At 37.0% G+C, this 71,275-nt stretch overlaps 7 protein-coding genes across 9 annotated transcripts; 3 read left to right on the forward strand and 4 right to left on the reverse strand.

The window, feature by feature from the left end:
* The first annotated feature begins 7,220 nt into the window (after positions 1-7,220).
* Positions 7,221-9,766, forward strand: LOC111595832 (apolipoprotein D). Its single transcript, XM_023309739.2, has 6 exons — positions 7,221-7,384; positions 7,446-7,563; positions 8,636-8,766; positions 8,821-8,900; positions 9,040-9,138; positions 9,341-9,766. Exons 1-6 carry the CDS (start codon positions 7,368-7,370, stop codon positions 9,562-9,564), a joined length of 669 nt encoding a protein of 222 aa, XP_023165507.2. The 5' UTR covers positions 7,221-7,367; the 3' UTR covers positions 9,565-9,766.
* A 318-nt stretch (positions 9,767-10,084) lies between these two features.
* LOC111595868 (lazarillo protein) lies at positions 10,085-11,005 on the forward strand. 2 transcript variants are annotated; one of them, XM_023309785.2, is made up of 5 exons: positions 10,085-10,137; positions 10,197-10,436; positions 10,503-10,582; positions 10,649-10,747; positions 10,806-11,001. In XM_023309785.2, exons 1-5 carry the CDS (start codon positions 10,115-10,117, stop codon positions 10,952-10,954), a joined length of 591 nt encoding a protein of 196 aa, XP_023165553.1. In that variant the 5' UTR covers positions 10,085-10,114; the 3' UTR covers positions 10,955-11,001. The 2 variants fall into 2 exon arrangements, with proteins under 2 accessions (XP_023165553.1, XP_023165552.1); XM_023309784.2 differs by having other exon boundaries at positions 10,089-10,137; positions 10,194-10,436; positions 10,806-11,005.
* Positions 11,006-17,699: 6,694 nt separating this feature from the next.
* Positions 17,700-18,939, forward strand: LOC111595845 (probable pseudouridine-5'-phosphatase). Of its 2 annotated transcripts, none has more exons than XM_023309756.2 (2): positions 17,700-18,092; positions 18,176-18,939. In XM_023309756.2, exons 1-2 carry the CDS (start codon positions 18,075-18,077, stop codon positions 18,791-18,793), a joined length of 636 nt encoding a protein of 211 aa, XP_023165524.2. In that variant the 5' UTR covers positions 17,700-18,074; the 3' UTR covers positions 18,794-18,939. The 2 variants fall into 2 exon arrangements, with proteins under 2 accessions (XP_023165524.2, XP_023165523.2); XM_023309755.2 differs by having other exon boundaries at positions 17,754-18,092; positions 18,144-18,927.
* Positions 18,940-23,980: 5,041 nt separating this feature from the next.
* LOC111595848 (probable pseudouridine-5'-phosphatase) lies at positions 23,981-25,141 on the reverse strand. Its single transcript, XM_023309758.2, has 2 exons — positions 24,807-25,141; positions 23,981-24,746 (listed from the first exon to the last, which is right to left on the reverse strand). The coding sequence occupies exons 1-2, from the start codon at positions 24,955-24,957 to the stop codon at positions 23,998-24,000; spliced, it is 900 nt and encodes a 299-aa protein (XP_023165526.2). The 5' UTR covers positions 24,958-25,141; the 3' UTR covers positions 23,981-23,997.
* A 9,472-nt stretch (positions 25,142-34,613) lies between these two features.
* Positions 34,614-35,455, reverse strand: LOC111595827 (dynein light chain 1, cytoplasmic-like). The gene is made up of 2 exons (XM_023309733.2): positions 35,294-35,455; positions 34,614-35,238 (listed from the first exon to the last, which is right to left on the reverse strand). Exon 2 carries the CDS (start codon positions 35,201-35,203, stop codon positions 34,934-34,936), a length of 270 nt encoding a protein of 89 aa, XP_023165501.1. The 5' UTR covers positions 35,204-35,238; positions 35,294-35,455; the 3' UTR covers positions 34,614-34,933.
* A 129-nt stretch (positions 35,456-35,584) lies between these two features.
* On the reverse strand, positions 35,585-36,362 carry LOC111595828 (dynein light chain 1, cytoplasmic-like). The gene has a single exon (XM_030223343.1). It carries the CDS (start codon positions 36,096-36,098, stop codon positions 35,829-35,831), a length of 270 nt encoding a protein of 89 aa, XP_030079203.1. The 5' UTR covers positions 36,099-36,362; the 3' UTR covers positions 35,585-35,828.
* Positions 36,363-54,639: 18,277 nt separating this feature from the next.
* Positions 54,640-55,370, reverse strand: LOC111595863 (putative odorant-binding protein A5). The gene is made up of 2 exons (XM_023309778.2): positions 55,227-55,370; positions 54,640-55,173 (listed from the first exon to the last, which is right to left on the reverse strand). The coding sequence occupies exons 1-2, from the start codon at positions 55,368-55,370 to the stop codon at positions 54,688-54,690; spliced, it is 630 nt and encodes a 209-aa protein (XP_023165546.2). The 3' UTR covers positions 54,640-54,687.
* Positions 55,371-71,275: the final 15,905 nt, after the last annotated feature.

A 71,275-nucleotide genomic window follows, 5' to 3' on the forward strand; every position in this document is an offset into this window, starting at 1 on the left:
TATAGGGTATATAGGGTACGTATTGTTACTTATCTATTCTAAAACTGAACTCCAAAATAATACAATAATAGACTTATTTGGGCACATTTTGTGACGTTTGTAAACAAAATTTCTTTAAAATAAAATTTGAATTTTTTTAAATATATTATTTATATATTTGATCAAAAATTATAATTTATATATATTTCTAGTATTATATTATATTTATATAACAATATATAATTTTTCGATAACATTTAAAGTCTTTAAATTTTTAAGACGCTTAATTGCTTTCCAGCGAGCATTCTCCTGAGATTAGAGAACAGATCGTTGTGATGCAGCTCTAGAAAATGTGGTGGATGCAAAAGTAATTTAAAGTCCAATAAATAAAAATAAATAATAAATAGTTTTGCCATTGATTCATATATTTTTGACATGGTGTTTTGTGTTCGAAATACCTAGCTAAAAGATTTTTTTTCAAGATGCTGCATTACGAGATAATAGTTCGGTAGCTGATTCTAGGTTATGACTGGGTTTATCTAAAAGTGGATTTAATGCTTGTAGCGCTATTTATGTGTTTATATATGAACTTTTAGCTCATGTGTTTTATAAATATTTTATATTTACACTAGTCAACATGCATGTCCATAACAACTCTATAAAAGTCTCTCAATAGCTTAAAGCTTCCACTAGAAATATATATCTTCATGCTCACTTTATGCCAATAGTTCTCCTTCATGTCACCTGATAGAAGCAGAACAAACATATTGTAAAATGTCATTTAAATAGTTTCTAGTTTCAGTTTGTTATGCTCAGTTTATGCTTTCTTTTATTCATAGTCAAAGCGATTCTGTTTCAGCGCAAACTTCTAGAAACTTTCCTCTATACACATATATATAGAAGCTATTTGTGGACTAATTTAAGTATCACTTTCCAGCTGGTTACACACGCTAACAATGTATGTGAATGCCTTCGCACACACACACACACGCGCACAACAACTAAACGACATAGTGGAAAAATGTTTGTTTGGCAGCAGTGAGAAAAGTTTTCTCATTTGAGATATTTGCAGCTGGCACTGGACGTACTTTGCTCCGCTCAGCTATTAATGCAATCGAAGGGCATTTTGGCTAAGGTCCTTAGCTGCAGTCGGTATGGTTATGGCCGCACAGACGCTTATGGTAAATGCCACAAAATGGCAAGCAAATCAGCGCCAAACTAAAAATTGCAATTGTGACAATGCTGACAATCTGCAGGCGACAGCCGAACACTGCGAAAACAGGAGGCAGCTAGACAAACAGACGGCAACAGTGAGCACTCGCCCCGCCGCCTAAAGGACGTCTTCATCTGCTGCTTGAGCTGCGACAACGTCAACCAAACGGCGACACTTACAATCAGTATGAAATTTACGCGATTTTCATTGCGGCAAATGGTTCGTTTTTGGTATTAACATTTCTTGCCAGCCAACGGGGGGGTGGTTGATAGAGAAAGAGAGAGGAGCGAGGAGCGAGGGAGGGAAAGAGCTGAATGCAGGAAATGTTGATGGGATAGTTAGGGGATGCGTAGCAGAAGCTGTGCCAATTCTCATATTGATATGACCTTACTAAAGTGGAGCTCAGCACATTTTGTTATGCAGTTGGACACGAAGGAACTTAGAAATGCTGAATATTGTCAGAATATATGATATTCCTAGAATATTCAAGTCGCTTCAAGCATATGTTAAGCTTTTATAGTATTACTTATCATATAGAATCAGATAATATTTTGACTTCAAATAAGTTTATATAAAATATTTTATATAAGCCACAATTAAAAAGCTCTAATTTCGTGTGAAAGCTAAGCAAAGCTTTAAGCTACTTTTACAATTAAACCTCAGCTAGAAACTGAAATAGTCCTGAAAGCACATTAAAGCTTTAATTTACACACAAATCTTTTAAAGATAATCTCAAAAGCTAACTGACAGCTCTTGCTAGCAGCCAATTTGTTATTTGAACCTAATTCCTGCCACTGTTTAGGGTATTTATAAGTCGTTGTGCTGTTAATGCTGCCCGTTGCTTGTTCTTTTTGGCGCTGAGTTTTTCTTCTTAGCACGCCATAACCAAGGAGAGCAAACAGCTCGCGACTGCCACGGGCCAAAAATGGCATCAGCTGCACTTGGCTGAGGATATATCCTGAGCCGCTTCCCGCCAGTGACGCCCAACACCCCCACACGCCTTCTATCTGGCTGTGCACGCACGCCGACTGACTCCAGTCTCGAGTCGGTGGCATAATGCAATAAGCGTAGCCAACGATAGCGACGACATCCTTAGTCCTTGCTCTAACTTTGAGCCTTACAACAAACAGCGTACAACGAGCTGCCAGCAAGGCGCTGCGGGTAGCTCAACAGCCACTGGAGTGGGGCGGGAGTGCGGTCGAGTGGAGAGACGCATGTGTGCCAGACAGGTTATGCGCTATAAAAAATTTAAGAAATTGCCGCCACTGGCAGAGCCGAACGACAATACTTTTGTGCATTGCACAAATCAAAATACTTTTCAGGCTCCACACTTTGGCCTTTGTTGTCTGACTCTCAAAAACCCCAAGCCCCAAAGACTCAGTGAAAGTTCAGCTGATGCCCCAGCAGGACAACAAGGTGCTAAATAAATTATGTATTTAGTATTTATAGCATCAGTGAGAGTATTATAAATTTTTTAAATTATTTTTTTAAGTCAAACAATAAATCATTTTTAATGCGAGATTACAAAACGAATTGTTTCAATTGATTTTGAAACAAGCAAATTTTGTTGTTCATTTGCAAAGAATGCTAAATTCAAAATGAAAGTTAGCAAAGCAGCTGAAGGCATTAGAAAAATATACTTGCAAGACTTCAATTCAATAGCTTTGCTTGAATGGCTTTGATTTTTTGGCTCTTCAATGAGTGTTTCATATAGAAAAATATATATCGTTTGTAACTGTTGCCAGCACTGTATTTTTTTATTGGAAAATTGTTTACATGTAAATTGTTTTATTATTTGTATTGACTATTGCATGAGTATTCAAGTAAACTACTAAGCACTGCTCTGAAGTACAAATAAATATTTGTGTCCTTATGTAAAGCGAAGCTTAGTTTCACTTATAATCGAAACTAATTTTATTTTTGTTCAAGCATAAATATATAAACCTATATATGTTTTATGTATATCAAGCTTAGAGAGCAAGAGTCACTGAGTAGATGGCATTGGCTATGATTAAGCCACTCCGAACAAAGCAAGTGGAATAAGGTCATTCTGGAGCCTTGCAAATGAGGCGCCAACTACTCTTAGAACTAGCTTAGATTCCCAAGTGTTAGTCAGAAGTTTGAATCGAATACGAGCAGGTCAAACTCTTTATGAACATACGCAATTGTAAGGAGACCCCATCTTATTATTATAAAATGTATCTTATGTCATTAGAGCCATGCTATGAGCCAGGCATAAGTATTGAAACATAAATATTTATAGATGTCATTTTGTGTAGATAAAAACTAAACAAAAATATTATAAATATTGTTAAATTCAGATTAACTTTGTGAGATTCCAGAGCTAACTTAGCCTGATCCTTAGCTAAACTACTTTATATATCTATCACAATCAAGGCAATCCAATTTTCTAGCAAAACGTATTTCTTGGCCAACTCAGTTCTGCTAAGCAGCCCACACGACTTAACTATTTCATTTAATCCTGTATTACTGACTGCAAGTCTTTAGCTAAAAATCAATTGAAATTAAAAACCAAAAAATATTTTAAATTCACTTTTGGCCTGCCCAGTTTAGTTGCTTGGCTTAAAGCAACAGAATTAAATGCATTTTCGAATTTGCATCAATTTCTAATTTAAGATAAATTTCTATTGAAGTCACTTGAATTTATTCACCTTTTGCAGCAGCAGCTGATGACACTTTGGTAAAGGATCAAGCACTTCTCTTAAGTCTTGATTAAATTTGCAATATAATTACACTGCATTAAAAATAATTTCTGTGATTATTATATTGATCAAATTAATTAAATGTCTAAATTTACTTCAATTAAATTCAATGCAATGCAATGGAATTTGGTGCTGCATTGTGAGCTCGCAGCTGCAGTGAATCCTTGCCAAGTTCCTGTGTCAAAAGCAAGCAGAATCGCATTTACTTTACGAATGGCTCAGCAGTGTGTGCGTGTGTGTGTGTGTGTGTGTGTGCAGTTGTGTGTATTTGTGCTAAGCCAAAATTGCGTCATGTTGTGTCATTCCCAGGCTCAGGACATTTCGCAGCTAAGCCCAAAGGAATTGGGTGAAAGGTCATTATACAGTAAACGCCTGCCTCAGTCTGTCTCTCGCTCTCTCTCTCTAACTCCTTCACCCTGTCTTTCTCTCTCACTAGTGATACACCTTTTGTCATTTAGTCGTTGCTTATTTGGCTTAATCCTGCAGCCTTTTGTCATCTCAACTGTTGCATGCCGCTGCTAATAAGAATCAGCAGAGCAGCAGCTGCATAACAATCATCAAATTTAATTCAATTGGTTAGCAACATTTAAAATGGCTGCAGAGAGAGCCAATTAAATGGCACACGCGCATCCTGTGGCCAGCACTCTGATTTCTTTTTAATCAAAATAAGATAAAGAGCGTGCGAGCGAGGGGCCAAAGTGAAGGGAAGCGAGCATATAAATCAAATTACATGGCACAAAATGCCCATAAAGCGCATAACCGCAAAATACACTTAAAATGCATCCAAAATGATTGAATTGTGTGTGCGTGTGTGTATCTGTGTGTGTGAGTGTGTGTGTACGTTTGCATATGGCAAAGCTGCAGCTATGCAGCTGCCCACTTGTTCGGCTTATGGCAACTCGCTTGCGCCGTTTCGTGTCGGCTGCCTTTGATAAAATTATCCGCATCCGCCCGCTGCCGTTGGCCGCGCCGGGCGCCTCGGCAGCTCGGCACCTGTTTCAAAACTCAAACATCCGTTGTACATATTTTAAATTTAATTACTGCATGCTGCAACACAACAGCGCCAAATCCAAGCAACCAGCCAACCAGCCAGCCAGCCAAGCAGATCAGCCAACCCATTTGCCTTGACGCCGCCAACTCCTCCTCCTCCTCCTCCTTCACCACTTCTCCTTTGGCGTGTCCATTTCATGGATCCTTTCATTTGTCGCAATGGCTCAGCACTGGAGAGCATCATAAATTTTCATTCGAAAATAGTTGGCAGGCCATTCAGATCTATCCACATACATGCAATTGTATGCTTGTTTAATAAGCGAGGGCTGTTCGTATATATTCTCAATTACTGAAATTCTGGTATATATATAATATTTGTAGTTCAAATCAGAAGTCACTTGCTTCATCATATGCATCTTGTAAATTATTTCAAATTGTTAATTTGTATAGAAATATTTTCCTGATATTTACAATTATTCGAAATTATATTTACTTTACAAAAGAGACTCAAGAAACAATATATTTGAAGATAATCTGAAATAATTAATAAGATAATAAGAGAAAATTAATCTGCAGAAAAGATTAGGAAGATTTCTTATTCATAATTATGAAAAGTATAAATAAAAAATATTCATAAAATATAAATATAATATATATATTTTTATACATTATATATATATATATTTTTCACATTAGGTTCTTCGCATTTTTATTTTGGACTTCAATTAGAAGTTGATTTATTTTTAAAATTGTAGTACCTTATTTATTATTAATTTTGTTTAACACTTTTAAAATTATATTTAAGTAGAATCTTAATTTTTTTAATATCCTATAGTTAATTTTTTACTGTTTTTTACTTTACTTATATATATATTATATAATATATATTATATAATATTTACTTATATATATATTATATATTTTTATATATAATCACAGATACAACTCTTCAAGCGACCCAGTTAAATAAATATGTGTGTAAGCCCCTTTGCCTAGGCCATATGTGAATGGCTTGTAGAGCGCTTCGTCCTTTGCCATGGGCGCATTTTTGTACATTAAACTCAATTTGTGGCTTACATTTAATTAATTTAATAATACGAAAATGTTTTTTTTACCTCGTTTTTAAATAACCGCAGCACAACAATTTTACCCGTGCGCGCCTGTGTGTGAGTGTGTGCAGGTGTGTACAAGTGTATGCAGGTGTGTGCGTTCCAGAGATTTCCATAAATAATGACCAAGACGACCACAAGCTGGCTCTATTAAGGATTTCACTCATGACTGTAGTGCTGCAGTAGCTGCAGAACAAAGCCCCGCATAGATGGCGCCACTGCGAACACGAGTGTACGCTGTCAGTAGATGGCGCTGCAAACACATTCCACATGCGAGCAAAAGCTTTGTAATGTGTGGAAGTTAATTGAGGCGTGTGAAGGGAATCATTTATAGTGTGATTGTTGTTATTGTTTTGATACTTGCATGTATGTGAATCCATGTGTGTGTGTGTGCAGGTAAGATAAACATAGCAAAGGTTGTTAGCCTTAGACCTGTTTAATATACTAGAAAAGTATTTAATTATTTATTAATAGGCAATTAATAAATTAGTGCTTATTTTATTAATTTAATAATTGAGGAGTTCAGTAGACATATAATATGACTCTTATTTTCTAATATATATAGCTCATTGTTTATATATATTTTTTAAATATCACAAATTTCCTGAATTGTAACTTAAACATAAAAAAACCATTTGCATTTCAAGTTAGCTATAAACTTTAATTGAAAATTGTTCGGTTCAATGAACAAGAAACAAATTTTAAAGTATATTTCCTTGTTGAAACATAGTATAAACTTAAGTAAAAAATGCCTTTATTTACAATGAATAAGCTTACGAATACTTCAGAGATTAGAGACTTCACGACTGCCATATAAACGAAAAGATTTAATCGTATATATAATTTATACATATAATATATAAGGATGGGTATTGTAATCTAATTGAGCTGCACTTGATGCATTTATTATTATTGTTGTTGATTCAATTTATAATGCTGCTGGCGATAAGGCGAGTAAAAGCGTCGCGTGCAGCGATGAAATGCAAACAGAACATTGGCAGCTCCCACCTGTTGCCCCGCGGCACACCTTCGCTTTAAGCCCTTCCGTTTGGATCGTCAGAATTTCACTTTTCATTTGTTTACTCTAACATCGACAACAAAGCAGCGCCGGCGCAGTTGCAAAAAGCTTTCGGAAGCCAAGCAGCAAGAGGAAGAGCACAACAATCAGCAACAGAACAAAAAAAAGCTTTGAAAGATGAATCTATAAATGATGCACTGCAGCCGCATGAATTTTTAGTGCTCAACGAACGAGCTAACAGAGAATACAACGAGCCATACTATTCCAACCCGTTCTCGTATATATATATATATACTCTATTAAATAGTCTAATTAAACAAGTGCTTCCAGTTATAATGCATAAATCTATCAGGTGAATATATATGACTTACCTGACTTATTTGTGACTCTTGACATGTTCTTCTTGATGGCAGTGCCTCAGCTTGCCTGCTCGCCTTTGTGGCCATCAATGGACTCATGGTGGCAGCACAGGTACCCTTCCCTGGCCAGTGTCCTGAGGTTAAGATACCTGACGAGTTCGACTTGGAAGCGGTAAGTCCGACACACCCACACACACACACACACACACACGCACGTGATTCTGTTGAGCTTTTGAGCACTTGAAACTATCTTCAAATTAATTAATTGTAACGCTTCTCAATCGCGTTTCAATTAATTATGCAAAAGGCACTCATCAAGTTGGCAATTTACTGTTTTCTGTGCGTGCTTATCATCCAGTTACATTCCGTAGCATATTATTTTTGTTTGCGCACTTTCAATGATAAGTCATCATGATTCACGTGTGTTTTCGTTACTTGACAATCACTTGAATAACTTTTTAATTAAATATTTGCTGATTGATATCGATCGGTCGATCGATTGATATGCAATTGCTGAAAACAGTCTTACAATCTATTATGTATTATTATTATTATTTAATAATACTTTAAATACAAATAATTGAAAAGTAAAATATTATAAAAATTGCTAATTGATTTCTATTTTTATAAAAATATTTTTAATTTTTTATATATTAAATCATACAGTTTCATACAGTATTATTTATATTTAAAACAAAATATTATTCCATTTATTTTTAAATTTCTTAATAGTATTCAGATACATTTTTTTATGAATTTTAAAAATATAATTTTTTTGTTAATAATTTTTTGTATATTTTATCCATATTATTATGAATATTTTGCTTTTTAGGAATTGGCAAAAACCTATTTTATTATTATTAAAAATATTAAAAATTGAAATAAATTGAAGAGTAAATATCATTAGATTAAAGATGCATATAGAATTATTTATAATTTGATTCAAACATAAACTAAAAAGAGTCCAATAAATGATGAATTAAGTTTTTAAGTTTTTTGTCAATTACCAAGAACTATTTAGTTACAAAAAAAAAACCTAAAGACCAAACCAAATGCCGCTTATCAATATAATATCATAGATAAGTTAGTTTGATTAATGAGTTTTTTATCCATCATTAGGCTGTTGAGCAGTCAACTTAGCACATATTACATGTTTCGTTTTCTGTGAGAATTCATGATACAGCAAATTTTTAGATAACAAAACCCAACTGCTGATTCATTTAACTTGTTTTTCTATACTTCAGTACATGGGCGTCTGGTACGAGCACTCGAAGTATCCGTTTCTCTTTGAAATTGGCAAGAAATGTATTTACGCACGCTACGAGATCGCCGACAACAGCACAGTGTCTGTTATGAATGCAGCTATCAATCGATTGTGAGTATTGCAGATTGTTGATAAAGAGCTCTATCTTAATGCTTGCATATATAGAACTGGCAACCCATCGAATGTAACAGGCACAGCCAAGGTCATTGCACCAGGTCAGCTGGCTGTGGTCTTCTCTAAAAATCGTAAGTTCTATGTATCTGTATCTGTATCTGTATCTGTATCTGTGGCTATATTTGCACATGCATCTGTATCTACACATTTATTTGTATCTCTATCTATATTTGTTTTTACATCTACTATTTTCGTATCTATCCGTTTCAGAGCAAGCGAATAGAGCGAACTATCAGGTGCTAGGCACCGATTATGAATCGTACGCAGTTGTCTATAGCTGCAGCAGTCTGACTCCGTTGGCCCATTTAAGTGAGTATGCGGAAGTGCAAAAGCTTAGGTCAAATCGGTCGGGCACGTCGCGCCTTGGCCTTGGCTAATTTGGCATGCAAACCAGACGAATCAGTTATTGCATTTGGCATAATTAATGCAACTGCATAATTAACTGCCCAATGGTCGACTAGGGACACATTGTTGAACATGTTAATTACAATCATGTGATTTGCCATTGCAGAAATCGTCTGGATATTGACGCGCCAGCGCGAGGCCACCAAGGAGACTATCGAGACAGCCTACAAGGTACTGGATGATAATAAGATCAGCCGAGCGGTGCTAATCAAGACCAACCAAAAGAACTGCCCCCAGCTGGCGGGCAACGGCACAGACGTAGCCATGACCCAGCTGCTAGACGAAGACTTTGTCAGCAATGAGCTGCCAAAGGCTATTGAGGCAGCATGAGAATGGCTAAGACGCTTCAATGAGCGTCTCTTCGATATATTCATGAACTTCTTAAATGACTAAACAGCTTAACAGTGTCTATATAGTATATTCCTAACGTATACTCAGACTACTATATATGCATGCTTGCACAGAATGTAAAATTATTAATAATATTAATTACTGAACTCTTTGATTAGCAGAGCCTTTACGAATGTTCATAATATATTGTATATACGTTTTAAAGAGATAAAGAAAAACAAATATAAAAATGTTTTCTGAAGAAAAACTTAAAAAAAAATTATGTATATAAATAAAAAAATATAGTTATATAGTTATATATATATATATATATTTTAATTATATTTAGTTTTAATTTTTTATCTTTTTTTTTAATTTTCGTATAGCTAAATTTTCTTTTTGGCTAAAGAAAAAGTTTTAGCTGTATTTTATTTATTTATATCGAATCAATACTTCAAGCTGCAGCACATATCAAATTTGATTTTAAGCAGCGTCGCGTATTTATATTGCTGTCCATCAATTGGCATTGAGTAGTCTAGTCTTTGCAAACATGTTGAATCAAGTGACTTACATGTAGGTACGGATAGTTAGTATAATAAATATATATATAACTTTCTGTCGATTGACAGCAGCGCTGGGGTTTTGGTGCTCTTGTGTGGCAGTCAAACACTAGCTATGGACGTCGACCGCGGTACGTGCGATGCGAACATGACAGCCATTAGAGACTTGGATATGAAACGGTATGGGGGCTTATGGTATCCCATATTATCGAGTCTACGGTATAGTAAGCATACGCCCAAATGTTTGGCGATCAGCATTGATCAGGATGTTCGCGGTAAATATGTAATCAAGAAATCGGAAATCGACCAAAAGTAAGTGACTTTTATTCGAGCAAAACTGTCAACATTCTAAATTTTACGCATCTGGCAAATATATAGGTCAGGTAATGTGGTCCGGCGAGATGTAAATGTAGTTAGTGTGGATGCAACGGATGGCAAATACAGTCTTGAACTCAAAAGTAAATCTCTTCGTTGACTTACATAAATTACAAAAAAATGCAAATTCTAACAAAATATTTCTTTAGCGTCCCCCGAAGGCATCGATGTATATGTGCTGGATACGGACTATGAGACCTTCGCAATTCAGCACACGTGCCTGGAAGTGGATGACATCATAAGTCTTAGTAAGTGTATCGATTAGCTAATCAGTGTAACAGAAGCTGAACGGCTTGTTGATTACAGAGTGGAGTGTCATAATGACACGAGATCGATTGCCGACCTCCGACATAATATTGAAAGTTCGCAATTCGGCCAAGCTCTCTGGGATCGACCTCAAAAAAGTTGTAACCATTCCACAGACCGGCTGCCGAAATTATTTTACACACATATGAGGGTTACAATGGATTAAATATCATTTTATAAATAACAATTAAAAAGCTTCAAAGCACTTTATATTTAAGCCTGTGTGGTGCGAAATATCTGACTTTCTATTTAATTAGTTTAGCTATGCTGGTTACACGGTCACGCTTTAACAACTGTAAGTGAATTTAATTAGAACTGTGCCAGGCACATTGGCAAGCTAAAGTTTTTTTGGTGTAGTATGATATACAAGGGGTTGTTGGAGGGAGACGTGTTGGTAGGTGTGAATCAGTGCTAAAGAGTTATAAAAAAGTTTAAATATCATGAAATACTAAAGCATAAGTTTGCAGAATATAATAAAGTAGCGTAACATTATAAAAGAACAAAGAAATTAAGCAGAGTTTCAATAGCATAAACCAATAACAACTGCATATGGTAATCTTCTAGTATTGTTCGACTACGACCGAGTGTGGCGCAACTGTCATTGCCACATGTGAGCCACTAGTCGAGAGGCGGTGCGAGGTTCAGTCGGCATATGAAATGAGAAGAGATAACAAAACAATATTGAGACTCGCTGCGTTCTGAGTGTGCTTAAATAAAAGCAAGTAAAATTACATCTAAAACTCCCACTGAATACCTACTAAATATATTTATTTTTATTATATAAATTATTTACATAAATTATATATAGATATATATAAATATATATAAGTAATTAATATGAAAATAAATATAGTTAGTTTTTATATATATCCTAATATTTTATATATATTTTTTTGTATGTACAAATATTTAAATTTATATATATTTATATTTTTTTTTTGCATGTTTTCTTTATATTTAATGTATTTTTGTTTATCATTTTGTTTTGTATTCTAGAGCTTATAGACGTTATTTTTAATTTTATATTTCAATTTTTTATAATTCTATTATTTTTTATATAATTTATATATACATATATATTTATATATTTTTTTCGAAAATTTTATATATATCTTGGTAATGTATATTTGATTCCTTTAGTTTTATAATTTAATACTTATTTTATTAAAAATTTTTATTTATGGTAATCATATTTTTGATATATAACCTTTAGTTCCTTATTGTTTTATATATATTTTATATTATTCAAGCTATATTTTGTAAGCAGAGAACAGCTCATAGCTTGTGAGGCATCGCACTTTGAACTGACCCGACTCAATAGAAAAGCTTTTGTACTTTAATATTTTAATGGCTAACAAAAAGCATAGCTGAGACATAACAACGACTGTTGACGCATTGAAACCAGTCTATTATATATATATATAATATATATATATGAATATTTGTGCAAAATGAATCATATTTTGTGAGTTCTACGAACATTTGCGAAGCAGAAGGAAAACTGGTTTTTAAAGCATTTCTTGTCACAGCTTGGCTAGGAGACAATTTAAATGATATGCTATTTGAAAGAGGCAATTCTAATTATGAGTAATAGAGGTATAAAGCTTGTATAATTTATGTTTATAGGTAAGTATGTCGAAAGCTATGTAACGACATGACTCTGCCTTACAAGAAAAACAAACAAAGTCAAGCTAAACAAAAATAGAATTTGATTTTTGTCTTGCAAAGGTAGTGGTGTGACATGCTAAGCTGTTTATTTGCTTTGGCTTGTTTTTTATTGTTTCTAGTATGTGCGGTAAATAAAACAAATGTTGAACAACATAAACAAACATAAATCAGTAACCGCAACAGCCATGACCGGAATAGATAACTCCCGCTGCCGCTCCTGCTTCAACTGCAGCTTCAGTTCCAGTTCTGTTCGAGTCGAAAAGGACAATTGCAAAATTAAACAGCAAAAAGGCAAAGAGAATCGTCCTTGCCTAGAGTGGCATAACAAAAACCCAAGCGCCCAATGGGGAAATTTTATGGTACAGCGATTTTAGAATTTTATACTATATGCATTCATCTCTATTTTATTTTTTTGTTCTTTGAGCTTGTAGTCGCCTTGCCGCGACTGCACGGCTTGCCAGCGCGTCGCAGACTGGCTCCAGCGCAGACTGAGAGTCAGAGCCAGAGCCAGACCCAGACAGAGATGGAGATAGCAAGTGGTGGAGGGACCAAACTACTCGCTGTGCATACAAAATTTATTTTGTAAACAAAGTAAATGCCATTACAAACAAATTGGACTTTGTGCCATGCTTTTTGTACTTTGTTGCGGGACTCTTGCATTTTTGGCCCAGGCTCGAGCTGCTGCCACCGTTGGGAAATCGCTCAACTGCGCCTCGGGGGCGCCCATGAGTCGACCCTTCACTTCAGATCTCTGCTCTATACTCATCTGCTCGGCTGTGCGTGATGCCTTGCCAAGGATATGTGACTGCGACTGGCTGGCCGGCCGGCCGACATCTGAGACCTCGATGAGCGATAGATAGTCTGCGGTCAGACAATATTTATTGAGTGCAAAAAACACTCAGCATTCAATGTGCGTGCTGCCTGGAGCTAAAGTCAAATGAGGGTGCTCTTATGACATGGATCAAATGCCATATGTGAACAGTTTTATTAGACAATAACTGCATATATAGATGTAGATAAAGATATTTATATATAAGAAAATATTGAGTCGCTAAGCTGAAAATTAGATGTGCAGCAGATAAGAAGGAAATTTGTAGAGGAAAGAGAAATTTGAAAGGGTATCAAGACACGGAAAGTGATACGAGAGACTGTAGCAAGAGGGCCAGCTGATAATGGCAAAAGCTAACCAAAATAGAGAGTGAAACTCTGATATGAATAGAGAAGCTAGAGAGAGCACAACAAAGACTTTCCGCTAATCACTAGACTGAATCTGAACACAGAAAGTGAAGTGAATGCAGGGAGTAGCCTTATGCTCAGAGATCTTGTATGAATCGAAGTCTAGAAGATAAATAGGGCAACTGGCCAGAGTACAATAAGAATGTTTTTAGGAGTCTAAGCCAATGACGCCAATAGAAATGATAGGTAAAACGCACTGGGAGAAAAATTTCATTTATTATATGGCAGAATGCGAAGAGGGAAGCAAATGAGACTATAGACAAAAACTTAACCTTAAGTTAGGAATGGATAAGTTAAAGGCAATGCTGGGAGTAAACTTATGCAAATTTTAGCTTAAGAGATATGGTGGGCAGATAAGAATATAGAGATGAGTTAAGGTGGTAGAGGGAAGCTAAGGATGTTGAGGAAAGTTTAGGTGGTAGAAGAAAGCTAAGAAGGTAGAGCTAAGCTAAGAATATAGAGGGAAGCTGTAGGGAAAATTTTATGAGTCATAGCTAATGATGTTTATGACAAAAGCAAAAACAAATATAGAAAAGGCAGAGTCAGGTCCAATCCAAGGGCTAGGGCTATTAGCAAACATACTATGAGCACTAAATATACTTCAATATTTTAAGTTAAAATGTAATGCAATTTCTTACATTACTTGAATATTTTATAAAATGGCGTTACAATGCTCAAGTTATCTCATTATGGCCACAGAAGATGCTGAAGTATTTAGTAGTTGAAAATTGTAAAGAAATACTAAGTAAACAAATTATAATAGCTATATATTTTATTTTAGTTAATAAGAAAATTGATAACAAAGGAATTGTAGAGCAATATAGGTTCACAAATAAGCTAAGATGGCTCGCTGTATTCCGAATAACCACAATCTTAGATATGCCTTAAACTATGTCAAGAACTTGTCTAGCTTATAGTAAAACCTACTCTCTGTTGCCACACACAAAACTTATGTAGAAACTGACGACAAGTTCTGTTCCTAATCTGAACTCCTTTTCATAAAGTAGCCTTACGAAAATCAAGCCAAGTACTCAATTTGAACTACTCCATCGAATGCCTATGTAAGCGAGTTCAATTCCCTCGAAAGCAAATATTTTCCATTTCGTTTCACCTCTTGCAACTGCAGTGGAGCGATGCTGGCAATGCTGTTCTTTGAGTTTTATTAGCTTTTATTGGCACAGTGTCCACGCTGAATGAATGGTCGGGCTTGCTGCAGTCAAAACCATTGACCGTTAAGCATTAATGTCCTGTGGCAGCCAAATCGAATCGAACTTTTACGTGTCTGCATATTTTATGGAGGAGACTAGTCGAACTTTAATTGGAACAATACCAATAAATGCCAAATGCAGAGCGAGCCAAAAGTTTGATGTGCATTGACCGGGATTTTGCTGCAACCAAAGCCGAATCAACTCAAGGGACACCCACACAGACACACACCTACACCTGGGGACACACACAGCTAGAGGATAGCCGCAGTAACCACAAGGATAACAACGGCTTTTAGCCGTTTTCCCGCTGCAAGTTGCGGTTGTGGCCAGCGGCCAGCGGCCAGCGGCCAACGGCTAGCCGTAGACAACGAATCCAGTTAACAATTCAATGAACGCAATTACATGCGACCAAGCAGCCAAGCGACCTCACTGGACGGCTGCCACACACACACACTCGTTGCACGTTGCACGTTGCCGGGACACCGATTAGAGACGCGCTCAAATTAAACGTTTACAACATATTGTTGCTGGCCAGTCGGCCGTTTACGGCCATCCCCAGCCACAGGCCCAAAAAGCGTTGCCCAAATGGTTGGCTGCATAATTTATGCGCACAATTCGTCGCCGCATCCAAATGCCCCAATGTCTGCCACCCATTTGCCGGCCTTTTGTTTTTATTTTTGCGGCAACAGCTGACGCAGCGCTTCCGATTAATTAAAGCCATTTTATTGACTACGCGGCGCTGCTTTTTGCTGCTTGCTGCTTGCTGCTTGCACTTCACTGCGGTTTTTGGCCGCGTGTTTTGACCAAAATACGTTCAAATTATTTTGCGGTTAGCCCTTTAGCCAACAAATATTTATGCCAAAATACCCTGTAATTGTAAGTGATGGAACAGATTGTAGGCTAAGTGATTATAGTTGCCAGATGAAGGCAAATATAATCAAATAGTAGAGTAGAGAATGTAGAGTGTTTGTAGAGTCCATGTAGCCTATGGAGTATGTAGAGTACATAGAGGAGAGGCAGTATATAGAGTATAGAAAGTTTAGAAAGTATAAAGAGTATATAGAGTATATAGAGTATATAGAGTATATAGAGTATATAGAGTATATAGAGTATATAGAGTATATAGGGTATATAGAGTATATAGAGTATATAGAGTATATAGAGTATATAGAGTATATAGAGTATATAGAGTATATAGAGTATATAGATTATATAGAGTATAAAGAGTATATAGAGTATATAGAGTATATAGAGTATATAGAGTATATAGAGTATATAGAGTATATAGAGTATATAGGGTATATAGAGTATATAGAGTATATAGAGTATATAGAGTATATAGAGTATATAGAGTATATAGAGTATATAGAGTATATAGATTATATAGGGTATATAGAGTATATGGAGTATACAGCGTATAGAAAGAATATATGATAAAGGATATAGAGATTATATAAAGCATATAGAGTTAAGAGAGGGTAAAGAGGGTAGAGATGATATAGAGTATATAGCGTATCGAGAGTATATATACTTTCTATAGAGTACTCTATATAGATTATATATATTAGACAGAGCATATTGATTCTACAAAGGATGTACTAGTTGCATCACTTTAAAGTTGTCTGTTATATAGACATATATATATAAATATATATATATATATATTTTATATAGACATATTTATGGATAATATGAATATTGATTTAGATTCCACATATATTCCACATATATATGTACATTTTCCTTGCACCGATATAACTAATAAAAGTTCAGTTTGCATTGGGAATTTCATAGTTTTGGGAATTGGGAGCCACGTTGCTGCCACATGTCGCGCGGCTCGTGCTGCTTGACTCCGAATAACGGCTTTCAACGTGCGGCACGTGCTGTCTATGACGAAGTTTGTCGCTGCCACAGCGTCTGGTGGCACACGCCTGGCAACTGCTTAATCAATTACGCAACTTTGCAACAACATGCGACAGGCTGCAGCTGACAGCCGAACTGAGCCCGCCCACTTGCCCGCGCTGAGCAAAGGCCATAGCCTCAAGCTTAGGCTAAGGCTAAGGCTAAGGGCATAAAAAGGCAGCCAAATTGACAGCTGCAGCAAGCACCTACCACTTGCCACAGCTGCGCCAGCAACTTGCAACTTGGCAAACTATTTGAAGTTGCAAGTCGCAAATAGTTTAATTAAAATGCATGTGAAGCATTTTCTTTTCAACATTTCCAACTTACGTTGCCTAATGAAATTAACGTGATCTTTCAACAGCAGTTGGCAAGGGAGCAAACGAGTTCCACTGGCATTACACTAAGTGATTAGAAAAAGTGTTGGGATTTATTTTATGTTATAGAATTTATTTTAATATGAAAGAAGTGGAGTTTGAGGTTCTTAATTTTTTTTTTTTTAAATATTATATTATATATAAACAAATAAGGTACATTAATGAACCAAATTTATGAGATATTACCTCCAAGGCGAGCTGCTTAAGGACTTGAAGAGTTTCTTCAGGCATGAAGCAGATATCATTAGGGGCTATTAGGCGGATCAATGGATCATCCGAAAAACAGATCAAGTTAGGTAAGTGACTATTGAGATATATTACAAATGCAGTGTGTTTATTTTAGAGTTAAATAGGTTCACAACATAACTAAGTGAATAAATATATATTTTAAAGTCAATGAAACAAACTCTATTACACAGAAAATTTAATGACATTAGTGTTTAAATATAATTTTAATCATGCCAGATATATTGGCAGCCCATAAAACGCATCAAATAGTAACTTCCTGTGGATGTCATGGAATTTCATCAAAAATTTCAAATATCCTTTTCAAATATCCTCACTCCAAGTTCCCATTTGTTTTCACAGCTTTTCAACCAAAAATGTGCTTAACCATTATGTAGTTCTAAACCTTTTCATAGCCATCATAAATCGACTCAAAGAATAAAAAGTTCTCGACACTAAAGTAATAAATGGCAAACTGACAAAATATCCCAGTTTTCCGATTTAAAATGAGACAATAAATTAATCCAATAAATAAATTCTATGTCACATTTTTTGGAATATGTTTTAGGCCAAGACAGCACGTAAATAGCAGAAGTGGCAAATGTCATCGAGTGAGGCCAAATGCTTTAAGCGAGTGACGCACTGCATATTTGACAATGATGGCACCATCATGGGTAAGCCCTATAGAGTTGCTCCTCTCTCCCCGCAGTAACTGAGCTTTTCAGATACGGAAAACATTTATACGAATGCGATACAGAATGTGCTGACGCCCTATGGCAAGAAATACACGTTTGAATTGAAAAAGCAGCAAATGGGACTATCGGCTGCTGTGGCTAGTGCGAATATGGTAAGGATATTGAACTTGCCCATAACGCCGCAGGAGTATTTGGCAAAGTTTCGTGCCGAGCTGCATGCCTTGATAACGGACGTCAAGTTGTTGCCCGGTGTTAAGGATCTGCTGCTGCATCTGTTCGAGCACCGTGTGCCAATGGCAATGGCAACTGCGACCTATCGCGACACTTTCAACATAAAGGCTCTACCGCACTGCCAACTGTTACCCGTCTTTCGCCACATCGTCTGCGGAGATGATCCAGAGCTGAAGGCCTGCAAGCCGAGTCCGGATATCTTTCTGCTGGCAGCGGCGCGCTTCAAGCCAGCACCGTTGCCCGAATGCTGTCTCGTATTCGAGGACTCGGCGCAGGGCAAAGATGCCGGCGTAGCAGCGGGCATGCAGGTGGTACTGATACCAGATGCACGTCTGCCGATCGCTGATACAAAAGGTGCCACACTGGTGCTTAGATCCATGGCCGACTTCCAGCCTGAACTATTCGGTCTGCCCGCCTTTGATAATGTCGAGAAGTTTACGTTCGGCTAGCGCTTGGCCCTTTTTTCTAAATTTTTTAAGAATTTTATTTTAGCTCCCAAAAGCCTCTTAGTTTTAATTTTAAACGATAAATTTTCGGTAATTCTAAATGCGATTTCTTTTACTTAACCGAGATAATGTCTGTGACTCTTGCTATCTTATTAAAATTATTTGATTTGAATCCCTTTCAATTGGTAAATTTGCAATGCCGCAAACTTTAAGTAAATGACGATATGAAAAACTTGGACTTTTAGCTTTATTTTATCATATTTTTTACTCCTTTCTTTAGCTGCCCTTGAGTGCTTCCTGTGGCGCGCTCGTTCATTAGGCAAAAGCGGAAGTGGGGCGCAAATGCTAAAAAAATAATGATTCGAGAATAAAAAGCAAAGTCGCCACCGCCATCGTCGTCGCAGTTGTTAAAAGGTTTATTCACTTTACTTTTATGCGAGGCACAGAGACAGAGAACTTGAGATTGAGCTGCAGCTGCAGCTGAAGCCGGAGGCGACTGGGCTGGCAGCTGTTCGACAGTCTGGTTAGAACATTAAGTAATTATAAGTTGCGACAGAGTTGTTGTTGCAAAGGCAAAAGTTGCTAGTCGCAACTTGTGCTACAGCTGCTGCTGCACACCACTCGAGCTCGAGCTCCACACACACATGGCGTATGCGTAATATGCTGAATAATTAAATTGTCAACAATTGACTTTTGGCAGACAGACAGTCGGCCAGACAGTCGGACACTCGTTAAAATATTATATTTGCCTAAGCAATTAATTTTGATTTATCGTTTTGAAATTATCCTGTGTTTAAAGCTCAAGTTCAGGCAAAAGACGAAGCTGTCAGCAAGTGTTGAGTAGACACTTGCTTAAAATAATGCTAAGAAGTCTGAAGGTGCCTTAACTAGCTAATGATGTTGAATAATAATTATTTTAGCTACAGCATTTGAAGCAAGTGTTATATTAACTAGCTAATTGTGCTTTTTAGTACTTGGCTTATCAGCAATTTTACTAAATAAGTTTTATATTTTAATAGCAATGGCTGATTAAAACTTAAATTTTTATTAAAAAAATTAAATAATAATATTTAAGAAAATAAAATGAATAAAGTAAAAAATATTTTAAATAAGTTTTCCACAAATATATTTGATAATAAAATAAAATAGTACAATAAAACATAATACAAATTAATAAATAATATTAACATATAAATTGTTATCATATTTTCAAAAAATAAAACAAACCAATAGACTTTATTCAAGCTCAATAATTGTTCAAATAAAAAATTTATTTATAGGCCGCAGTGAGTGCCCCGCGCATAAATACAAAAGAAATTATTTTGATAGTAATAATTTTATTATTATTAATAATTGATAATATTAATAAATATTACTAGTTCTTTCTGCAATTCCTCATAGCTTCTATAAATTTTGCGAATTCCGTCTTAAGAAACTTAACTACTAAGTATTTTTCTTATTGGTTAAATTGTTATAAACTTCATTCTACTTTTCGCTAAAAGTCTATAAAACATTCTTTTTATATATATATACAAATGTACACATATGTATTTATAGTCTATAGTGTATAAGTTAACTTATAACACTTAGTTAGCTTATAACACTTAATATAAGGTATTATTCAACACTTATTATCGGGTGCTAGACAAGTTAAGGAACAGCCCTGGCAAGAGCAACTCTACTTACGCCGGTGAGGCTATGATTTGTAAAAATATAGATCAGTCTCGTGTTTTAACTCGTACTGATAGGACATGCTAAAAATTGGTGTCATATAAGTAAAACTAAAAATAGTGAATATAATAAGAAAAACCAATAAAATTAACTGTTTCGATTATTCAAAAAAGAACAATTAAAAGCAGGGTTAAAAAGCGTTCTTCCAGTAAACCGCTTAAATAAATATTCACTCCGTCATTTGCTCGTTAAATGGCTTATTTCATTGTCTGAGCCCGAGGCCAGCAATAAGAGGCACAGTCGCCTCTCAACCTAACTTTCAGTCACCACAGGACTGGAAATCATATAATTGGCGCCCAACGTGGGGCCGGACAGAACACTTATCGCATTAGTGCCAGAAAGAAGCTATACGCACCCATACCAGGTCTCTCCGAGCAGCAACAGCAGCCAGTGCCAGCTGTTGATCCCTTCCAAGCACCGCCATATCCCACACAGCCATCGGCAGCGGCGGCAGCAGCAGCATTCGAGCAGCCTGCACCACCAGCCGTTCAAGAGGAACGCAAGAGCGGTGGTCTCTTCTCACTCACTAGTCTAGTGCCCACTGGCGTGTTACAGAATATTTCGGGTCTAGTGCAATCGGCCACAGGCAGAACCAACGAACCTGCGCCACCCCCACCAGCCAGCTACAATCCAGCTGATTCTGGTGGCTACTTTGACATAAGCACATCCGGCGCTGCCGTACCGCAGCCGCCTGCAAACTTTTTTACGCCTGCAGCTCCGCCTGCTGCTGCTGATTATTTTTCGCCCACTGTAGCACCACCCACTGTAGGTGGTTACATCAATCCTTCCGTAGTTGCTGCAGCTCCGTCTGTTGGTAACTTCTTTACGCCAGCACCAGCTGTTTCTGGGCAATCAACCGGTGTTCAGCCAACGCCAGCCGCGGTACCACCGACATTTACTCAGCCTGGGGCAACTGCTCCGCCAGCGACATACGCTCAGATTCCGACAGTCACCCAAGTAGCCACTGTCCCTCAGCCACTGACAGCTGCTCAAGCACCTGGTTTAATCGAGAGTACTCCAACGTTTGCACCGCCATCAGTGGCTGCAGCAACTCCCCCACCAGCGGCAGTAGCAGCACCACCACCAGCGGCAGGACCTGCACACTCCTCGTACCGCCTGCAGAAGGGTACCAGACTCTACAAGAGTCCACTGACAGCTCAGGAAACTGCAGTGCCCGCAACAGGCTTTGGCCAGCAAACAGCTTTAACAGCCACGCCCTTTGCACCCTTCGCAGCACCTGCTGCTATTTTTAATCCTTTTGGAGCACAGCCTACAGAAGTTGCCCTATTTACAGCGCCAGCTCCGTCAGCTGCACCAGCGCCAAGCCAGGAAGTTCCTCTGTTGCGGCTGCACCACCCCCAACTGGGCCAGCAACATCGCTGTTTACACCACAGGCATCGACGGGCCTCTTTCAGACTCACGAAGCAACTACATCGCTTTTTGCACCAGCACTATCCGATACACTTCAGGAGGTTCCTCTCTTTTCCAGTCCGACTAACGCAACACAAGGACTTACACCAGATACAAGCAACAACCTTTTTAAGTCACCGACTCAGAGGGAAGAGCTAAAGAGCTCTTCAAATCAAAATCAGGAGGTTACACTATTTGCACCACCGTCAACTGCACCTGTTTCGGAAGTTCCATTATTCCCAACATCACAGAGTTTGCCCATATTTTCACAAGGACCAGCAACAGCTCTATTCGCACCACAGTTGGATGCTAAGCCAGAACCACAGCAGGCAAATCTACAAGCGGAATCGTTGAGGAAATCCCCTTGTTCACGGCACCACCACCAACAGTAGAAGCAACAACTAACGAGTTCTTCGCGGCGGCAGAGCCAAGCGACTCTTCATCCATACTAGAACCAAGTCAAGAAATCCCCAAAACACCGCCAACTGCATTAATTCAAGAAGTTTCACAGCCACAGGTTGCTCCAACCGCTGTCCATCTCTGTCGGCACCTTCCACAGCTGCCGGCTCATCCTCATCCTCATCGGCAGCGGCGTCACGTCAACTGCAGCGGCCGGCATTGTCGGCAGTTGCCGCACGGCAACAGCAGCTACTGCTGAACGGCTCGCTGAAGAGCAAGACGAAGACATTTCCTGCGTATCGAGCATCGGTGCGCAGCGAGAGCGACGACAAGGAGTACAGGGCGCCTAGCAAAAAGTCGGCCGGTGTCGCAGTCGCTGGCAGCCAAGATCAGCGGCAAGAACTGTAACAATCTGCTGCACAACGCCGGCAATAAGCTAAGCGTGAGCAGCAACTCCTTCGGCCTATACGCAGCATCTGGCATCATCGCCCAAGAGCCCTGTCTCCAGCAACGGCCATCTGAACAAATACTGCCTGACGGACTTGACGCGCCGCAAGGCCGAATTCAATCGCCAGCTGAGCGCGCCGACAGACTACACACATCACTCGTCCAGTAACGGCTCATAGCATCGCTGGAGTGGTGGGACACAGTCATCACGGCCATCACGGGCACGTGCACGGCCAGTCATCGACGGCGCCAGCCACACTCAAGTCGCTGCAGCTGCACAACTTTGGTGTGCATCATCCGATGCCAAGGCTCACGTCCACGTCGGGCACCAACAGCTTCAACAGACGCCACATACGTAGGCGCAAGAGCAAGCTTAGTAAGCGCCTGCTGAACGGCGATAGCGAAGAATCAGTACGCTGCTCATACTGCTCCGTATTGAATGTGAATGAGAACGACTTGCGGATTTCATTCGAGAACACCTGCACCGACTCGCTGGTCACCGCTGCTAATATGCGACCAAGGAACCGAAATGGTGCACTTTGATGATGTGTCGTTGTACGGCACTCCGAAAGAGGAGCCATATGCTGTGCTTTAATCTGCATTGGCCTCACTCTTTGGTGGATCATCGACGCAAAGAAGTCCGCGAAGCACTTGCGAGGAGTCGTCGCTGGAATTGGGTCGGTCGAGGACGACCTTACACTTGAGGGGGGGGTAGTTAACTTATAACACTTAGTTAGCTTATAACACTTAATATAAGGTATTATTCAACACTTATTATCGGGTGCTAGACAAGTTAAGGAACAGCCCTGGCAAGAGCAACTCTACTTACGCCGGTGAGGCTATGATTTGTAAAAATATAGATCAGTCTCGTGTTTTAACTCGTACTGATAGGACATGCTAAAAATTGGTGTCATATAAGTAAAACTAAAAATAGTGAATATAATAAGAAAAACCAATAAAATTAACTGTTTCGATTATTCAAAAAAGAACAATTAAAAGCAGGGTTAAAAAGCGTTCTTCCAGTAAACCGCTTAAATAAATATTCACTCCGTCATTTGCTCGTTAAATGGCTTATTTCATTGTCTGAGCCCGAGGCCAGCAATAAGAGGCACAGTCGCCTCTCAACCTAACTTTCAGTCACCACAGGACTGGAAACCATATAATTTATATATGTACACATATGTATTTATAGTCTATAGTGTATATATATATACATATATCTAATCGACGGGTGGCTCCTCGTTGTCCTCAGCTGCCTCCTCATCATCCTGTGCGTTGGCGATGGCGTCGGAGTACTCCATGTGGTCAGGCTCGCTATATTCAGGTGTCACAGGTGGCGGTGGTTCGGGCAGCGGCTCCAGGTAGGGCATACCAAACTCCTCGGGATTGAATTCGATCAAAGATTCGAGCCGTTGCGTTGCCAGCTCTGACCAGCAGCAAGGCAGCTCCGGTTCGGGCAGCATAATGACCTTCAAGCGTGCCTCTTTAGCCGCCTGCACACCTTTGGTGGTGCCATCGAAGGCCAAACAGCACTCGGCGCAGGGCGGATCACATAGCCGACGCATAGCTATCAAATAGCAATCCGGCTCCGGCTTGGGCCTATTATATTCATCGGCGCACAGCACCAGATCGAACAGGCCGAAGAACTCTTCTCTTCCACGTATTTTCTTGCAGATCTCTCTGCTGCTGCCCGTGATCAGACCCAGGCCAATGCAATTTTCATGCAGATGGGTGACGAGCCGCTCCACGCCTTCCATCATCGGCGGATTGCCAATTAGCTCGCACGTGTGCTCGTTCAGTTGGATCAGGAAGTTCTCCCAGGCTATGGGCAGCTTGCACTTGCGGCAGATCAGCTCAGCCATCTCCTGCGTCTCCATGGGAGCGCTGCGCAAGATCAGCTCTTCCGGCAAAGTCTTATTATAGCTGGCCAGGAGCTCACGGCAAGCGCGTTGATAGATTTGTCGAGTATCTAAAGGAGATAGAGCAATCTGCACAACGATGTATGCCACTTCATTGCGAGCTCACCTACCAAACACTGCACTCTCCAAGTCGAATATGCAGTAGGCGGTGCATGGCTTGCAGCATTCGGGCGGGCAGCAGAGGCAGGGATTGCAACAGGGCGGGCAGCAGCGCAAGCAACGAGGAGGCGTTGCCTTTATTCTACTCTTTGGCTCACACATGGGAATGGTCCGAAACAAAATACTTCTGTACAATTTAAAAGTGGAGCAACCTAAAGAGGGCCACAATATGATATAGCAAAACAGCTGCCAAAGCAAACCAAAATTTGGAAAACTCCGCTATGAGTTATGAAACATTTAACAAAATATTCAAAATTTGCTGATCTCCAAATGACAGTTGAACATATTTAATGTATTTATTAGAAAAAAAAACAAGCAGATATGTTTACATTACTTTTGTGGGCAGTGATTGACTAAGAAATACCCTGACCCATGTGTAGAGCTGGTATGATGATCAATATACGATTTATATAGCCCTTTTCAAAGAGTATAAATAAAGACGAGTTCAATGAAGATGGAGATGTTATCAAATTTCTCTCTCATGCTAATTGAGAAGCGCTTTGATATAAATGAATACTTAATAAATGTGTGAAAAGCTAATTATAAAATTTATTTTCTTTGGCCTGCTCTAAGAGCTTCTCACATTCTGCAGAGCTTATATAAGTTTATAAAGTTATCGTAGCTCAGCTCAAACTTCTTCAATGTTATTTCAACTTATTCAATTGCCACATAATAAGACTAAATGTCCAATTAAAGTTTTAGTTTAATCAGGGTTTCTGCCCATTAATTGCCGTGGATGCCTTTTGGCATTTAGTTTACAATATGCTCTCAAAAATTAATCTGTTCCAATTTGGGCATACAAAATGCGTATGTGTAATGTATAGACTACTCGAGGAGTGAGCCTAAATGAATGTAAATGCGAATGCGAATGTGGATGTGAATGTGAATGGGAGAGTGGCAATGGTAGTGGTAGTGGTAGTGGTTGTGGTAGCGACAACGACGGGATTAACATGTGTCGACGACGACGCTGAAAAGCTTTCATAGTCCTTTGCCGCATTCCACTAAATTAATGTTAAAATGCAAGGACCCAGGCGGATAAAGCAGGTCGAATGAACGCAGAGCGTGGTGGGAGGGTAGGAGGTGGGACTAACAGTTCGAATGGGCGTCAGCTGCGCGGGGTCAGCAGCCATACAGTCGGCAATATCCTTGTTTTGTTTGTGTGTTCTGTGTCCTGTTATAAAGCATTAATCAAGCATACCTGCTGGGCAGAGCGAACGGGACAGCAGCACTATAAGGGAGAAGGGGAGTGACAGGGTGTGGGGGTTGGCTGTGGCTTTGGCCTTTGCTTGTTTGCGGTGGCGACAACGAGACACACACACACAGGGACACTAAATTGGCGCTCATTATGATGGGCCTGCACACACAGACAGAGCTCATGAGTGTGTGTGTGCGAGTGTGTGAGTGTGCACCCCTGCAATTTTCCGGCTAAATGGCATACATTAATTAACGGGGACTTGGCCCTTGGTAGCAGCATTCATTTGGCCAACAGCTCACGAAAAGATTAATGGTGCGCTATTAATGTGTAATGACAAATGTTAGTGCAGCCTCTCTCTCCCACTCACTCCCTCTCGCTCAGCTCTGATTTAGCTGATACCACCTGAACGTATTTCCATTTGGATCAAGTGATGGAAATAAATATTTAATTAAAGCGCGCGCAAGTGTTGCTAAAGCAAAAGCAAAAGCAAAAGCAAACGCGAGTTCTAAATTTTCATAAACAATTCAGCAGCGCGTGCCAGCGCCAAGAAATGAGCAACAACAATGCCAACATTATGCACTGAAGTGCGGGCAACAGAATGTGTCACAGTTCACGAAATCAAAATATAAAAAAATAAATAAATAATAAAAAATGTAACAAAGGGAGCAAAAAGACCTAGATGAAGTTCAAATACTCTTAAGAATATCAATTTATATTTTAATAATTTACAAAATTTAAATAACGAAAAATTCGGTATTTGATAATTTAAAAAAAATTAAAAAGTCCAAAAAATTATTTATTATTTATAAAATTTTTAAAACTAGAAATTCTATGATAAAATGATGACCCTAAATAGTTTAAAAAAGCTGAAATTTATCATAAAAAAAATAATAGGAAATTTTTAACATAAAAAACTTGCAACGCCAATGTATTTTAAGAATTATAAGAATAGATTAGAATCATAAACTCTTTCAGTTAAGCAATAAAATTTGAAGGTTCGATCAGTAGCATAAAAATCTAGTGCGGACAAAGAGCTTGAATTGAAATAAAGGAAAGAAGAAATGAAAAATTAAGTTTTTCTAGAGAATTAGAGAGAGAAAGAAAGAGAAACAAATAGAAACATAAAATAATGATATTAAAAGCACTAAGAGTCAGCTATGCCATACATGTGAAATTACCAAAGATTCTTCTTGCATTCAATGGCAATTGCTATGTAAACAGCCTGCCATAGCCGGAGCTACCCCGCGTTAGAGTAAACAAAGGCACAAATGCGACAAACAGCAAGTAAAACAACGTCAAGCGTCAAAGTGACAACAACAGACATTCGGAGACGCACATGAGCAACTGAGATGAGATGGCGTTAGGCGTGTCACTGAGAGACATAGACGAACAGGGCGGGGGAGAGAGGCAGAGGAATAGAGAGAGAGAGAGACTCTAGGGCAGTTGTGGCCAACAAGTAAATAAATGACAAACTAAAGCCAAATTAAGTAAATAAAATTGTTGACGCTGTCAGGCGCATAAACTGACGCTGACATGCCCCCGTGACAGGGAGACATCAGGCCAACCAGCCAGCTAGCCAGCGAGGCAGGCAGTTGCTGGCAGCTGACAGGACATGTGCCCGTGTGTCCTGTACAGGAGCTGCTACTCCTGGCCTAGTGCACCCACTGATGTCAGTTGAAGTGACAAGCAGCGCACTGACAGCAAATAGTTGACTGCATTCACCCAACTGTTGTGCCAGATCGTTATGCCTCGATGTTCTATCAAATGCAAACATATCTGACAAACCAAACATTGCAACTGGCAACTATAGCGCTGTGTGCACATAGAAACTATTTCAAATTTATGCCAAACTAATATTTTTGCTTTCATAAATTTCTATTAAAACATTTTGTTGTAGCTTTCTGGTGGCTTTTCTGTTTATGCATATACAAGGCTTTGCTAATTGAGTGTGAAGCTTATGAACTAAACCTTTGTTTATTTCTTTTATTGCTGCTTATATCTGATCTAGCGTTTCTTCGCTTATTTATTTGACTGAACTGTGCTTAGACATATGATGCATTCAGACATCAAATGTTTATTAATTCTGTGTATAAAGATATCTTTGAAAATCTAATAGCTCATCATCTACCATTCTCTAATATCTCTCTCTGTCTCTCTCTACTCTTCCCTCTATCTCTTTGTTTTTACATGTTTCTACCTCTCGTTCTTCTTTTAATTCTTCCCGACACTCTTCTTGTCTCTTTATATTTGTCTTTTTCTAGTATTTCTCTACAGTTTACTACAGTGGAGGTCTCGTTCTGTCTAGACCTGCCCCACAGAAATAGGCAAATATCTAAAGTATGTAAATATATGGATTGATCTCATTGAAGACCAAGCCATCCGGTTATGTAATATTACTTTTAAAAAATTTGTTTATTGTCTAGTATAAGACAGATTGCAAATAAGAACAGCAATTTAAAAAAATATATGCTCCAACATTTCTTAGCTCCAAACCAGCTCCATTGTTTTATTTTGCTCTAAAGTCTATCAGAATATCTAGCTTTTCTTCTAACAAACAACTCAGTTTCAACCCGTTATAATATATTCACTAATTTTAAATACCTTTTAATTATCAGATATTCTTCTTAAATCAATTGGTCTTCATATTAAACATTTATGAGCACATAATTGTCTCTATTTTCATTCTACTCATAGACCTTCAGCAAGCTTTAAAATTTTCTTTTCTCTCGGAATCAAAAGGAGCGTTAACCTCTGAATACCAGCCTAGACAATCAAAGGCACAGCTTCTATATTACGAGTGTTTGCACAATGGGCAGACAAACGCTGACATGTGTCAAAACGAAAGGCGCACAATTTATCAAAAGAAACAATAAAACAAACCAAAATGTAAAAAGTAACAAAAACATGACCAAAACACACACAGATGGCCGCAGCCCGTAGCCCGATATCTAAATACCCTGTCAGAGCTGTACTACATAATAGATATATCATTTGAAATGCGAATTTTGAGAGCGCATCATCAATCTCTATTTCATTGAGTGGAAACTGGAGCACTATAAGCAAACAAAGTTGATATGCCCCTTAACAAATCTAAAGCTAAGAATCAACAATGGAGCAGTGGACAATTGTTTAAAGCGAGACATGAAAAGTAAAGTTGACAGACAAAACTAAAACCAAAACCAAAACCGAATCCGAATCCGAGTCCGAGTCGGAGTCAAGACAAGGCAACACTGACAATGGTTAGTAACAATAAAGGGACAGATAGAGGGAGAGAACTGGCTAAGAGAAAGATATTCCAAAATTCACACAAGACAGATTCTTATATGTAGTGAAGGATATCAAATGAAAAATTGACGCCCGCTCGACTCCACTCTCTTTTCATGTTGGGCTTGCGGCTTTGGGTGGTTTGGGTCCCAGCACTTGGCTCCATTTATCACGCCCAAAAGTGAGGTAGTGCAAGTTTCCGACTCTGTTGAGCAGGCTCCAAAAGAAAATCCTCTGTCTGCCTGTCAGGGCTCGCTCTGTCAGGCGATTATTATTCTTTATGTGTGCGATAATCTAGTGCATTTCCAAATGAACATGGCATGACATTGGCATGGGTTACCCTAACATTTTTTATGGCTGTAAAATATGAATGACAGTTCTAATTTAATTGAATTATATATTAACATAATATTTATATTGGACAGTTGCTTATATAAGAAAAGAGCTAATCTCCAATTTAATTATATACATTTTCACAACAAATCATTTCATCAGAACTTCTTTTAATAGCTTTATCTAATATAACCTTTCATTTTGTGTGTATCAACTCAAATATAATATAGACGATATATTTTCTGTCATATTAATAATATTAATATATATATATAATTTTTTTATCATTCGGAATTGGCATTTTAAAGCACGATAAAAAAATATTTTGAAATCTGTTTTTTTTTTTTTTTTTTTTGAGTAAAAAGATTTTGAGTTGAGATAAAAAGAATTATATCCTTTAATAACAATTTTTCAAAAAGCATTTTTTTAAGATAATGAAAAATTAAATAAATAAGCTTAAAATATTTTTGAATATAAATATATTTAAATATAAAATAATCATATTATATTTACAGTTAGACATTAAAATTTTACCATGAATTTATTTTGAAATTAATAATTTGGCACAGAAAACTTTATTAAAATATTAAAATCTTAATCTAATATATTTAAAAAAATTAAAATAATTTGTATATAGCAGAAATTAATTTAAATATAGTTTTGACTCAGCTGGAATTTCGTTCCCATTCATCGCCTGGCTTCAGCTTCCTTTTATGGTTCCGTATCAGAGTGGTTGCGTCTTTTAATTTTCTTAATAAGACCTGAAAAACTTGTTTTCCACTATAAAAATTATCTTAAAGCTTACTTAAAAAAGTAGAGTGTTTACATTTCGTTCTCAATTAATATTTGTCTCCTTTTAGATTTATGTTAAATTGCGCAACAAATGAGAAATTTTCTTGTTTAGATTATTACAATTTTTTTTAAGATTTTTTTTCTTTGCTTGTGTGTTTTTTGTTGTGGTTTCTATTATTGTTTTGTTGTTGTTGCTGTTGCTTTCTGGTTTGGTTTGTGCCCTCAGCCTGTGTCTTGTTTATGTTTCATTAAGTATTTTCTTCTTTTTTTGTCATTGTCAGAGTCGACTGTTGCTGCAGCTGCATCTGTGCCGCGCTGACTGATAAAACTGCTCACAGTGTTGACTTTGCCACACGCCCCATAGCCCGCGCCTGCTCTAGTGTCACGCCCACTTTTGCGACCCGCTTGGCTTTTGTTGTTTGCTACAGTTACAAATTAACAACAACAAAAATAATAATAATAATAGGAGCAGCGGCAGCAGCAAAAGGCAAAAAGTTGACACATGTGTGAGCACATGTGTGTGTGTGCGTGTGTATGTGTGTGTGTGCGTGTGTATGTGTGTGTGCGTACATATGTGGTTGGCTGTTTGACTTTGGCTTTTCTAGCTTTTTGCCTGACCAAATGCAACAAAGTAAAATGCAATTACGCTCGTATCTATGGCACTTGCAATTGTTCTTCCCTTTTTGCACAGTGTATGTGTGACTATGTGTGCGTGTGTGTGTGTGTGAGTGTTTATTCAAGTCATGTTGTGTAATTTTATATTGAGGTCAGTGCTGCTGACTGTAATTTATAAAAGTTCGCATTTTGTTTGACCCGCACACAGCTCAAAAAGACCAAAAACAAAAAACAACAACAAAAACAAAAGTTTCGGTTGCTCCTTTTGTGTGGGTCAGGGAAATTGGTCGAATTGCATGCGATTTCCCATATGCAAATGGAAAATGGAGAAATGCAGCATGGCAAATGGCCCATCAAATATATCTCTTTAAATCAAGTTTTTCCTTTTTGTTTTATTTCTAGCTGAATTTTAATCAACAGCTACTTTTTCTCTTCCTTTTTCATTCGTTTAACTGACAAAAAGCTTTTGCTGGTTACATTTATTTGCAAACTTTATTTTCTAATTTTTTTGGCATCTATTTTTCTAATTTGGTTAAAATATAAAATGTGTTCAATTAGAAACAGAAAATTCCAGTTGAAATTTATTTATATATAAAATATAAATATATATGTACAAATATATATACTCAAAATTCAATCAATTCATCAAGTATCAGTTTTATTTTTCTTTAATATATAGAAATTTTTTTATTTTATAATATTATTTAAATTTAATTTATTTATAAAAATTGGTATTTTATTATTTTATATAAATATAATTACAAGTAATAAGAAAACCAAGAATTTTCTATATAATTTTCATAATTATTTTATTTTAGAAACTTAACTCAGATTTATATATATATATTAATATTTCGAAATATGTATATAAAAATTTACTTGGCAATGCATATAAAAAATTTAAATAAAATAATTTAAGAATTCATTAAAATTAAAAGGATATTGCTAAGCTTATATGTGAAAGTTTTCTAAAGTAAATGGAGCTAAAAATATTTGTAAAGATTTAAATGAAATATTTTCTTTATAAAATATCATATTATTAAATATTAAAATATTTTGAAAAATTAATCTTTAAGAATTTTTTAATACTACCTATTTTGATTAAGTTTAATCATAGAATTTAAATTTAAAAGGCTTAAATAATATTTTATATCTAAATAATTTCTTACTTTCAAATTATAATTTTTTTTAGTTATTTTGTATATTTATATATATAAATAATATTTTCAAAATATGTCTAATCTGTAATGAATTAAAATGACTTAATATTTTAATAAGTATGAAAGAATATAATAACAAATTTAATTAAAATATAAAAAAATTAAAACTTTGTTGATAATTTTAAAATGTTTATTTCAAAATTTTTGACCATTCAAAAAAAATGTTCGAGTATTGGACCAACGAGTTCTTCAGTCACTCGCTACTCGCTGAACCACAGCTGCCAACTGCGCAGACTCAACAAATGTCGCTCTGTTGCTCATTCAGCTCAACAAGAGCTAATGCCAAGTGGCGCTGGCCCAAACAGCTGCTGGCCAAGTCACCTCAGACTGGGCGGAAGAAGAACACAGGCGTTTGCATAGTTGGGTCAGAAGCTAAACAGATTTGGTTGGGTCTCCCAGCAAGAGGCGGTCGGCGAAGGGAGGGCATTAAATAAATGACGATTTCACCTGAGTGTTGCTTTGGCCTCTTCCTTTTGTTGCTATATGTTTTAATGTTAGAACATAAAAAATTACCATAAATTGACAACGTAAAAATATTAATAAAGCACGGTTGAGCACATAAACCTGATTGCGAGTCCATGTGCGTGCGTGGCACTTAAATTTTTATTGGCGCAAAGGATTTTGTTAAGCATGGAAAGCATTTCGAACGCATGAAATATGCATGAGACGCTGTCTGTACCTGCGTACTCGACAGCAATTCAATTGCATTCGCATATCCCATTCAGCTGCCCAGCTGCCGAGCTGCCGAGCTGTCCAGGCCAAAAGTCGGCGAGCCGTGAAAGCGGCTCAAAGGACAACATTTGCATCTGTTTGGCCCCGAGTATTTAAAACAAAAAATTACACACACGCACACATTGGCTCGGTCCAGCAACTTTATTAATAGTATTGTCATTGGGGTCTTTGCTTTTCGCATTCTGCGGCCTAGTACGTGCCCGGGCATAATTATGCACTCGTCCACATCCTTTTCGAGGGCAACTGCAAAGGTCTGAAAAAAAGAGTAAAACAAATTGCCAATCGGCCAGATAATAAAAGCACATAAATGCAAACAGCGTGCGTCGGCCAGCAGCAACAATATTTTAATTAACTTAATTAAGCCATTTTTATTTGCCACGGCCAGGTGTTAACACTTACACACACACACAAACCCAAGCGCACAGCATTGCAGTGCATCGATGCACAAAGCTTAATTCAACTTGATCAGTGCTCGCTGCCAGCAGCTGATTGCAGTACATAGAGAAGCATGCTCGACTGGCAGATACACTGGCAATTGCTAGTCACAAGAGTTATCTGTAGACCTAAGGTGGAATAAAATGGAAAGCTTTGATTATTCAAGAAAATACCCATTCTGAACAGAACTCTTATGTGCAGACCAAAACAATGCACTGCTTGAGCAAATATAAGAAATGCCTTTCGATTTTTGTACCTATAATTAACAGAGAAAGTCTAGATCTATAAGACTATTTCATTCAAACTGTGATATTTGAAGTTTTCAATAGCATATCATGACAATTGAAATTTTAATCATGAATTCTATTGCTATAAAAATTGAAAAAATATATATTTTTGCCTCCTTGTTTTATTTTTATGTAATAATGGAGCTATCCATTATTTGTTTTGAAACGTAGCCTAGTTGATTGAAAGCCTTTTAAAATTATATTTGAATATTTTGTGGCTGCCATCGACTCATTTTTGAAATTTGTCTGCGCCTCTTTCAAGCATATTCGTTGCCTTATCAATAAATATATTTATTTATCTTTATATATTCTTTTTTATATTTATCTCAATGATTTTAGCAAAGTAAATGTATAAAAAACAATAGTTTATATTATGAAATAAACGGATTTTAAAGTGCCATTAGACAAGTTTTACTTAAAGCTCAATTTTTAATGCCCATTATTTAATATATATACAGAATAATTTATGATGATATGATAAATATATATATCAGCAAAATCTTCATACATAATTTACATATCAAATACATTTCCTTATTTATGCAATTCTCTTGTGATTTTTAATAAGTTGAATAACTTGATCTTTAATTTTATTTCTTTATATATATATCTTTATATATATATGATCCAAAATAAGTAACATTGATTCATTGATTATGCATACTGTGTATGCATAAAGATGACTACAACCGTATCCCTGACTCAACTCGTCTCCCTGACCAAGAATATATTTACTTTATGGGATCTGCTTAGCCTTCCTTTGCCTATAACATGCATTTTCACAAAACACATTTCCATTGTCAATTGGTTCAGGGCACAAAAACACAACTCAGGCTATAAGGCCATGGAAGTACTGTTCCCTCGATCGCATTCATAAATATTCCATAAAAACCAATTTGAACTTTGCTGATATAATTGATTTAATGCAAATCGAAAGTTATGTGAATCGGTAAGTTAAATTATTGAAATTGAATTGAAATTAAATCTTTTTAGGTTATTGATGGATTGAGGCTATAGACAATATAGCGTTATGCCACTCCATAGATTGATATGTTTTGTTAGTGTCGGAAGACGCGGTCAACAGTGTGCCATTTCAAATCAGAGTTCCTTGTGTGTGTGCGTGTGTGTGTGTGTGAGGCTACAATAATAACAAATACGTAATTGTCTGTGTGTGCGCAGATATAGTGCAAGGAGATCCACTGGGTCTAGCCGCTCTTGAAGAGCAATATGGCCACCTGTCCCAGGTAGAAGTAGATGAAGTGACGGGTCTCATGGGTCACATAGGAGCCGAAATTGCGACCGACAATGCAATGCCAGGTGGGATTGTACTTCTTGTCGAACTCCTTCTTGATATAGGCTGCGATGTCCTTCTCGATGTTGTACTTCTCTAGAGCCTGAGTAGCGCAATCCACAGAGTCCTGTTGCATCTCCTCGCTCATGTCTGCATTTTTGATGACTGCCTTGCGGTCGGACATCTTGGGGCTATATTTTCAATATCTCTTAGCAGTTTCTGTGAAAGATCGAGTCGGTTTTAGTATGAGTCAGATTTTCGGTGGGCTACTTACGTTGTGGTCGTCCTGACTATCAAATATATCCAACGAACGCTGTATTCGGATAATTTTGTCACAAATTTGTAATTTTTAATAGAAAGCTGGCATTAGTTTGAATTTGACTGATAAATCAAAGCACAAACAAAGCCTACAGTTCCCGATACCTGAGATAACTTTGATACGAAATGTCAGTTCCACTGTTGGAACTGTTGGAAGGGTTGTTCAATCAGTAAAGCGAACTAGGTGGCAGCACTGGCCGGTTTCCTTAAAAACAATAGCTGATTGTCTAGATAAATAATGAAATATGGTAATTTCCCTTTCAACAAAAAATCTTTTATTATAATTTAAATAGAGTGTTCGATTGCACAGAAATTTATGGAATTTTGTTTTACAAAAACCATTTTTGGGAGAATTATGAAATATTATTTGAACACATATATTATGTTTGTGTTTGCTCCATCCAGAATGTGTTTTTTCCAGGTTGATTGAGACTCTTTGCCACGATCTGCTCTAAAAGTAGAACATATCGCCAAGGCCCTCAATGTGGGGTCTAACCGCTCTTGAAGAGCAGGATGGCCACCTGTCCCAAATAGAAGTAGATGAAGTGACGTGTCTCATGGGTCACATAGGAGCCGAAATTGCGACCGACAATGCAATGCCAGGTGGGATTGTACTTCTTGTCGAACTCCTTCTTGATATAGGCTGCGATGTCCTTCTCGATGTTGTACTTCTCGAGTGCCTGAGTAGCGCAATCCACCGAGTCCTGTTGCATCTCCTCGCTCATATCTGCATTCTTAATCACTGCCTTACGATCGGACATCTTGAAGCTGTCCCCTCTCTTTGGTTATCTGCGAATGGCTGCGAGCTTAAGTTGGGTTATGCACTCGATGTCGATGCCGTTGTCGTCGCCGTTGCCGTTGCCGTTGCCAACGATCCTCGAGTTCCGTTAAGCTCTCAAAATAGTGCAATGGTAGAAATTTGGTAGTCACAAGGTTTTTCCTTAATTTTTTTGTTGAAGTTTTAAAATCTTAGATTATTTTAGTTTGAGTGAGAAGTCTCAAATGAAAATTCAGCTCATCAGCATGTATTCAGCAGCTTCGGAGCAATTGTTACTAAGCAACACTGCTACGTTGTTAGCTATTGTGCAACACTGAAAATGTATTATCGATAGATCGATAGGCGAGAGCAGCTTGATAACACTCAAATCAAATTGTACGCCGGAATTTGCATTCACGTCGGTACTTCATTGAAAAATCCGTTTTTCTTTTCCGTTTTACTCCGTATGATAAATGGAAAACCTGTTAAACTCGATTAGACATGCAATGCGCGCCTGCACGTAAAGGAAATTGAATTTTAATAATAGCATTTGCGCAGCTCTAATCAAGTAATGCAACTAATTTGCGGGCTTTATATTTTATTTTTAGCTACGGCCGGACATGGACACGGATATGGACACGGCATTAGCGACTGAGCGAACAGCAACAACCTGTTCAGCCGTCCAATTCAACTACAACATTGTGAACAAATTTTACCTGTTCTCTAATGAAACGCTAATTTACGACTCACACGCAACTCCCGGGCAGCTCCATTGTCTGGCCAGCCAGGCCCCACCAAGCAGCCAACATGGTTAAAAAATAATAATAAGAAGATAAGCAAACACGCATGAATGCTCGCATACATATGCATGAGCTAATGTTTATTATGATTTACTCCACTTTTCGTACAGTGTAGGTATGCGTTCTATATGTAATCTGTTTATTTGCATTTTTGAATTCTCAAAAGCAATTCATACAAATTGGTCTCTCTCTGTCTCTCTCTCTGATTTCTAATCTGATTGCAGAGCTTTCATTTATTTATTTTTTTATTATTTATGTACTTATGTCTTATGTCTAAGCAAGTTTCCTAGCCATCATTTATTTATCTACCTATCTATGTATCGTTCTATAAACATATCTCTAAATATATATCATCAAAATCTGCCTAACTCAATTCTCATCTCTCCTTGCGTCTATCTTCATCCACCTCTGACTATTTATCCATTTATACATTCTTCTTACTTCAACTTCGATTTGTATAGAATGCGGCTTTGATATCACATCTCATATCATATTTTTGATATCACTCTTAAAAGATTATCTCCACATTATTTTTTTACTTTAATTAAAATAACCCAAAAAATCTTTCTCCCTTTAGCTTTCCTGTACGCTGCAAAAAGTGGTTTACTTGTGGCTTTAAGCAACTTGAGGCTTCCGTAAACTCGAAGCATAAACCTTCTGGCTGACGATTAGCATTTTTCCTTAACTTGCAGAATGATCATGTTTTTATTTGATTTTTTTTTATAATTTTTAATTTACTTATTTTTATTTCTATCTTCCTTCTACATCTCTCCTTTATTATGTTTCTTCAGTCATTGATAGATTGAAATCATCTTCAATTCCTAGTGGGATTGGGTTGATTCCCTACATCTTTCTCTAGCCAAGCAGGAAACATATTTTTCTCCTCACTTTGGTAACAGTCTTATATCATCCCCTCACATAAAATAAATCTTTCAATTTATCTCTTCCCACGCAAAACTAGTTTTAATCCATTTTCCATTTATTATGAGATTTTTCATATTAGTTTCAGATCACAAACTGCCCAGTCTAAGCCTATTAATTGTTTTACTTTTAAAATGCGTCTAGCATAATCTGCTTAAAGACTTGCAAATAAACGGATTTTGCTTAAGACTCAACTCTGCTAGAACTGCATCAATTCATATTTGAATCAATTCAATTTGCATGGCTTTGGCTTTTCGTGTTTGTTTCTTGTTGATTTGTATGCCCATGGCCCACTTGGCTACAAAAAGAATGCAAATGCATTTGGAACCTACTCAGGATGTTGCCAAGTAATGCAGACAATGCAAATGTGTGCTGTGTGTGTGGCTGAGTGTGTGTGTCTGTGCTGATCTCTCTTTTTTTGGTCACACAAGAGTTGAGCTGGGAATAAAAGTTTTTAATCTGCCGCATGGAAAACTTTAATCGAAATGCTCGAGTGGGAAAACTAAGTCAAACTTTTCAAATTGATATATCAAACATTCGATTCGTATGCCAGTTTCCCTATCGCTATCTCTCTCTCTCTCTCTCTTTCTGTCTCTGTTCGACTGTCTCATCTTGTGCAAACATTTTGACTGTCACATGCCAATTGCGTGTTGAAATGCATGCAGGAATTTAAGCTGAAAACTTTTGCCACCGACTGTGACAAATGCAAATGTCAAAGTTTTGCACAATACACACACACACACACACACACACACACACACACACACACACACACGTACACTATCCATATAAAGTTGCATTTTAGTTTGCTTAAAAAAATAGATTCAACTCCATTTGCTGGCGCTTCTCATATGTAGCGATTAAAGAGCTTGAGCTGACCTTTTGGCACTGCACCAAACAATGCACTTAGAGAATGCCCCTCTCACCTCTTCTCTCCCTTTCCCTCTCTCTCCACACGTTCTTTCTCTTTTTCTGCTCAACTCGAATTCAAAACGTGACTTTGTTCATTTTCGCAAACATTTACAATTGTTTATTTTTTTCGCCTGATTTATTGTTGTTCTGTTTGTGTCAGCCTCGAGAGTTGCTTAAATATAAATTAATGGCAGCAATTTATAGAGCAATTCAGTTTTTAGTCGAGTAGTTTAAACAAATTGTAAATCTCTAAACGATTTACAAGTTTTGAGTGCGCTTTTTTGCAGTAAACTAGACAGGCAAAATTGTATATTAAATATGATTAGATAAAGGTTGGGATTAAGGACTATGTGACTGCAATCTCCAGACATACTTTGTGTATAAAAAATTTACATTAGATAAAAAGGATCGCGGGTCAGAAAACTCTTGATTTACAGCTGATCTTCATTGAAAACCTTTTCAACTTCAGCTGAATGACTTTTAGGGCTCGACTGAAGTTTTGGAAGCTCACATTTTATGGGTAAGTTGCATCAAAATTTCTTAAGATTATGAAGGCATACGGAATATATCATATGGGCACTTTAGGTAGGATCAAGATCAAGCTGATCTAACAATAGTGATGCTATTTTCAATAGCTATATTTTGGCAGCTAGATAAACTATCGTTTACATATAGCTGCTGAAATATTCAACAAGGTTTGACAATTGATAATGAATTATTTTAGGTTTGGCTATAATAAAAATTAGTTTAACAAAATTCCAGCTCAACATGGCTAAAATGAGCAGGCAAATTGTCGCAGAGGCAAATTTATAGCATAAATGAAGTCTTTGGTCTTTGGCTTACAGAAGACAAAGGGCAGTTGAAGTGGCCATTGGCAGAGAATCTACATATTTAAACGACTCATCAAAATTTCAAGCCTCGATGCTTAGGCGATCATTTGAAGAATGTTTGATGATATGTGATGTTCTATGTAACTCCATCTAAAATGGCATCAATTGAACTCAAAAATATAAGGAAACGCCATAAAATATTTTAAATTGTTTTCATTTCAGTGCAACTGCTTTTTCTATTGCTCTTATATGGTCACAGATCGTAACATATTAATATAAAAATACTATATCATAAGCTGTAACTAAGCAGACTTCCTGCGACTTTAAGCCAGTTGTTAGGTAAACAATTCTAAAACAAAAATAGCTGAAAGTGCAACTTCTATGATTTAGCTTCAGGTTGGCCAAACAGCGGGCAAAAAGTTCTACACGGCGGACGCCGTTGTCGTGTCAGCAGCAACAGGCAGCAGCAGCAGCAGCAGCAACCAAACGAAATTCAAATAATTTGATGAGAAATTTTTAATTAACCAAACGCTCGTACGAATACTCGTACACACAGCCTTTACATCGGTTGTGTGTGTTTGTTTTTTGTTGGGCGTTGCTCGCCGCAAAACGCAAATACTACAGTCGAGGCAAAATTAATTTGCCCAGTGCAAATACTATGCAAAAATTCTCTCTGGCTGTGAGTGAGTGTACGATGTCATAAATTTTACAGCTGTGCGAGTGAAAAACCCAGCCATGCCAGCCAAATAACACAAATTTTTCGCTGACGAGCGAGCAAAGTCAAGCATAGTGCAAATATAAACACAGCTGCACACACACACAGACACACACACACTGTCACACACACATGCACTTGCACTGCTGAGGCTTGATGACTTGCAGTTGCCAACTTTCGTCTCCGAGTCTTCAGCAGCCAATTGCCATAATGAGGCGGCTGCTGCTGCTGCTGTGTGGTGTTTCCAAGAAATTTCACCTGCCATGGCAACCCTAGAGCCACACACACACACATACACTGAGTGTATATGCACATATTTAGTGGTATTATGGCCTGGCTAGCTTACGAGTAGCTGACGTCTATGACTGCCAAATACTCGTACTGCCATTTGCCACTTGCCACTTGCCACTTGCTGTCGTCAGTGCCACAGCCGCATCCACATCCACATCCACTCTATAGCTACTGCTGCTAGTACAGCTATTGCCACTGCCGCTGCCAGTTGCAGTTGCCGGGAGTTAGTTACCCAGCGGGCGCTGTCATAAACAATCTCATTTTGCTAGCCAAGTAACCCAGTGAACAAAATTAATGAGCCAACTTAGAGAAACTAAAAAAGTTCAAAAAAGTTATTAAAAAATAAATCGAGATTAAATTTGAGATATATATTAAAAGAGAGGTTTAGTTAAGCAATATATATATATATATATATATATATATATATATATATATATCAATATATATATAAATATATTATATCATATATCAACACATCATTAGCTCTCCCTCATAGCAAATGCTTATTGGGTAGCCCACTACAACTATTGCCCAGCTGCATGTGTGCGTGTGTGTGTGTGTGCATATCGCTGCGTGGGTGTATTTGTGTGGGTGTCTGCCTGCTCATTATGCATAAATTGTCGCTGCGCTAAATTCTGACAAAGTTAATGGCATTATAATGCCAAAGCCTCGACTGTCTGGCTGCCAGTGGGCGAAAGAGATGGCCACAGAGCGCTGTAGCTGTATTAGCCGGCGGCTGTTGCTTGGCAGCTTCATGAAGTGCTGCCTGACACGTTGCCCAAAAAAAAAGAGCTGTCGATTAGGGGCAGAGGCGGTGGCAGACGCTGTCGAGGCCGTTGCAAATGACCCTCGTTTGTTAAGGTTTAAACAACGGGTCAGAGCTAACAGCTCTGACATTGGACTACATGGGTCACAAATGTCAGCCAGCACACACACACAGCCGAGACTTAAACTTGTTAACGTGTTGCCAACTTTATCGCGAGCCGCTGATGCAACAGCAACAATTGCTGCTGCTGCTGTTGTTGCTGCGTTGTTCACTTCCTGCATACGCCGCGCGCGGGGCGCCACCGCAAACTTGCGGCAGCGCCCTGTTCTCACTTCCGGTTTCCGGCTTGCCAGCTACTAGTTGGTTACTGTTAACTTGTTTTGATTTTTTAATGGCTCGCATGACGGCAACAACAGCAGCAACAGCAACAGCGGCGACAACATTTATGCCTTTCATAAATTCTTGACTTAAAGCAGCTGCCAACAGTTGAGTCGCTTAACAGAAATTACAAATGAATAATGTATGTGAAACAGCAAACCAATTTAAGTCTAGATTTCTTATTTATGGATAAGAGTTGTTAGTTTGTTCCATATACGCTCTGAATGGCCAGTGTTTTAGGACTTTAGTGTGGACAATTCCGTTAAAGGAAAAAGAGTTAACAGCGATGTAACATTGGAACAAATATTTTCATTATTTTCAGATATTTATAGTTCACAAAGTGAAGTATTGCATTGATTTTTTTGGAATAAAGAAACTTCTTGCAGCGCCTGAGATTAGCTTCAGAGTCAAGTTACTGTATTTGGCCTTGTTAACAGTTGTTAGCACTGCTTAAAGTATGTTGTATTTGGAGATTAGGAGGTTTTCGTATATAGGCGTATCAAATAAGACCACAACAAGAAATTGCTATAAGACAAAAACAGTTTTTAACTTTTTTTTTTGTTTATTTATTTATTTTTATTTTATTATTAAGTGTAGAACCTGTATAATCAAATTTAGTACCTTAACAACATATATTGATGTTACCTTTATGACATTTTATATATATATAAGAGCATTATACAAAAAGTTTTCTATTTGTTGGCGACGTTGCCTTAAGTGAGTTGTTCAATTTGAGAAGTTTCTTCGCATTCAACTGCTAAGTAAAAGACTGGTTTTAAAACATGGCAATAGAGAAAGGTAAGTGTATTTGTAAGAACATACCTATTAGGTAAGAATTTAAAATAAAACGCGTCCTTTGTCAGAGTAACGATCAGCTCAATAAAGATTGCCCTAGCTCAAACAGACTTCACCATTAAATAGTTCACGAAAGTAGCTTCATTCAGCTATATTCAGCATATACAGGACATATGTTATGTAAAAAGGCTTAAGAAGTATTTTAACAACATTATGTTAACAGTTCTAAGCAGCCTGTTAGCCTGTTATGTTAACAGAGCTACAAGCAGGCCTACAGCTTAACTGAACTTTACTCAACCTATTTAGTGTAAAGACGTCTTAGCAAAGCGTAGAGTATATTACGATACTAGTTCTCACTCTTAAAGCATCTAATGCTTCTCTATCTAATATCTAAATACAGCCCGTGCTAATGCAGCTTGTCAAAAGATGCTTTGAGCTTGCTAAATCAAATTTCTTTTCATTTCTCTTAATCAAAATTTATTATGCCTTCACGCAGGTTAAAATTAAAATAAATCTACTTTTTTCTTTGCGTATTTGTATACAAAGGCAATTAACAGTGCCGCAGTTCGCTTGAGGCTAGTTAATCATGTGCCCCGTTACAAATGAATTAACAGAAATGGGCGCACAATGCTCGCTTGCTCGCACGCTTCTTGTTTTGTTAAGCTGTGAAGAAATCAAGTTATGAAGTTAGTTATGGGCAAAGGAGGAATGGAAACACGAGTTGCGTGACTTGAGGCAAACAATGGCAACGAACCGACAACCGGCAACAACGAACAACGAACAGCGAACAATCGAAAAGGTGTTGCCTAGACCAAAGGACACACCACAGTGGGCAGCTATCGTTGAGCTTTTGTCATGCAAATAGTATGTGGCCCAACGAGGAAGGCGTAGCCCCGAGAAGACAAACCCAACATATAAAATTGAAAACAAACAGCAGGCAAGCAGACAAGTTAACAGTGCTTACCTAGCCGGGCCCATACCCCCTGTGCCCCCTTTTAGCTATTTTGGACTGCGCCACTGGCCACAGCCATGTTTCACATGCAACTCGTATAGCAAAAAAAAAAAACAATACAAAGAGCTGCCAACAGCAGCAACTGGCAACTGGTTGACGTTAAAAGGAAGCACAAGTCAAGTCGGAAAACTTTTGTTCCTTCTGCTGCTGCTTCTTCTTCTTCTTGTGCATTTTCTTCCTTTGTTGTTGCTGTAATTGCTGTAACAATTGCCATAGACTGAAGCGAAGGCCTGCAGAGTCGTCAATTTTAATTACGTATGCAATTTATTTATTACCTTACCGGAAATATTGTGCCTTATAGAGCAGCACATGATGGGCAGACAAAGACGTAGAGAAAGACAGAAAGAGATAGAGAGAGAGAGAGAAAGAGACTTCACTTAACATGCGGTTATCAAGCTATTTTTCATTTTACAATTGACTCTTGGCATATGGGCCAAGGCAGACACGTTTAAGCTGCTTGAGAAATGTTTTCAATTTTCTATAAATAAAAAGTATTTATTTAGCTCGATTTTCCATTCATTTATTAAGCAATTTACTCTCAATTTAGCAAGTAATTTAATTGAGAATTTTTGTTTCCGAATTTGTGAAATTTAATTTATGAATTCATATTTTAATTTTCCAATTAGTCTGGGCATTATTTTATAAACAATTTGCTCGGCTTGATTTTGCTTTTAATGCTTCTTAAAGCTTCTGAAGGTTGCTTCATGAGAGGCCACAATTTCACCATAAAAAGTTTTTCTTGTAGTTAAACTTTATGCACTGTTGCTTTATGCAAAGCGTCTAGTTAATGGAGAATGCATTTCTTTATCAATTAACTGCAGCTTAATGAGAGATAATTCCTATAAGTCATATTATAATTAAGCTGTAAAATCCGCTTTAGATGCTGAAGTTAACCAAAATAAAGCCTTTTTAATAATATATATATATATATGCGACGAGCATATTTTTTCTTTTAATTTGTTGTTAATAAGCATATCCTTTAATACATTTATTATTAATTTTTTTATGACATTGCATTTTATTAAATTTTATATTATTAATTTTTTAATGACATAAAATTTTCATAAATTTATTTTTATTATTAATTTTCCAATGAAATAAAATTTTCTTAGATAGAGTTTTTTAATATATCTTAATTTCATTATATTTTAATTCTCTATTTTCCAAATTAAATCTGTTTTAAAAAGTGGCTACATTTTCTAAAACTTTACTATGTTTGCATGTTTCAATTTATCAGCAATTTTAATATATATCATTAATATTTAATTTTTGCATGTTTCAATTCATCAGCAATTTTAATATATAATCTCATTAATATTAAATTTATATAATATTTTAATAATTTAATATAAAATCTATAAATATGGGCTTCGCGCTGCATTTTTTGTTTTTCAGCGAATTAGCATTCCCTTACGACATATATAGCTAAATAAATAAAGTCAAACTTTTGCTGGTATTATTTAGCATAATGTTTTGTTGTTTTCTTTTTTGTTGTGGCTTGTTTGTAAAGTGATTTATTTCGAGAAGCGCTACAACAAAAGTTGAATGGCCATTTAGAAGCCAACGCACGCTCGTCTTTTTTCTGTTGCCTACTTTTGAGCGCTTACGCTTTTGACGAGGCACGAACAAAATTTAAATTTTTAATGCTATTTCGCGTAATTTGGCAGTTCGTTAGGCTTGTTAAAAGGCACACACACATACACGACGATTCATAAATATGAAAAACAGCCAAATAAAAATGAAAAAGAAAAAATACGCCAAGTGCCGCATTTGCGGTTCTGCCTATTCCTTGTGTTTGTGCGAGTGTGTGTGGCGCTCGTTATGACTCACATGACACATCGTTATGTTTTGTTAATGGACTCTCGCACAGGCTCATAAATGTGCCGGCGGCAACAAAGGCAACAACAACAACGGTAACATTGTCAAAGCCGCAAAAGCACATCAAATTATATTTAATTATTTAAATCACGTTAATTTGCATGCATTTAAAAGATGCCCAAAAAGCAGCTTCTAGCCGTACGCGTCGTATGCGCAATTTCAGCTTTAAAGCGCGTCTAAACTGAGTTGCAAACGCAAGCACGCAGAGCAAAGATGAGTTTGTCTGCACTTGTGCTGCCCCCATCAACCGAAAAATGTCGAAAATGTAACTTTAAACTGTCGACAACAACAACAACAGCAGCAGCAACAACAACAACATCAAACACTTTGCTGTCAGCGCTAACTGCATGCGTGTGTTTACTTTGCGTTAATGAAGTTGAGCGCCAACTGTGTGTGGGAGTGGGAGTGTGCGTGTGTGTGTGTGTAAGGTATATCTCCCTTAGCATGCGGACCAGCTTAGCAACGATAGCAGCAGCAGCAGCAGCAGCAGGTAATGCCATTGCACATAAGCTCAAATGAAATTCGAAGTTGAAGTGAATATGGAGCTGGTGGAGCGGGCAATGGAGCTGCACAAGCAGACATCAATGTCAGTGAGTCTTCTATGCAATTAGTACTTTTGTTGATTAAGTCGTATGGGTGTGTATGTGTATGTGCGTGTGGGTAGCAGTTTTTTAGAGAGAGCGAACGCCCGCGCTCGCTTTTGACTTTGTAAAATTGCGCTTCGCCTAAGTAAGACACAATAATACATTTTTAATGGGCAGAGCTAAGCAGAAAGAAGCTTAGGGTAAAAACAGACTTAATTATGATGTGCATTTGATGTTGATGCTAATCAGCTCTTAAGAAAAGAAAAGCTGCAGAGAAAGTGAAAGCAATGCATAGTTGAGCATGCACCTATTTCGAAAGAGTGTGGATAAAGAGAGAGTTTAGGAATTTTTTATATATAAAGGAACTCTAGCGGATTTATCTGAATAAATAAATATATGCTTATATTTTGGGCTGATCTTAAGAATACATTTTACAAAATATGGTTTCTAACTGTTGAATACAAAAGCAGCGCAAAACGCCAATTATTCACTTTTCTTTAAAATATTATATGTATTTCCTTTTTGTTTTATATAGATTTCCTTTTCAGAATAATATAAACTCATTGCTTAACAAGCAATCCAGTTCAAAATTTGTAAGCTGCTTTCCCTAAAAAAATTATTTTTACCTTCTTAAAGCTTAAGCCGACCACAATTCGAATATTCAATACACACCTTGCAGCTAAGTGTCGATTATAATATTACTTAAGGAGTGAATATGCATGAAATATGTATTGAATTGCTTTAAGCACTTCACGCACACAAATGCGAGCGATAAATTCAAGTGTAATCAAAAGTAAAACCGAAGGCGAGGCCTCAATTCCTTTTCATGCATACGAAATGCGCGCTCGTCATTTATGCAACACTTGAAATATGTCAATCCTTTGTCATTTTATTATTTGCTGTTGTTGCTGCTGCTGTGTTGTGGGCTGCATTTGACACGCAAAGGGAGCAAAAATAAAATGGCTGGCAGTCAACGTGCATAACAATTTGACAAACCCCTTCCCCATACCCGCCGCTCTGAGCAAAATTTCAAGCAGTTGCTTTTTATTGACAACTTTGAAAATTGTTTTTACCGCAACAAAACGCCCACACACAGAAGTCTGCAATGCCACGCCCAGCTGCTGTAGCTGGTTGGCTGGCACATTGAAGTGGTCGCCGCATTTCCCAATCACTTCCGCAGCCTAAAAGCCGATAAGGTAACATTTTTTGACAACAAGTTCGTGATTTTCATGCAAAAATATGGCAACCCCTTGCCCCCTCGCATGGGCGTGGGTGGCAACTCTGTTGCTTATCGATTTTAAAATTACATGGAACACAAGTGTAAGAAAAGGAAACACAAAATTAGCAGCAAGGCTTTGGCAGCTACAGCTACAGCTACTCCCTTCTCATTGGCCCAAAAAAGTGTGCTACACTTTCTTTCAAGCCAACGGACCCTCGCCCCTGGCCGGGGAGCAAAAGTGTAGCATACTTTTTTGGGCAATGCGAAAAGCGAAGCTGCCAAAGTCGTTGGCATATTTGCATGGAACAGGCAAAAGCTAATGTTTGTAATGCTATGCCAAGAGCAAACATTAGCCAGATAGCTGGCAAGTGTGCACAGTCTCTGTGTGTGGGCCGATGGGGCGTGGCAGCTGGTTGACTGCCCTGCCAGAGCAAACATTTTTAAAGGCTTGCATTGACTTTTCGGATTTATGCGTCCGCAGTAACCAGCCCCACCCTGTAATAAGCCCCAGTGCGGTGGATGGCGGGTGGCTGGTTGCCCTGCCATTGCAAAAAATATTGTAACAGCCCTCGCCAAAACTCAAATATTCTGGCAGCGCAAAGTTATTGATGGGCACACGCAGCAAGACAAATTTACTTAAATCTTTTTAATGTTTGCACATTTTTTACACTTTTCGTTTATTTTTTTCAATATTTATAAAAATATGTTTGCCGTATGCCGAAGTTTTGACTTCTTCCGCACGAGTATTGGGCGTATGATTAGCCAGATAGATCATTTTGACAGGGGCATATTTTTAAAGTCTGTGCATGACATAGGCGCAAATGAACAGCAAACTGAGCAAAACTCTTGCCAGCTGTTGACTGTGTGGCAAAGAAGTCGAAATAGGAAATTCATTTTAAATGTAGGCTAGAGGCGGGTTAAGGTAGGTATAGGCTGTGGATATTGTGTAGAGATTCTTGATTGAAAATATGGTTGCAACGACAACAAGATGTATTTACTAAGACTAGAAGAGCAAGAGCAGAAATGTAAATGTATATAATATTAAAAAAATAAGATGAGGGTGAATTATTATTTTATTGTGAATATTTGATAGACTCTTAGGAATATACACAAAAAACTGATTATCTGCAATATAATTAAAAGCTTAATATAAGCTTATTAAAAATACGAAAATCACAAAAGTTTATTTTTCAAAATGAATTAAATTTTTCTTAACTAATTATCTATTGACTTGATAAGTCCCTCTCAAAAATATTTAAGTTAAGCAGGTGTAAGAATTCATTTTTTATATAATTTATGGACACAGCTGTGCCTTTCCGATATCAAAGATCAAAGTCACTTTACTTCTTAAAACCCTAGCCTTGCTTAAATTGTTTATCAACGAATCATGAGCCACTGCTCGTCCTTAAAAAACTTTGACTCTAGGTACCTACCACGTATTTTGTACACTTGCATCTTTAGCTTATTTAAGAAGGCTTATTTTGAAGTTAGCTACAATTATTGCTTGGATTGCCTCTTAAAATTCAGCTTATTTAGTATATCTCTGTTTCCTCTATGGTTTCACTTATCTCTACTCTAAGGAAATAATAAACTACATATAAATGTTAAGGCATTTGAGTATATTTTAAGAGCATTTGTAAGAGCGGGCAACTGAGTACCCTCATCACTTATGCATTCTCATTATATTTTGCGCTTATGTCAGCTTAAAATAAACAGAAAAAAATACAGCTCACTTGACGCTGAAGAGAACGAAGTTCAGTTGAGTTTTATTGCGGTGCTCTTCATGGAGAAGAATTTCAGAATTCTCTTCACTTATATCGTATTGACTTTTGTTTCACTTAAATACATAATTCTTTATAAATTATAACAACAATTGTTGTTATATATTAGAAGCCATAAATGCCTTTAGTTACAAGTAATATAAGCTAAGTTTTTCTTTATAGCAAATTTGAGTATTTATATATTATATATATTATTATATTATATTATATATATTAAAGTGCATATCATATTAAGGAAGCAAAATCTAAAAGTTTAATAATTGCTTAAAAATTTCAAGTAAGATTTACTACTGTTAGGAGTAGCAGTTGGAGTGATGAGAGCGGTAGTGTTGTGCTCATTGCAATTGCTCTGCCGGTGCTCGCCCTCCTATGTGCTAGCTGCGCTTCATATAGGAAATAAATCAGTTTGAAATTGTCTAGCATAGAAGAAGGTATTGCTCAGCTGCCTGAAGCCCACAACAGTTGCAGTGTGTTCTGGAATCAGTTTGGATTGGATCAGATCCTTTAAAAATACTACCTTATTAATGAAAATAATTGATATATATATATATAAATTTATATAAATAATAGTTAAAGTATACTAATAAAAAACTTCAGAAAAACTTTGCTTATATTCCATAAGTCATTTTGTTCTGCAGTTAAATTTTCTAAATTAGTTATATATTTTGAACATTATTCATTACCATTTTAATGTAGTCGAATAGTTTTGCCATACAATTACGTTAACATGCTAAGCTCAGCTGAAGTTTAGCTAAACTAAAGATTGGCTCTGCTTCTGCATATTCATTTGCTTTTAAGTTTTTCAATTTAAAATGTAAATAGCGGGCAATTAGCTTGAAAACATGCCTGGTTGCGGTCTGAAAATGTTATGCCCATGCACAGACACACACACAGCTCGCACACACATAGACTTTAGCGAGGCAGTTTTTCCCGTCTGTCACCTGGCATCAATGCCCCAATGGAGGCGACGCCGCCATTGCCGCCAGCGTTTGGCCACTGCCACCGAACAATGCAGCCAACCGAGCAGCAGCAGCAGCGCAGCGGCAGTGGCAGGTGAGGCAGCTGTGTGTGTGTGTGTGTGTTGAGCCAGCATTGTGCCTTTTGAGCGGCGCATTGTTGGCCATTTTTTCTCTTTTTTTTTTTAGCAGCAGCAGCAGCAGTTGCATTGTTGTAGTCGACTTGTTGCCGTGTTGCCTGCTGCCGTGACGCAGCCACTTGTCGTCCATTCGCCAGTTGCCTTGTAATGAGTTTGGCATTTTACTTTATTTATTTGCCCAGTGCTTTGTTCACGGCGCGCAACGCATGGCCCGATCCGAGAGAAAAAAGCGCATTTAAAATTAAAATTAAATAATGATTTAAGTGCGCCGCGAGGCTTTGTCCGTTTGCCAGCAGATGCAGCCAAGAGTTAGAGCTGACATCCGTTGCACTCGACTGAAGTATTTAAGAATGTATTTAATAAAACGCATTTGAGTAAAAAGTAATCAGCATTAATTATTTTCTTGTCAATTATTATGGCGTTATTTAAATACAGTTTAAAGAAAACTTTAAGGAAATTTTTTTTAGCCAGAAGACTAGCTCGTTCTCTCTTTCTCTGCAAGTTTTCTATTGAAAGTCTAAGTATTTCTGCAGTTAAGTTATATTTATTATTCAACTTTGCCTGTTTCTAATGTTTTATATCAAGTTAAGGCTAAAAATATTTAAAACATAATATGCGCTTACCTTGCTTACCTTCGACAGCCATGTTATGGAAGAGACTCTCTTATTTGCTACTGTTTGCAACTCTTGCTGAGCTGTTGAAAATTCAATTGTTGCATATTTTGCTTTTACTTTGAAAACTTAACTCATTTCCTGGTTACACTCAATTTGTGTACAAAATATTTGGCACCTGTTAAGTCGTTTGAAATCGAGGCTCTCTGCATACATAGTTTCATGCCATTGAGCAAACATGCATAACAATGGAAGCTGACTTCATTCTCTTAGCAAGTGCTCGAAGCGTTGATGATCGAACTCGAATGCTCTTTAAATATAAGAAATAAATTTTACTTTTACTTTATGTTAATGCGAATTGTTCAGAATGTTCAGATAATGTAAGCTATCATATATATTTTCTTAAGATTTTAATAAGAATATTCGTATAAGTTTTTGCTTACGATCAAGTCAAGATTTCAAGCCATAAAATCTGTAAACATGTTCAACAATAGTTCATTAAATTGTGCCTAAAGCTTGCCCTAGCTTTTACTCTTAAAGACCGATGCATTGCTCTATTATCACATCTATTTATAAAAGTCAAACTCAGAGCTTGAAAATATTTGATCTTCAAATTTGATTAAGAGACATTCCAGTTGTGAAACAACAGCAAAACGATTTTTGGACTAAATTATAGAGAACTCTATTGCACTACGAATAGCTGACATATATAGAAAGAGAGGGGGAGAGAGCGAACCCGAGAGCTGAACAGCTGAAGCGTTGTTATTGCTGCTGTTGTTGTTGGTGGCAAAAGGCAGAAATCAAATTACAATTTCAATATGCGATGCGTACAAATGTCTGTTGGTGGCAGTTTGGCTTTCAATGTGAACATGAAGTTTCAAGTTGATGTTTAGAATTTGTGCGGGTGTGCCTGTGTGTGTGTGTGCGGGTACATTTTGATTTGAGCCCACAAAATGGATTTCTTGCTGCGTGTCTGTGTCTGTGTGTGTGGCTGTCACTTAATGGAATTTATCACATTTTAACTGTGTGACAGAAACGACAACGTCAGCAGTGGCAGCAGTGGCAGCAGCAGCAGCACTGGGTCCTGGTTGTATCCTGGTTGAAGGATACTAGTCCAGCTGCTGTTGATGCTGCTGTGTCCTGTGTGCTGTCATTTGCTTGGTTTGTCAGGCATGCATTTGAAATGTTATACAATATGCAAGTGCAAGAGCTTCGCATATTGAACGCTTCCAAGTGTCACAGTCATTGATTCAAACAATAAATAATGCAAAACCGTACAACAACAACAAGTGTGGCCTTTATTTATTCAACTGCAGCTAGCACACATAACACGGCTCATCAATTAAGTGCCCACTCACTCATTGGGCGGCTATTAAGCAAATGTAAATGCAGCTCAACTATCAAGAACGGCCGCTCGGGAGCTGAAACTTTGGCTCAGCTTAACGACTGCGACAACGATTATTAAATTAAAACGTGCAAGCAAACTTTTGATAAAACTCAAAAAGTTTCCGCCTTTTCTCTTTCTTTTATATAATTCGTAATTTTTTTTTTTTTTGGAATTTTTCTCTGCTTGGCATAATTTATGGCTAGAGGCAAAAATCTGCTGCAGCAAATTTGTCACATGGGATAAATAATATGAAGAAACTTGCTCAACTTTTTACACAGCTGAAAGCTACAACTACAATTGCGCTACTGCTAAGGGATTTGGCCACAGTGCCATAGCTGCAGATTACTCATACGCCATGTGCGCTGTTGCTGCTGCTGCTGCCGCTTCCGAGGGAGCATTCAAAATGTATGAAAAGTGCGACCAGGCCAGCGTGAAATTAATCGTTAGCACTTTAAGTGGGTCGCCATTTCTACTTCAACTACTTCTGCTACTTCTTCTTCTTCTAGTAGTGTTGGGCAAGTGCATAGAATGCATACTAAACAGTGTTGTATAACGCGAGGGTGAGACAAGTAAGCTATGAGTTGCGAGAAAACAAATTGATTGGCATGAATTGGCTTTTGTTTGGGGCAAAAGGTGAGTCTTTTCTGTAGCTAATATTTTGGTTTAACTAATATATATATTTTCAAACATACATCAATATTTACATAAGGTATTTTAGTGTTTATAAATATTACAAATTATATATATAAATGTTATAAATTTTAAAAATGAAAAATTTTTTATATTTTTATTTTTAACAAAATATTTATATTTTTCAAAATATTTTTTTAGTTTTAATTATTTTATTTTATTTTTTTTAATAACACAATTTTTAATAAAGTTCGTAGTATTTAAGATTTTTAAACTAAATTTCAAAATAAAATATAGAAAAATAAATATATAGAGAATTTATTTTATGTTTAGCTTAACTTCGAACTGTTTGGTAATCTCTTAAGAATTTTGTATTGAGTAATACATTTAATGTAAATATTAAATACATTTACATATATTTAATTTCTGTATTTAAAATAGATTTTTATTATTAGTAAAAAATAAAAGGGAGTTACAAAATGCATATTTCATGCTTAAATATATTGCATAAATTTCACTATAAATTCCGCCAGTCTTATTTTAACTTCCTAAAATGTTCTCAGCTAAACCAAGTCAAGTTAATATTTGACCCACATAAATAGAGCTTAAAATTTAGTTCGCAAATTGCTTGAAAAGTTTCTTTAGACAGCCTTCACTTAGTTATTGGCTTTATATTGCATTTTAATGGACTGGCAGCTTGTACAAGTATGTAGCACATGAGCTGCCTTTTGGCCTTATCATTGAGCCAAAGCAGCCCACTAAATATGTCAAAATAAAGGCAAATTTATACACAAACTGATAAGCAAAATCAAGAAGTAAAGAACAAGAGCCAAATACTTCTAAAAAAATTGAGAAGAAGAAGAAGAGGAAGACTTTGTTTTGGCTGGCTGGCGGCAATGTTGCAACAATTGCTATCTTGACATTGTCATCTCGGAGAGCTGGGAAATTGCCATTGAAATTGGCCCCAGTCTTGAGAGTTGACTGTTTGTTGTTGCTCTTGGCACGCCTATCAGTGGAATTGAATCAAATTACCTTGTAATCTTAACCTTAAGGTTATTTGCCGTTTGCCACAAAACGCTTTGTGCCCTGCGTTTAGTTACTATTTGAGTTGGGCCAGACCCTTAGCTCTAAGCCAACTTGACTCTCGCATTACACAGACTCTTATGTTGCACCTTTAACACTTGTTTCGCAGTGGTTGTGAGGCAGGGAGCGAGTTGGCGGAAATATAAATGGAAATCTAGCATTACGGCGTATCATGATTGCAAAGTTTAAGTGACTTTTCTGCGACTGCAAAGCGATAGCTGCGCTGCATAGCTGTTGAAGCACTTTGAAAATGTAGCAAGTCAATCAATGTTGTTGTTGTTGGGGGTAGCTGGGTGTTAGGTAGAGTTTTGCGTCAGCTTTCTAGCTAAGTAAAAGTTAGTTAAATTTCGATTAGGCACTGGTACCTCAGCTTTTTCCACTCTCGAGCTGCAAACTGAGACTTTACGAACTGTGAATTCGAGCAAAGTCAAACAGAGCCAAGGTGCAGGCATTTTCTTTATCATTGAGCAATTTTCTGTGCCATTTTTCATTAAGTTTTATCAGCTTAGATAAAAAACTGGAGACTGTCTAAAGGAAGTTCATAGAAGTTCATTGAAAAGCTGATCGCAATTTATTGTAAATTAATGGATAACAGCCATTTTGCGCCTTTCTCGGAGATTCTCAAAACTTGCAACTAATAAAGCAAGCAGCGGCAAGAGATAAGTTTAACAAAATGCTTAATAAATGATAAATGGCTGATAAATTAAATTCGACTCAGCTCGTAGTCCTCAACTTTCTAGCAGATTCTCACTCTGTACAGCATTAGTTTCACCATTTAGAAGCAAATGGCAACCACAGCAAAATACTAATTTTATTACATAGATATTTTACAGTTGAATATATGTTATTGATGTTTATAGTACAGGAACCCTACACCAAATTTTTGGAAACGTGCTCTAGTGCTTCACTCACTTATATCGTACAGCATCTTCATCAGCTCCGGCACATAGTCATCCCACTTGGATTGAAATACATTGCCGGCGCAGGGGACGTTCATGTCGTATTTCCTTGTGAATTTCTCCAAATCAAAATTGCTGTGATCCTCGGCGCTCTTCAGCTCCATTTTCTTCTCCTCAAAGTCCAGTTTGTCCGACTGCTTGTAGACGAGCGCCACGTAGCGCAAGAGGCCGCTGTCCTTGGGCGGCATCGGACCAAAGTATTCGGATAGCGGTTGACCCTTAGCCACATCCAAGCCGGGCACATTGACCACCAGCCAGTGGAGCCAGGAGCGATAGATGGGATACTCGCGGCTGGGCGCATCGGGACTTAGCATTATGATCGTATAATAGGATTCCGTATCGACATTCCAATCGAGTTTCGGCTGGAATTTGAGCTCTGTAGGCGTGTACGTCTTGCCCTCCTCGATGTCGATGCCGCTCTCAAAGCGCAGCTGAAATGCAAAGCAGCATTCAGTTGCCATTCTGCGTGACATATGCGACATACCTTTAGCAGCTCCTGCGGCGGCTCCTTGAGCACATCGGGTATCACAGCCAGCTCCTTCATAATGCGACGCACATTCAGCTCCTCCTCCTCCGCCCAACCCATGCACAGCACGCACAACAAACAGACAACAAACAGGGCACACATTGCAAGCGCTCTCGACTCGTCAAGCGGAGCGCACAGCTTTTATAGTCCGCGAATCGATATGGCTTGCCGCTAATCGTCGACTCAAATTGTCAGCGCAAATATAATTAAGAAAATTGAGCGAGCAATTTGCCATAATTTGTGAAACTTGTGCAAATATTTGCATTTATATATCCATAGATATATGTTTCATACTTTATGGAACGATGCGGCAATTTGTATAATGTGAGTCGCTTTTGTTGCTTAACAAATTAAATTAAATTGACGCTTTGATCATGATATGGCAGGAAATAGGAAATAATATCTGTAAAATGCTTTTGATTAGCATTGCGCATGATTCCCGAAATCTGATTATACTTGAATGCATATTGTGTTCAAATATGTTGCATATCAATTTTATAGATTTTTAAAAGCATATATAGAATATTCTTTCAAAATGTTGTTGAAATAATAATTTGAACTTAGGCATTACTCCGTGAGCTGATGAAAAACTGATGAAGCGCAAAATTTAATAATGAAAAGAGGAAAAATATTACTGAAAATTACTTTATTGTTTTTTTTATATATTTAAATATTTTTGTGTCCTCGATAAACTATTTTATGGAGCTACTAGCTTGAACATTAATAATCTTAAAAAATATAATAAATAAAGCATTTTATAATTAATATAAATATTATTAATAATATAGAATAATAAAATATATAATAATTAATTTAATAAGCAAGTTAATAAGAATCAAGGCAATGCATTATATTTTTATTAAATTTTTGTATACCCAACTTAAGCAAGTTTCTCGCAGATACAAGGTTAAATCTATTAAAGGAATGCCCATTTGAAATTAAATATTTATTGTAACAATATGCAACTACTTAACCATAATTTTCAACTTTTTTTATGTGCCATTTTATCATTCGTTCAGCCCACTTCACAGTTGTTTCCAAAACTTATTTTCGACAGTTTTAAATTTGTTAAAAAATGCCCGTTTATAGGCAGTAATTTAAATAAGAAATTTGCATTAATTAAAAGAGGTAATCAATTGTGTTTTTTGCCAATTCACAGTGCATGCAAAACTTAAAGAATTTGCATAGCAATTAAAAAAAATTACGAAAAAAGAAAAAAAGATGCCAAGTGATGTAAATAATTTGCAAAAACTATGTGAGCTCTTGCTGATTTTTTTGTTCTTGTAGTTTTGCAGAGCCAAGCAGAAGGCACTAAAAATGCGAGCAAGTCGAGAGGAAAAGAAGAAGAGTCGAGCCAGAGGAACAGTTGATGCGCTCGAGCTGGCAGTCCCAAAGCGAGCGCCAAGCACCGAGCTGTGGCAACATGTGCGTCTAATGTACGCACATTAGCAACACAAATGCAGTCGAGATGAGTGAAGGATACACAGAGAGAAACCGAGAGAGAGAGGGGGTCTGGGGATGAGCTTGGCAGCCAGAAGTCAGAAGCTAGTTGAGCTATGCGAAGCCGGCGCCACTCAAGCAAACGAACGCACTTAATTTATGCAATTTGGTTAACAACGTTAAAATTGTAGACGAGCGCGCGGGCTCGGGTGGCGGCAGCGCAGGCAGTCAGGCGGGCAGGACATAAATCAAAATGGAAACAATAACGCAACAGTGAAGCTCGAGCAGCAGCAGCAGCAGGAGATGAAGCAAGAGTTGGAGCAGTTACGAAAGGAGTAATAAGGATAATGAAGCAGCAACAGCAACAGTAACAGCAGCAGCCGCTGTGGCATGCGTCCTTCTACTGAATGCTGGGCACTTGCCATGCAAACGATGATGAGCACGATAATGATGGCATTTGAATGAGCACACACACCACACACACACACACTTACACATTGATGTCGTAATTTGAGCTCGACGCTTGCCATTTTCTCAATATTTGCGCAAATATTGGCTCATTATTTGGCCTTATTATATATTAATTTGCCTATTAATTATTTTAACGTTTCGATCTCGAGCTCACAGGTTAAAGCGAGCGCGTGCGCGTGTGTGTGACATGTGTGCACAGATTTTTGCACAGCTATTAATATGCCTGCAATTAGCTGGAAATTTCGTTGGCCCAAATTAGTCGGGAATTCATTTAGCTCGACTATTTGTGACAAAATGCTGAGTAGATGAAGTAAGCTGTTTGGGAAAAGAGCTTAGAAATAAAGTAAATTTAGTATGCTAACATTTTTGTATGACAATAAAAAATAATAAGAAGAAATGTAATATATTAAAAAAAATATTAAATATTTTTATTTATTTTAAAAAAGAAATAATAAAATTTTAATTTTTTTTAGATATAAACAGAATCAGTTTTTTTTAAATTATTAATATTTTAATGAAGAGATGTGAGTAAATAAATAATCGAAATATTATTATATAGAAACTTGTTAAGCAGAACTATACTCAAAGATGAGAAAAAAAAATCATTTACGAACCTTAACTGCCTTAGCTCTGTTGTCTTCATACACAATTCTATTCAGTCTCTGTGTCCATAGCTTTTACCAAATTATCCAATGCTGTTCCATTAAATATGAAGCTGCTAACATTATAGATAACGAGACTCGAATGAGGGGGCCATCATACTATGCTTTCGACTTCGTGTCTTTGAACACCAACTCTATCTAGCCTCTCTTCTAAACAGTTCGTAGCAACCCACAGAGCTGATGAGACTTGGTAACTCCAAGTGACTGCTTCTAAATAATATTCTTTGTTTTTAGAACTATGAAGTAAACCAACTTTCTATTATGAAGTGCGCTTCGACAGCCAAGCATAAGTTCAACTAGTTTGTTAAGTCAATGTCTAGCTTAGTCCAGTCGAGTCTGCGCTTCTTATCAAATACGTAAGCCCTGCAGCTGCATTTATCTACATTTTGCTGGCAGCAAACATTTTAATGCCAGTTTACTTTCATATTTACATGCTAATTATCTTATCGTAGCTCACTCTCAAAGACATCCACTATCTATGGCAAATACCACAAGAACTTTGCTTTCCTGCTGCATCCCGCAACTCTCTGTCCACATCACATTTCATTAGCAGCTCCTGGATTTGGCTTTGGTTGCAATCTCAAGCCAAGTAGCTGCCCCAGCTACCGGGCTGCATTATCTAGTTACTTTTACACAAGTTTTGCCAAGATTGCGAGCGAGCTGAATGGGTCTGCGGAGCTGCGGGTGCCTTTAGGAAAGTTTTGCATTGTTGTTGCAGCTGTTGATTTTGTTCCTCTGTGCAGCACTAATTTGCATGACCTTTGGCGCCGGCTCAGAGGCAAGCAGCTAACCAGGTAACCAACTAACCGACCAGTTAGATAGCCCAATGGGGGCCACAACATTTGAATGGCATTTCATTTGCGACGCTTTTCAACGTTAATGCCATGGAAAATGCATAAATTGCGGCACTCAAGTGGAGAACTTGCTGAAAAACAATGACAATTCCCATTGAGCTTGCGATGCTTGGGCTTGCTCTACTCTGCTCTGCTCTGAGTTGTTAGACAGGCTAATTAGCAATTGCCAAGCTTAGCTGCAGCTTATCAGTGCACGCGCTGCACTTAACTGCAATGCCAACTGGGGAAAACTCAATCGCTACAGATTTTTCTACCCCAAAAGCAAAAGGAGACGTGCTCTGCTTAAATAGAGACTAGAAACTGTTGCTGCAGTTGCCTTAAAGCGGGTTTTAACTTAAGAATGCTTTCGACTTGACTCCAAGAAATTTTTTTCTATTTACTTATTGATGCTGGTTTGTTAGTATTAAATATTAAATATAATGTTTAAAGAGACTGAATCTTTATTTGAAACCTACTAACTAATATAGAGATAGCTAACATTGCTAAATGATTGACTTGATAATGTGTGACTAGAACATTTTCTCATGAAGTCTTTAAATTCATCAAATACAAAAATTTTAATAATTAATAAAAATTTGCCTGAAAAAATCTTTCATTCAAATATGGTCAGGTCATTATTTTTATAGCAATTTCAAAGCAGTTTTAAAAAATATGAATGAAATAACTTTGGAAAATAAAGTATACAAAATTTCAAATATAAAAAATAAAGTTAAGTATAGAAAAGCTAAGATCAATTTATAATATATTTTAATCTACTTTTTAAAGCATTTACTTATGCATATTTTAGAGTAAACCAAAACTGAAGAAATGCTCTGTGCGCTCTAATTGACTTGGCTGCAGGCAACCTATACTCTAAGTTAAGAGAATTGTACTCATTCAACACCGAACAGCAGCGGGTGTATTTGCCTTAACGTACATATAAACAGGTACTCGAACTGGAAGCTCTTCAAAAAACTATAGTTTTGGCTTGGAAAGGAACTTTTAGTTATTTTAGTGCAGAATGTGTGAAAATGATAAAAATGCAGCATCATTTCAATTTGGCTGTTGTAACTCTATTGAAACAATGAACTCCCCTGACTGAGTGTAATAAATAAAATATTCATATATTCATATAAGAAATTTATATACTCATTAATATAAATGTGGTGTTTAATAAAAGTAGAAATTTTAATACATACTATAAAACAGATTCATAACCATATTGAATTACCAACAGAATAAATTTTCAATTTAAAATTATTTTTAAAATTTGATACTGAAATAAAAGTAAATAATATTGCAGATTGAATCATAAATTATATTTACTTTTTAAATTAAGATTTTAATTTTTTTATTTACAAGTTACCATGTTTTCTGTGGCATTAAATTACAAAATATAATTTTGAGTAATTATACAAATTATAAAATTAATATTTTAAGTAAATGTATCGAAATTTCCTTTTCATATCTCTCTATAGAATTTTTGCTTTTGAATTTTCATCGCACTCAAATTGTTTCCAAATTAAATACAACATTTCAATCTAAGCTTTTCGCAAAGTTTTGTTCAAGGCTGACTAAAATAACAGTTCCTATGCTCCCGCCCATACCGCAGGCACTTAATTCCACACACTCACACACACACACACAAAGTCACACACATTGCCATTTGGCAATTTTCAGTTGGATTTTGTATGCTTTTTGGCAGAGAGGAGCAAAGCGCTTGATATATCCATTTCGTTTGGAGGATTCTTCGCGTGCCTGTTAAGAGCTGCAACAACAAAGCAATTGTTAGTTGTTGCTGTGTATTACATGCGTGTGAACACACACACTCACACACACACACAGGCATACAGAGAGAGCACGCGAGGCAGACAGCATCGAAAAGCGTGGGGAATTGTTCATTTTGTGCTCAACTTTTGGTTTGTGCGCTTTGTGTTTATTTATTTAAGTGTTATTTCGTTTTATTTTGCAAAATTGAGTTATAAACAAGTTTTTGAAAATTGTTTAAATGGAAAAAACAGATTGAATATCCTCCAAACGAAATGTACTCTGGCCACGCCCCCTCTTTTGCAGGCAGCACCCGCCTGCCAGCAGCCACTTGAGCACATGTCAAGTGGAAAATCGTTTTGTTACTTTTGTGTGTCTGTGTGTCTGTGTGTGTGCACCCTACGGGCTTCCTCTTCATAAATGTGCGGGCGCTATGAATATGTTTTTGATAAAGTTTATTTATATATGCAAATCGCATAATGCTCGCTTGCTGAAAAGGGTTTTCCCTTTTTGCGTGTAAGTTGAATTGGTTTGCCTCGCTCTCACTCTCTCTCCCACCTCCCCCCACTCTCTCTATACATATTTCGATAATTTCCGTTTGAAATTTCCCTTTAAAGCGCACATTTCACATTTTCCCGCTCAATATATTATATATATGTATTGCTTTGCAACTTATCCAAGTTTTCCAGCTGAGTGCCATTTTCTTTATTGTCGCCATCTCGAATCACAAACTCACATTTAGCAACTTTTTTTATTTTGATTAAGTGCTTCAATTGTTGTTGTTGCTGCTGCTGCTTGGCTGCCTAACGGGAAGTAATTGACGCAATGTGACGCCCCGCCTAATGTTCCGATAACATTTTAGCGACACATCGAACACAGCCAACAAAAAAAAAGAATTCAAGTCTGGCAAGTCAAGAGTCGCAGACAGACTTGTTGAGGAGGAAATACTGTAAAAGCGGTAGACATTAAATTTGAGCAAATGTTATAGGATACATAAAAATGTCAGATATATATAGAGAGAGACATCAGAGGGAGAGCGAGAGAGCAAATATTAAAGCTAACAACAAATTTAATATTTTATATACATTTTTAGATTTTCTTTCTTAATTTAAATTGAAATTAATAATGATTCACTCTCATAAGTATAGATTTACATTTCAAATAAAAAAAAATATTTAAAATCAACATTATTATTTAAAGAAATTATCTTCACAATTTGAAGAAAAAATCTAGACACGCATTTAAGGTTAAAAATGTCAATTTAAGCTAAAATGGGTTTGTTAAGCTATATGTAACAGGAAGAAGAAGTCATGGCAGACCCTATAAAAAAATATACTCTTGACCAGCTCGACGAGAACAGTTGACTTGTTAGCCATAAAAAGCTAAGGCCGGCAAAAATTCCTAATAACATAAAATATTCCTTTTAATGAACTTTCAATTTCAAATTTCATGTTAAAAACAGTTAATGTTAAGAAGCAAATAAAATATCTCAAATATTTATGCAACAATCTAAAGGAAAATATCCAATTAACGAAGTTTCTATGAAATGTAGGCACACTTTCAAGCTTGCTGCAGACTCGTTATCAAACTCTTCCCATCTCGTGTCCTGATACACATTTTTCTATATTTTATGTTCAAGCAATTGACATTTTGTAAATTTGTGTAAAGCCCGTGGGCTTATCGGACAGTCTAACGTAATGAAGGGCCGTCGGGCAATGGTTATGTCTTTATTAACGAGCCGCAACCAGAAATAAGTCGGGGTTGCGTGGCGGGGGCAATACTATAAAAATATTAATGCTCCCTAATAAAAAAGGGCCCGAATGCAGGCAAGAAAGCGATTAGCTCGCCAGACAGCTAAACTTTTTGGCAGCTTAACAACTTGCCAGCTAAGTTTATAGATATATATATTTATATGTATATATATCTGTTTTTTTTTTTTTTAACGATAACAAATCGCTTACGCTTAAGAGGCGGCATTAATTCTCATTGTGGCGCAATTTTCACAGCAACATTTATTGGCTAATTAAAAAGGCGCTCAAAATTTCGAAAGACAAGCCTTCGGGCTATTTTTGCGTGTAGAACATGGAAGGGGCGATGGGCAAAGTAATGACCGCAATTAATAATTTTGACAATTTACACAACATTGCGTTGAAGATAGGGCGCCAACGAGGAGCTGCCGGGCGTTTTCTTTTGATATGCCAAAGCAAGTAAACGCTTGGCCCTTGCTCATTTGGCTAATAAGTGTAACGAGTTGACCAGCTCTTCAATTTTTTAATTGCATATTTATTGCTTTGTTTAAATTTCATTTTTCTTCAACTTATTTATTCACGCATTGCTGAGTAGCGAAGCCCTTCAAATTAGTCGTTGCTGCTGCTGACATCTTTCAAGTGCTGCCCTTTTCGCATTTTCTCCATTTCCATGTTTCCTGTGTGCGAAGCTAACCTTGCGTTATAAAATAAATCAATTATTTTAATTCGAGTTGACAACTCGCGTCATTTGCAGCCCATGCAAAAAATGAGAACTTTTCTTCTCGCGGCAACTGCTCTTTTGCTTTTGCTTCTGACATGGGTTTGTCAATGAACTTTTAGGGTTCGAGCTCTTCAATAGGAAGCGAAAGAATGTCATGCATAAAATGTCAATAGCAGCCACAAGCAGTCGAATATTAATTTAAATATAACCAATTGCTTTGTGTTAAAAGTTTTCCATATTTTCTGAATGGAATCATTTAAAAATCGGCAAAAACTTGTCGATTCAGCTTGCTGTTTAAACCCTCTTTTTCTTCGGCTTATTAAAGTATATAAAACATGAACTCTTCTTATTTTACTTTACTTCTTTCTATAAAATATCTCTAATGCTAACGAAAAATTTAGTACAATTTATATTATAATACAGTTAGAATTGCTGCAAAAGATACAAAACTATCTTAAAGCTACTTTCAGCTGTACATTTGTTATAAAAGATACAAAACTATCTTAGAAATATTTTCAGCTGTTACATTGGCAAAGAACATCTGGCACAAAAGTAACTTAAAATTACTTTTAGCTTTTATATTTATATTGACATTTGCAAATAACATGTGATACAAAAGCGTCTAAGAGATACCACTCGCTGTTATATGCACAAAATTATATTGAGAATAGTTTCAGATGTGACATTTTATACAAAAGTATCTTATCGATTCGTGTAGCTGTTACGGTTGCTATGTAAGATACAAAAGTATCTCAAAGATACTTTTTGCAATGTTCAATAATTACAAATGCATCTCAAACATACTTTCTGCTGTTATATTTACTATTTATATTAGATACATAAATATCTTGAAGAAACTTTCATTTGTGCAACTTGAAGTTATTTGACTTTTGACATTGAAGTTAGTTTAAATTCAAGCAACCGAATTTGCTTAGTATTTTTACGCCATTTTCCATTTATATCAACAAGCTGAATAAGTTGCTTTAGCAAAACAATTAACGAACTAAAAACAAATCAAATATTCAATGTTTAGTTCTAGCTCAGCCGAGTGTAATATATTTTCATGAGTCTTAAGTGAGAAATATCTCGTTGCATTATATGCAAAATTCTCCATTATTAATAATTATCTGACTGAATGATTCAACAACTTTAATACATTTTCCCATTTGCCCATAATTACGCACACAAAACACAACTTCTGCTCCAGCTTGCACTCGTTCTCTGCTCTGCCATTCTTCCTGCTCTGTTAAGTATGCTTGAGCTGGGGACAGCAGGGAAAACTTATGACAGAAATTCAATAGCGCATGCAATTGAAGAAATTATTATTGTGCATTTTCAATAACTTTCAATTGGGTTTTCAATTTTCTGCATACACTTCTTTTTTAGTGTGTGTGTGCCCAACTTTAGCTTATCTTATCTTTTATTGCGAAGCAGAACCAGAAAGGAGCTTAACAAAAAAGAAAACAAAAATGAAGCGGAAAACTTTGTGAACTTTCGTCTGTCCTCAAGCGATTTCCGGGCATTGAGGAGCTCATTGACTAAGAAATGCTGAGTGTAGACATAATTTGTAGAGGTACCACGGAGAGAACAGTGGAGCTATAATATATATACTATAATAATAAATCATACTATTATAAAAATTTTTTAAAATATTTGAGAAATTTGTAACATATTTTGAGCACATTTTTATTAAGCTTTGTTTATTTATTTTTATTAAGCTTTGTTTAAATACAGATATAAATGTAAAATTTTTATAAAATTTAAAAACAAGTATATTTATATATTTGTTATTTATTTCCTATGTACTTAAAATTTTTTTTTTTTATTGATGTATTTTATTTATTTTTATTATTGTTATTACTTATTCTAAATTATTTATTTATAATTAATTGATCATTTATTTATTACTCACATTTAATTTTATTTATTTATTAGTTATGAGTCCATGTTTTTAATTTCTTACATATTTATTGTACTTATACTTTATGTATTATTTATTAATTATAAAAATATTTTTTATTCTTTATCTTTTTTACAATTTTTTTAGTTTTTTTTATATTTTTTAATTAATAAATTATTTATTATTTAATTAAAAACTGAATGATTATTTATAAATTAATTATTTTATTAGTATATGGATTCACTGCATATTTAAAAATTCTTATTAAAAACCACAACTGAAAATTTGGTAAATGTATGATATTTAATTTGTATATATCTTATTTAATCTTTTAACCATTTTTTCCTTAGCTAAGCTTCACTGTATATAACTTTAGACATGACCGGCTGATTTGTTGCCTGCTGACCAAGCACTATCCTGGCCATATTTAAAAAGCCAACTCGACCATAATCACAAAATATGACGCCATTTGCTCGCAATTTGAAGAGCTTAACTATGTAAATCTTTTAATATGGCCAATGGATGCACCACATAAAAACTGCATAAAAAACAACAAAAAATAAGAAAACTAGAAAGCATAAACCAGAATGCAAACAGCGCCACGGCGGCTGAAGCCAAAAGGCAAACAATGCAATATCGCCAAGAACTCTGCTGGCAGTGCTTCCAGACTCTGGCTCTCTGCCTCGCTCCTATGGCAGGCATATCCCAGCGGAAGACATAGAACGAAAATATGCCTTGAAGGCAGAAGCTTGGCAAAGTTTTTCGCATAAACATGAAAAACATGAAAAACAGCAAACAACTTGCAAAACTCACGGAAAATAGAGTTGAGCTTGAGATAAAGGTGGAGTTGGAGGCTGCTGAGGCAAACCTTGGCCTGGCCCGGGTTATAAACCATAAAGCAGCTCGCAGGCACAGGCCATGATATATGCGCATCTATGTAAATATATATATGGAACACATATATATATATCATATCATATGCGCGTGGTTACGTGGCACAGCTACAGATATATATATATATATCTTTGTATGTATTTGGTATGCGTATTGGGATAGTTTGTGCGCCTGTCTGTGCCCGCGAGCTAAAATTTTGTGTGCAACTGAAACAATATTTGAAATTTACAACACTCTCGCCCTCTCGGCTGTAAGGGTTGTACTTGAACGCCATTGCGTAGTTCTTGAAGCACGTGCCGAGGCTTTAACCAAACCATTAATCAAACAATTAGAGCTGCTGCTTGGCCATTCTGAACTGAGTGAGCTCGGCAGAACGTATTTGCATAAATTATGGCTTCATAATAACCGCTATTTGTAATTTTGGTCAACTGGCGGGCGTTCAGGTTACGCCCACTTCTAACACCCCCGCCTCCACTACAAAGTATGGGGTTAGCTTTCTGATGATGATAAAGCATTTCGTTTCGGTTTCTTGACTGCATGACAATCTGTTATTTTACTAAAACTGCTTGAAGCTGATATGATTTTGAAGTCTCAGCTGACTTGAAAGAAGTTATTTGATTAAAGGGCTGGTAAGCAGGGCATATATACAGCATATGTCACTGGTCACTGGTTCGGTTGCCTAATCGTTCATATTTTTAGCTTTGATTACTGAATGGGGCTTACCATAATCATGAAAGTCGAGTCATCTTCAAATCTACTTTTCAAATCTTCCATTAAAAGTTTCACATTGCACTTCAAACTATTTTTTAGGCAAAATAGAATAAAGAAAAGTAGAATAAAGAGAAAGAAACTAAAGACTTGAAATTTGATACACATAAATACACATAACTTTTAATTTTTATCCATCATCAGCAGACCTTGCAATCGTCTACAAAGCTTTACTCTTGACTGGTAAAGCGAAGACTAACTATCATAATCCATAGGGAAATCTGCTGAAATCAAATAGCTATACAAATTAGCTGCTTATATTTTAAATATTTAATTTGGCTAGTCTCCACAATATTTTTTATAAATACTATTATTATAATTAATTTAATATTAATTAAAAATTTATAAAGTGAACAAATTTAGTTTTATTATTTATGAACAGCTCACGGATGAGATCTAAATAAAGTTACCAAAGCCGCGTGCAATGTCAATGTTTATAATTGAGTTGTGGTTAATTATAAAGCTGAAACAACAATTAAATCTATGTATGTATGTATATGTATCAGCCGACAGACAGCACGCTCTCTCTCTCCTGGCTCTAGCGTGTTCTAGCTAAAGCAAAGCAATAGGTTTGAAACTTGGCTAGATTAAAGTGCAAAGAAGCCAAAAGAATTAGTTGGGAATTATAAGTGTTGGTTGAAGCACGATGACTAACGAATATTGAACGACTTTTTGACTGCTCTCTATAATTATAGTTTGTCTGTGTGTGAATTAATAGCTGCAGCTTCTAATTGAGCATCGATTGGAATTAAAAGCCAACTGAATAGCAATTATCGACTATGCAGACAAAACGCACGCATAACAATAACAATTAAAATGTACGACAACTGCATATTGAAGATGTCTTTTTTCCCGTGTGTGTGTGTGTGTGTGTGTGTTTGGCAATCTGGCAACGTGCCCAGAAATAGAGTCGAGGGAGTGACAAGAACTCGAGATTGCAAACAAACTGCGTGTTGTGCATAGCTACCTTAAAAGCATAAATAATGGGCAAGGGCTGACCGGGCGGCAGCCCAGAGTCTGCCAGGGTAGCCGAGAGAATAGCCGCTCGACTGGAGGGAGGCGAGGCGCCCGGGTGTGTGGCAGTAAATGAATGACAAACGGCAGCAGCCAACACCAATGCCAAATGACGTCAACGCCATCATTGTCACAGGCGCAGCAGGAGCATCAGCAGCAGCTACCTGCTCCTCGTCGGCATCAGAATTATTGCTAGCTGTCTACATGACCAGGAGACGGAGCAGCGGACCGGGCGGCGCTGAGGCAGGCACGCAGACAGACAGGCAAATGGGTTGCGATCTGACACGCTGAACTCTCAACGCAAAATGAAGCAAAAATCCTGTGACACACACCGGAAACTGGAACACACACACACACACACGCGTACAGTGAGTGTAAAGTATATGTGTGGGTGCAGCATCAAAAAGCAATGGCTTAAGTGCCTCGGCATTGTGAAGGCAACGGCTGACAGGCGCAGAAAACGCTTCGAGCGGCCTCTGTATGGGTGAAGGCGACCGGGCAGGGTTCGAGGACAGACCCGCATTTTACAGCCACCAGCAGCAGCCGCAGCAGCAGCAGCAGCCGCAGCAGCAGCAGCAGCAGTCCCTGTTGGTCCTTGACACACCATTGTTCTTTTCACTTTTTACGAGTATGCTGCAAATGAAATGCTGCCCCGAGTGCCCACAGCCAACGCCACGACTCCCTCGCCCGGACTGTTGCCCACGGCCTCTGTTCTAAGGTGTTCGACGAGCAGGGGGCGAGTTGATTATGGCCACCAATGCCAACTTAAGTGGACGCGTTGTTGCTTTTGTTGTTGCTGTTGCTGTTGCTGTTGCTCGTTGCTCGTTGCGCTGATGAAGCACCTTTTGTTGTAATGAGTTTCGAGTGTGATTTTTTTACGCCCCCTTCAAAATAGGCAAAAAGATGATTTTAAGCGGCTTATGTCGGCTGGAGCCCTGTTTTTTAGACTGATTCAGTTGCCATGGCTTTGACGCATTTTCCAAATTTGTTTTCATTGTTTGCGTGATTCTACAAATATCTTGCAGCGCAGGCATTTTTAGAGAGCAAAGTTGAAAGCGAACTCGCTGCAAAAGCAATTTCTTTGCTGGTTTTTAATGTGCTTATGTGAATGTAAAACATATTTTGGACAAGAATTCAGCGGGTTTAGTTGAGATTTCATTTAACATGACTTCTTTGAGAGAAGAATAAAAAATAATGCTATCAAAATAATTTATAAATTTAAATATTGCTTGGTTCTAGAAGTTTTCTATGAATCATATCGGAGATATTTGTTGTGCTATATCAAATATTGAATTAATATTAAATATATTAAATATTTAAGTTATGGCTAAAGATATTTCAACAAGGATCAACTAGAACTGCCCATTTTTTTGTTTTATTTCATATCTATACATCATAACAATTTTACAGTCAAAATTTCAGTTAAAACTTTGCCTTCATTAAAGCTTTATTTTTCCATCAAATTCGCCCAATTTGAGCTTCTCCATTCGCTTACACTCCTTTTGGGTGTTCTTTGAGCTGCCTAAGTATTGGTCTGCTTATTGCATTTCAGTTGTCCAATGCTGGGACTCATCAATAAAGAGTAGCAGCAGCTGAGCGTCAAGTTCTTTCTCCATTAACTTTCACCCACTCCTCAGCTGGACATATCAAATTGATGATGCATACGGCAAACAACAGGAGTTGCAACAACAACAACAACAACTGCAACAGCGACAACAGCAACAACAACAAAGACAATTGCATTGACATTTCGACAGAGCAGCGAACGAACACAGCAGCAACATGTCGCGTGTCTGTCTAAGCGGGCGTTTTACTAGGCAGCCCCAAGCTAGAGATGGTACCGTGACACGAGTACGACAGTTACTTGAAACTTGCTGCCTGATTGACTATTTGTTGAATAACATAATGAATAACTTTATACAATATAATTTCATATGAGTACAAACATCTTCATATGCCCAGAACGCCTATATTTGACAGTGCGATAGTGAGCTCGATATATCGGCAACAGCCAATAAGGCGATAGTCATAAGAAGACTCAAACACTCTGGGCCTGACTGTACTCTACGAATCCTTAGTAAATTCTACCTTAATAAATATAAAAATCGATATATCGATATACACTATATATCGATAACTGTAATTTTAGCTATTATAAGAAAGCATAAGCAATAAATGAATGTGTCACTTGAATAATAATGCCTAGTCAATAAAAATTAGGTTGATGTATCGATTATTTTTATATTTGTATTGATATCGATAGCATATTTTGATAGCAAAATAGTCGAAACATCTCTGCATTGAACAGGTGTGAAGTATATTTGTATAGAACTGCGCAAGATTTAAGAGGATAAAACTTAGATCGTTATATCGAGTTTATATATCGATACAAGGGTACATCGATAACAAGATATAGAAGGCGCCTATGTAGATATTTCGATAACAAGATACACGAGATCTCGAAGAAAAGTATATGTTGACATAAAGATAATAATTTATAGAACCATTAGTCCTGTCTGACTTTAGTATCGCTTCCTTTTCACGCTCATCTCTGCACGCAATTCAGCTAACAAACAGTAGATAACTCCCACAGCCAGACTGCATGCTCTGCCGCACCCACACCACCTGACTAAGATTTCAGTGCTGCCAACAGACCGAAACACGACCATTTAAAGTTTGTATGTGTGTGTGTGGGTGTAGGCATGCGTGTGTGTGTGTGTGCGACATATATCGATTGCAATTGCTTGATTTTGTCATTGGGATTTGCTGTCAGCTACGATTTTTGGTCATTGTATGCAGTTTATTTGTTCAGTCAATTCTGTGAGTGCTCACTGTAGCTCACCTGGGCTGACAGCTCCGCCAGTTGTATTCAGTTTATTTAGTTATCATTGCAAAAATGTTCGGGCATTGTTAGGCGAACATTTCTTATAGATTTTGCTGCAGCTGCTGGGCTATTTGATTCCATTTAAATGAACTTTTCCTTTGCCAAATTTGGGAAATTTTTAGCATTTTGCATTCCATTTTCAATTTGCGCCACAGTGCACACGCCCACCATTCCGCCAGACGCGGGCGCTGTTGCTTTTCAACGCGTCGCGTTTGTAATTGGCGCCGGGCAACAATTTTGCCTTTTGGGGCTTGCCAATGGATTGCGCAAATTTCATTTTCCATTTGCCCTGATAGAACCACCCACCCCTACACGCGGCACTCATGGTAGGGCTTCATCTACTGGCGCGCTCCAGCCCCAGCCACGCCCACACAAGCACATTGAATTGAATTCAGTTTATCAGTTTGTTTGAGCAGCGAGTCGACCGCAAGCGCAACATTTTACTTAACTGATTTATTAGACTTAAGGCTCGTGGTAAATATTTATAATTAATTATTAGATAGAAATAATATTTTAGAATAATATTTATAATTTTTGTGTTACTGAGTAAAAAAATAATTTACAAAGCACAAATTAATATTTTAATGATAGCAAATTTAATATTCCAAAGGTTTTCATTAAAGAGATTTAAAGAGTTCCCTTTGTGTATTAACCAACTTTCTATGTTATATGCAAATAGTTTTGGTTGATAAAAAGATTGTTATTCTGGTATCTGTAATATTCTAGGAAAATTTAATTTTAATTGAAAATATAATTTATGCAATATTTTCAATTTAAATTAAATTTGTATGCATATTTTTTTGACGAAATGTGTTTGCTAGATTCAAATTATATAATTGTATATATTTTTATAGTATAAATTATTTTTGAATATTTTTAATTGTTTTAATAAGATAAATAATAAT

The sequence above is a fragment of the Drosophila hydei genome, unplaced genomic scaffold (genome assembly GCF_003285905.1).
Source record: "Drosophila hydei strain 15085-1641.00,03,60 unplaced genomic scaffold, DhydRS2 tig00000172-arrow-pilon, whole genome shotgun sequence".
NCBI lineage: Eukaryota > Metazoa > Arthropoda > Insecta > Diptera > Drosophilidae > Drosophila > Drosophila hydei.

What these genes read in the sequence shown, in the direction of transcription:
- LOC111595848 (XM_023309758.2), bottom strand. Translation starts at nt 24,957, where the DNA reads ATGTGTGAGCCAAAGAGTAGAATAAAGGCAACGCCTCCTCGTTGCTTG. An exon ending in CTTGGAGAGTGCAGTGTTTG is followed by an intron (nt 24,747 to 24,806) that starts GTAGGTGAGCTC and finishes TATCTCCTTTAG; the next exon opens with ATACTCGACAAATCTATCAA.
- LOC111595868 (XM_023309784.2), top strand. Translation starts at nt 10,115, where the DNA reads ATGTTGAATCAAGTGACTTACAT. An exon ending in TTGAATCAAGTGACTTACAT is followed by an intron (nt 10,138 to 10,193) that starts GTAGGTACGGAT and finishes GTCGATTGACAG; the next exon opens with CAGCGCTGGGGTTTTGGTGC. An exon ending in AAATCGGAAATCGACCAAAA is followed by an intron (nt 10,437 to 10,502) that starts GTAAGTGACTTT and finishes GCAAATATATAG; the next exon opens with GTCAGGTAATGTGGTCCGGC.
- LOC111595832 (XM_023309739.2), top strand. An exon ending in ACGAGTTCGACTTGGAAGCG is followed by an intron (nt 7,564 to 8,635) that starts GTAAGTCCGACA and finishes TCTATACTTCAG; the next exon opens with TACATGGGCGTCTGGTACGA. An exon ending in GACTCCGTTGGCCCATTTAA is followed by an intron (nt 9,139 to 9,340) that starts GTGAGTATGCGG and finishes TTGCCATTGCAG; the next exon opens with AAATCGTCTGGATATTGACG.
- LOC111595863 (XM_023309778.2), bottom strand. Translation starts at nt 55,370, where the DNA reads ATGTGTGCCCTGTTTGTTGTCTGTTTGTTGTGCGTGCTGTGCATGGGT. An exon ending in CGCCGCAGGAGCTGCTAAAG is followed by an intron (nt 55,174 to 55,226) that starts GTATGTCGCATA and finishes TTTGCATTTCAG; the next exon opens with CTGCGCTTTGAGAGCGGCAT.
- LOC111595845 (XM_023309755.2), top strand. Translation starts at nt 18,020, where the DNA reads ATGTCATCGAGTGAGGCCAAATGCTTTAAGCGAGTGACGCACTGCATA. An exon ending in CAATGATGGCACCATCATGG is followed by an intron (nt 18,093 to 18,143) that starts GTAAGCCCTATA and finishes TGAGCTTTTCAG; the next exon opens with ATACGGAAAACATTTATACG.
- LOC111595827 (XM_023309733.2), bottom strand. Translation starts at nt 35,203, where the DNA reads ATGTCCGACCGCAAGGCAGTCATCAAAAATGCAGACATGAGCGAGGAG.
- LOC111595828 (XM_030223343.1), bottom strand. Translation starts at nt 36,098, where the DNA reads ATGTCCGATCGTAAGGCAGTGATTAAGAATGCAGATATGAGCGAGGAG.